This window comes from Sapajus apella, unplaced genomic scaffold (genome assembly GCF_009761245.1).
Source record: "Sapajus apella isolate SASKATOON/1434 unplaced genomic scaffold, GSC_monkey_1.0 scaffold1, whole genome shotgun sequence".
Taxonomy (NCBI): Eukaryota; Metazoa; Chordata; class Mammalia; order Primates; family Cebidae; genus Sapajus; species Sapajus apella.
In genome coordinates this window covers 37,138,589-37,210,677 of record NW_022436941.1, presented here as the reverse complement: position 1 = coordinate 37,210,677, position 72,089 = coordinate 37,138,589, and the positions used below count along the sequence as shown (strand labels likewise).

General features: G+C 35.3%; 1 protein-coding gene and 1 long non-coding RNA gene across 6 annotated transcripts; both read right to left on the bottom strand.

Annotated features, from left to right (window-relative positions):
* Positions 1–30,369: 30,369 nt before the first annotated feature.
* LOC116549518 lies at positions 30,370–49,761 on the bottom strand. The gene is made up of 3 exons (XR_004267917.1): positions 49,211–49,761; positions 36,705–36,796; positions 30,370–34,774 (listed from the first exon to the last, which is right to left on the bottom strand). It is a non-coding gene; the product is annotated as an uncharacterized LOC116549518 (long non-coding RNA).
* A 3,962-nt stretch (positions 49,762–53,723) lies between these two features.
* NUDT12 (nudix hydrolase 12) lies at positions 53,724–67,660 on the bottom strand. Of its 5 annotated transcripts, none has more exons than XM_032275102.1 (7): positions 67,572–67,660; positions 64,882–65,093; positions 63,729–64,318; positions 60,763–60,930; positions 59,575–59,688; positions 57,049–57,248; positions 53,724–55,804 (listed from the first exon to the last, which is right to left on the bottom strand). In XM_032275102.1, the coding sequence occupies exons 2-7, from the start codon at positions 65,085–65,087 to the stop codon at positions 55,694–55,696; spliced, it is 1,389 nt and encodes a 462-aa protein (XP_032130993.1). In that variant the 5' UTR covers positions 65,088–65,093; positions 67,572–67,660; the 3' UTR covers positions 53,724–55,693. The 5 variants fall into 5 exon arrangements, with proteins under 5 accessions (XP_032130993.1, XP_032130986.1, XP_032130999.1 ...); XM_032275095.1 differs by having other exon boundaries at positions 67,514–67,637; XM_032275108.1 differs by having other exon boundaries at positions 64,882–65,089; positions 67,514–67,637.
* Positions 67,661–72,089: the final 4,429 nt, after the last annotated feature.

The window sequence follows — 72,089 nt, the reverse complement described above, 5'->3', positions numbered from 1 at the left end:
GAAGGCCCTAGGGGATGACAGATTCATAAGAAAAAGGGAACCTGGATCATGGAACATAATGTGGTATAAAACCACCCTTCAGTCGAGAATATCCACACTATACTATTTATGTGTGTGACTAAAGACCTCTTTTTGTCTAAAAGCATTAAGACAGAAGCTCTTCTATCAAAGCTAGCATAACCGCAAATGATCAGCAAGCCAAGAATGAAAAGTTTTCTGAGCAAAGGTACAAAACCAGGCTGTTTTAAGACATGCCAAAGAGTCGGTGACTCAGATGAGCTGGAGCAGAGGATGGGTGGGCAGGGTAGGTGCTGAGGGTAAGATAAGAAAAATCGCCAATATTTAAACGGTCTTAAAGGTGAAGATGCGGAATGTACTTGATTCTTCAACAGTAGAGAGCCATTAAAGGTGGTGAAAAGAAAACAGATACACAGTGATTTATAAAAAGAATTAATTTAGAATAGGGAGAGATTAAGCAGATCAGCATGGATATCATTACTAGAATTAACACAGGTCTTCAGTGTGACTCTGGAAATGAGAAATGAAATGAAGGGAAGTTATACAATTCTGTCATAGAGCCTGAAACACTTTTTTGAATTCATTTGGGTACCTGTCTATCTACCCTTAATGGGTCATAAGCACCTCATAGGCAAGCAAAATTTTTTTCTTATTTATTATCCTGTGCTTAGTATAATCTCTGACATATGGTAGGCAATTTTAAAAGTTAGTTGAATATATGTGTTTGTTTTAAGACACACTGAAATAACCTTGAAAGAGAAAATTGAAAATCTTCATTGGGTTGATAGAAAAATATGTTTGAAAACTAGGGAGTGAGATGTGCCTGAGAAATAGATTCAAGGCAGGGCATGATGGCTCATGTTGGTAATTCTAGCATTTTGGGAGGCCAAGGTTGGCAGATCACTGGAGCCCACGAGTTTGAGACCAGTGTGGGCAACATGGTGAAATCCAGTCTCTACAAAAAATATAAAAATTAGCCCGGTATAGTGGCATGAGGGTGCTGAGGTGGGAGGATCACATTAGCCCACAGTGGTTGAGGCTGCAGTGAGCCATGACTGTACCATTACACTTCAGCCTGGGCGACAGAAGTGAAACCTGATCTCAAAAGAAAAAAAAAATAACAGAAATAGATTCAAGATTCATAACCAAAGGGTCAAATGTAAAAAGAGAAATGCAGAACATTGAAGAAAAAATGTTGAAGAATAATTACCTTTAGGGAGAGAGGAAAAGAGGAAACAGAAAGCAACACAAAGTAGGAACAAATGGACCTTATAGAACATAGAAGCAAAAGTAGAAAATCAATGGAAGGCACAAGAAGTGTTTCAAGATATAGGGAATAGTCAACATTTCTATGGCAATGCCACAAAGTAACCATAACAGAGCGTTTTTAATAGTTCATTCAAGAAGTCAAGAAGAATGAGAACTGAGGAAAGGTGATTAAATCTGAGGTGGGAAAGTAAATGATAACTAAAGAGCTTCAAGAAGGATTGTGGAAGTGGAAGAAAAATGTATGAGCCATTTGTGCTGATGAATATATATTAAATGATTGACTGAAGTTATAAATTACTATTATTAAAGATATGTATCTCATAACAAATTGTCTCTCTAAGTAAAATTTACTTTTAAGCAATCTTATGTAAAGAATCTAACAGTATGAAAATAATTTTTTTAAAACTGAGTTATAATGAACATGCACATACTTCACTTAAATTGTACACTTGAAGTGTACAAATAAATGGTTTTTAGTATATTCACGGAGGTGGACAACCATCAACACCACCTATTTTAAAATATTTTTTGTCAGTCTAGAAAGAAACTCCATAACCAATAGCAGTCATTCTGTATTCCTCCTTACTACTTCTCAGCCCCAGACAACCACGAATCTGCTTTCTGTCTCTATTGACTTGCCCATTGTGGGCATTTCATATAAATTGAATCATATAATATGTGGTCTTTTGTGTTTGGCTCTATTCACTTAGCATAGTGTTTTCAAGATTCAGCTATGTCACAGCCTGCTCTATATTCCTTTTAATTGGTGAATAATATTCCATTGTACGGATACAGCACATTTTATTCATTCATTTATCAGTTGGTAGGCACTTGAGTTATTTCCACTTGATGTTTTTAATAAATAAAGCTGCTGTGGAAATTTAGGTACAAATTTTTCCGTGGATATATGTTTTCATTTGTCTTGAGTATATACCTAGGAATTGAATTGTTAGATCAAAAGGTAACTCTACATGTAACTTCCTGAGAAATTGCCAGACTGTTTTTCAAAGAGGCTATGCAGGTTTACATTCCCGCTAGCACTGTATGAGTATTTTGGATTTCTCTGTGTTCTTGCCAATATTTGTTATTATCTGACTTTAAAAAAGCATAGCTGTTCTAGTTTGTATGAAGTGGTATGTCATTGTAGCTTTGGTTTGAATTTCCCTGATGACTAATGATGTTGAACGTTTTTTTCACATGTTTATTGGCTGTTTGTATATCTTTGGAGAAATGTCTATTCAAATCCTTTGCTCATTTTAAAATTTGTATTGCTTATCTTTGCATTATTGAGCTGTGAGAGTGAAAATGATTCTTGTTTGTAGAGGACTTATTTCTAGTGTACAATCCTTTTGAATAGTTCATTTTATTGTTTTTACCTTTAATTATAAATGGTGCAGCCTATATTCCTTTATTTTATAGCATAACTTATGCATTTCTCCTGTGCGTATTGATCATGGTGGGAGTTTGAGACATTACTTTGTCAAAGAGGGAGATATTTTAAGGTGACCCTGTAATATGCTTCACACATATTTGCCCTATTTGATTCTGGTCTTGGGAGCAACCTACATTGCAAAGGAAGGTATAATATGAGGGGGTGGGAAAATGAGACTGATTTTCTAAATTTACATCTCCCTCCAATAGGATGCTTTACTACACAGTTCTGTCTTATTAAAAAGAGCTAAATGCTGAGTTACTTCATTCTTTTATGCATATTTACATATAATGCAGAATCTGAAAACCTTATAATTTCAAAGGGGGCTTCTATTTTTCATTTTTAAAATTGTATTATAACCGCAGCATTTTAAATTCTAGAGCTTCTAGGAAATTGGGTTTATCTGTAATTTCCTCTATGGTTTGCTCTTCTCTGAATGTATAGTTTTCTTTTCAAGTTTACTTAGCATCAAAGTTGGAACATCTGTTTCTTTTGTTTATGCCAACAGATTTCAGAAGCATTTAGGCTTTCATAGAAAATGTTCATGCAAATGCCATCTGAGCGTGGGCAATTAGTTATGTAAGCTACTAGCAAGCTCAGTCTCTGTATACTTACGGATAATCATTTCCATTCCACCTACAGGTCTCCTTGCTTTATCTTTTTATCTTCAGTGTGTAATTAAGCCTCTCTAGTGCATCCAGAACAATGTTTTGTGGTGTGAATAAGATTCTCAGAAGTGCTGAAAATATGTGTAATTTTAAAGTCCCTCAACCCCTCATTTAGTAGATTTGAGTAGACAATGGACTTCAGAGGGTGCTCTTCAGCACAGAGGAATACATTTTTCAAAAAGAGAAATAGACTCAGCAGCTACATGAATCCCTGCCAGGGCAGCATTTTCTATGTTGAATAAAATCCTAGGTTAACTATGTATTGCACCATTTCTTCTGTAGTAAAGTTGCCTCAGCTTTTCCTATTACTAAACCTCAGGGCCTCCTAAATACAAAATCATCTGCAATGCAAATATTTTCATTTGTTTCACATTGAATGTTTGAGATACGGTTAACTATATCTGTCGAATAGTTGCCAAGGTATCAGCAATTAAATAAGTCATGACATTTTATTAGGCTGCATTTCTTTTATCTAGAAAGGCAGGCACAAAAAGGTGTGTCAAGATTTTGGATAGTTTGCAAAAATCCGTGAACTTATTAAGCCAGACCTGTATGACTTTAAAGGGTAATCATTTTTTATATTCTAAATTTCCTCGTTTCTTTAAGACTGATCTTGTGAAGTCAGAGGTTGAGAGAGGAAAGAAGAGGTAAATGTAGAGAAATGGGAAAGGAGAAGAGAAAAAAGGAAGAGGAGAAGAGAGTTGGGACATGTGAAACATACAATAATAAAGCCTCCATGAATAAACATTTATTTTGTTAAGGCCAGATTTCTTTTAAAAATTCAGAAGCCATTTTATGATTTAAAACATCTGCCTGTCTTTGTGTCTTTAAAAGAGAATAATATCACATACAATTGTTTTTTGTTCTTGCTCATTCAAAAGGTATTAAGGGACCAACTAAGGTTGACCTTGGACAAAATTTGCAGTCTTTATCTTCTGTCATCTGAGTCCTGTTACCAAGCTTCTCTTCAGCCCTTTTTTCCCATTTGTCTGTGGTCTACACTTCTACGCCTAAATTTCATCAACATTTAGGAAGTTTCACTGATCGCCCTAACCATTTAAGAAATTATTTGCTAAATTGTCGTCTATTTATTTGATTAACTGATAAAACTTTAATAGAAATTCACTCACATCAAAGTAAAAATATACTGATGCACTTGCATTTTATTATCTAATTATAGAGAAAAAGACTGTTTATCCGGATAAGATAATTATCAGCTTGGTAACTTGGCCCTTCGCTTTTTATAAATATTTTAGAATCAAATGGATAATTTTTAAAAAACAAAAAGCCCAAAAACTTAAACAAAAACAACTATTCTCCTAGAATACAGATTGAAATTTGAAGAATTGATATCTTAAATTAAGATTTAAGAAAAATGAATATATTTTCCTGCTGTTAATTTAGGTATTTTATTTTAAAATTTATTTCTATACTATTTTATTTTCAAAGTAGTCTTATTCACATCTTAATTAGAATTATTCCTATCAATTTGCTTCTCCCTCACTCCTGTCTCCCCAGGGCTTTCTATTCCATACTTTCTGTGGCAGGCTTAGATGTCCACCATCCAGCCCTACCTGCTGTGAGGGTTGAAACTGGCTGAAAGCCTTCAACTGCCACCCTTATCCATCTTGCCCCACACTGAGGCCATGTTCTTGTGCTGCTTCCATCTAGTAACTGAATTTGGAGGGGCTGTTAAGAGTCAGGCTTTTTCTGGCCAGTCTCTGAAGGACCCTCTGCTCTGGGGCTCCCTATTGGTCTGTCTCAGAATTTCTCAGGGCCACACTGCAGTTTAAGACCCTTATCCAACCCTGATTCCTTTCTCCTCCTCTTTTGAAGGTGCCCACCTGACCCGCATTCAGGCCCGGAGGCTGTTCTGCCCACTCATACTGTGTTCCCTTTGCTGAGCACAGTGATTTCCTCCAATCTCTTGTGCATCTATTTTCATCTGGATGTCTATTTTTCAGATGACGGAAATTGAGAAAAAGTGAGTCCCTTTGTTAATTTAAAGACGTTTCTATTTGTTTCTAATTTTTAAATATTTTTGTAAGTCATGGGAAGGTAAGAGCAAAAGGGATCAACAACACATGGGGAAGGGTTGGCTTTCAATAGGAGAAAGAGAAAGGGGGACACAAGTACATTTGAAGGTATAGAGGTGGGATTTCTGATAAATAGAAAATAGAGATAGGAAATAAGATAATACATGCCTGCATGTCTGAGGCAGGCTCAAGCTGAGGAAGGAAAGAAGCTTTACACTGGGTAAGAATTCAGAAATTTTGATTATTATACTAGATTGACCTGTAGTTCTATGATTATTAGACTAGACTGGACTTATAAAGACAAAGGGCAATGACTTTATTGTCTAAGAGCGACTGCAAAAATCAGGATTTATCCCATAACTCACACAGAGAGGGAGGAATGGATTAGCAAGGCAAGTTAAATGAAGAGGTTTGAAAATAAGTTATTTTATGTAATATACCAACTGAACCCTGCTCATTCCATAAACAGTTAAATATTTGGGGCAATGTTAGTTCAGGTGTGTAGCTAAGAAGAGCTCATATGCTATTTAAAGTATTCACTATTTTTCTTAATAGTCGGGAATAATCTTTGTCAGAATCAAGTCATAAAAAATTCAAAGGCAATTCTTTGATAGGAATGACAGGAATTTTAAAGAAAGTGATTAGCCATCACAAGTACTGTATACCAAGAAGAGGCAAAACACCTCATTTGTGGACACTAGGTGGTGAGTTGTTCATGTGAGTGTTATTACTCATTCGTGGCAGAGTGTCACTGTGTCAGTATGGCTTGAGGCAGAGGTCAGAGGTCTTCTCCCAACACCCCCTTCTCTTCTCCATTATATACTAACTCATTGAAGGTAAAGAAACATCACTCTACCCTCAGGTTCAGGGTAGGCACTGGTTTCTGGAAACTCAGTCAGGACAATTCCATTCCCCTTGCATTTAGCCTAAGTGAAATAGCTCACGTTAGTCCCCAAGGAACATGGCAACATGATTGCATTTGAGGTTTGAAGCCTGTTTCCACTCTCCTTCTGAATCTATGATTTGTGATGTGAAGGGTGAAACTGCTGAGATTGTTTTAAATCCAGATGGAAAGCTTGAAACACCAAGGAAGGGGGTGAAAGAAATTATGCTTTTGATGAAAGGAATGAGCCACCAAAACAAATCAAACACCTGTGCTATTTCAGAGCCTTCAACTTTTGTGAGTCAATCCATCCCCTTCATTGCTTAACACACTGGGAGTCAGATTTTCTTTTAGTTGCAACAGAAAATCCTAACTGACAAAAATCATAGCAAAATAAATAGTTCTATAGATTAAAATTCTGAGATCTGAATCCTGCTATTCCCGTGATTATAGCTATATAACTCTAGGCGAATTTAACTACTTAGTGGCTTAATATAGTCATCTGTTAAATGGAAGTCATCAAGTTTCAAGTTCTGTTGTATAAATTACATGGACCAATCCTACTCAAACTATTCTAGAAAATAGAATAGGAGGGAATACTTCCAAACTCATTCTACAAGACTAGTATTACCCTGATACCAAAACCAGACAAAGACACATCAAAAAAATAAAACTTTAGGCCAATATCACTGATGAACATTAATGCGAAAATCCTCAACAAAGTACTAGCAAACCAAATTCAACAATACATTAAAAAGATCATTCATCATGACCAAGTGGGATTTCTCCTAGGAATGTGAGGATGGTTCAACATACAAAAATCAATCAATATGACACATCCTATCAACAGAATGAAGGACAAAAACCATATGATCATTTCAATTGATGCTGAAAAAGCATTTGATAAAGTTCAACATCCCTTCAAGATAAAAAATCCTCAAAACACTGAGCATAGAACATACATCAACATATTAAAAGCCATACATGCCAGACACATAGCTAATATCATACCAAATGGGGAAAACCTGAAAGTCTTTCCTCTAACATCAGGAACATGACAAGGATGGCCACTTTCACCAATGTTATTCAACATAGTACTGGAAGTCCTAGCTAGAGCAATCAGAGAAGACAAAGAAATAAAGGGCATCCAAATTGGAAAGGAAGAAGTCAAATTATCCTTGTTTGCAGATGATATGGTCTTATATTTGGAAAAAACCTAAGGACTCAACCAGAAAACTATTAGAACTGATGAACAAATTCAGCAAAGTTGCAGGATACAATATCAACATACAGAAATCAGTAGCATTTCTAATATGCCAACAGCAAACAATCTTAAAAAATCTAGAAAGTAATCCCATTTTCAATAGCTACACATACAATAAAATATCTGGAAATTAACCAAAGACATGAAAGATCTCTAAAATGAAAACTATAAAATACTGATGAAAGAAATTGAGGAGAATGCAAAAAAATGAAAAGATACTTTACATTCATGGATCGGAAGAATCCATATGGTTAAAATGCCCATATTTCCCAAAGCAATATACAGATTTATACAACCCTCATCAAAATACCAATGGCATTCTTCATAGAAATAGAAAAAACAATCCTAAAATTTATATGGAACCACAAAAGACACAGAATAGCCAAAGCTATACTGAACAAAAAGAACAAAACTGGAGGAATCACATTACCTGATTTTAAATTATACTAAAGAACTATAGTATCCCAAATGGCATGGTACTGGGTAAAAACATACACAAAGATCAGTGGAACAGAATAGAACACCCAGAGATAAATCAATACATTTACAGCATACTCATTTTTGACAAAGGTGCCAAGAACATACATTGGAGACAGGACAGTATCTTCAGTAAATGGTGATGGAAAAAATGGACATCCATATGCAAAAAAATGAAATGACTCCTATCTCTGGCCATATAAAATCAAATAAAAATGGATTAAAGACAAATTTAAGATCTCAAACTATGAAACTACTGCAAGAAAACACTGGGAACACTCTCCAGGACATTGGACTAGGCAAATATTTCTTGAGTAGTATCCAACAAGCACAGATACCAAAGCAAAAATGGACAAATGGATCATACAAAGTTGGAAAGCTTCTGCACACAAAGGAAAGAATCAACGAAGTGAAGAGACAACCTACAGTATAAGAGAAAATATTTGCAAAATACCCATCTGACGAGGGATTCATAACCAGACTATATAAGGAACCCAAACAGCTCTATGGGAAAAAAATCTAGCAATCTGATTTTAAAATGGGCAAAAGATTTGAATAGATATTTCTCAAAAGAAAACATACAAATGGCAAACAGGTATATGAAAAGATGCTCAATGTCATTGATCATCAGAGAAATGCAAATCAAAACTACATTGAGATACCATCTCACCCTAGTTAGAATGGCTTTTATCTAAAAGTCAAGCAATAACAAATGCTGGTGAGGGTGTGGAGAAAAGAGAACCCTTGTGCACCATTGGTGGAAATGTAAATTAGTATTAACTACTATGGAGAACAGTGTGAAAGTTAAAAAAAACAAAAAACAAAAAACAAAAAAAAACCTAACAACTAAAAATAGAGCCACAATATGATCCAGCTATCCCACTGCTAGATATATACCCCAAAGAAGGAAAATCAGTATATCAAAGAGATATCTGTGCTCCAATATTTATTGCAACACTATTCACAATAGCCAAGATTTGGAAGCAACCTAAGTGTCCATCAAAGGAAAAATAGATAAAGAAAATATGTGGTACATATATACCGTGGAGTACTATTTTGCCATAAAAATGATGAGATTCATTAATTTCCAAGAATATGGATGGAACTGGAAGTCACTGTGTTAAATGAGCCAGGCACAGAACAATAAACTTCACATATTCTCAGTTATTTGTAGGAGCTAAAAATTAATTGAACTCATAAAGATAAAGAATAGAAGCATAGTTACCCGAGGCTGCAAAGGATAGTGGGAAGTGGGGGGAAATGGAGATGATTAATTAGTACAAAATAATAGAAAGAATGGATAAGATCTAGTATTTCCAGCACAATGTGGTGACTATGTAAAAAATAATATAATTGTATATTTTAAAATTACTAAGTGTAGAATTTGATTGTGTGTAAAAGAGAATAAACGCTTGAGGTGATAAATATCTCATTTACCCTGATGGGATCATAACATATTGCATAGCTAAACAAAAATATCTCATGTAACCCATAAACACATACACCTACTATGTACCCATAAAAATAAAAATAATAAAAAATTAAAAATAAATTATACAGGAGAACATATATAAAATGCCTCATTCAAAACAAGTATCCAATGAATGTGAGTTTCTTTCCTCTTTATAACATTATATAGCTTTTAAATTTAAAGTGAAATTAATTTCTACTTAGATATTAAAAATAAGTACATTTCTTTCTTTACAAACACAGATGTGAAATAGATAACCAAGTTACTTGGTACTTAGATATTTTCCCCTTGCTTAAAGAAGACTAAGCCTCTAATTTCACAGTTTGTGACACTGATTATCTGGCATAAGTGACAGCCTGTAAGAAGTATCCTTAGGACAAGTCCCCAGACTGAATCTTAACTTCCTTGCCGCTCTAGGAAGATCTCACATTCTATCTAGACACTCGATATTTCTTTTCTCTATTCTCACACACTGATACTTGATTAGACAATTTCTGTTAATAGAATAGGTTATCTGAGCACTGTTTCTTGCCTATTGGTGTCACCTATAGCTTTGAGACACTGGGCTAAGAGGCAATGATTTAGTGTGCTGCACCTGTCACTCCTGTGGTCTTTATAAAAGCTGAGTAGTCATCCCCATTTTTATGTATATGAGAACAGATCCTCAATGGAATCACAGGGCATGCAACAGAGGAACCCTGAGGCTGACAAAAGAAAATGAAATGTAACCCTGAATAATAATGAGGCCAAATAAGGCATTAGGGCATAAGAGCAAAGCAGGAAGGCTTGTAATCCTCCTGAGGTGGTACTTCTCCATGCTGTCCAATCTTTGAGGTACACAGGGCTCTCGTAGTCACTCAACAAGCGTTTGTAGGGTATCTACTCTGTTGCCTTTGGGATGCTGCATGAGGAAGAAACGATGGGTAGGAAAGATATACTTTCTGACTGGGAACTCACAGTACAGATCAGGAGATAGACAAACAGATAACTGACCATACTGTAATTCAGAAACCTGCTGGTGGCCCTCAGTCTTCCTCTGCCATAACCTTGTTAGGTCTCCCCTTTGGCACCATGGTGGGTATGGATATCTTTATCTTATATTTCTACCAGCCTCACTGTTCTGGCTCCAATTTTTTCAAAGTGTTGATCTCAGATTATTCTCATGTCAGAAATCAGGAAACAAAGGATCTAACTTTCATTAGGCATCTACTAATTTCTAATTCACTAATTAGGAAATAAGAAAGCTACCAGAAATTATTAAATAATGACAAATGGGCAGCTATTTACTCATATGACTCTTCTTATTCCCAGAATTGAGCTTCATTTCCCTAGTACAGGTATTCTTTTGTAGGAAGACCAACGTTCTGTGTATACTAGATGAGTATGTTCCATAAGGAAAACACAGTCTTTAAAAAAAAATATCTGATCGTGAGATGCCCACTTTTCTATCATCATGGATTTTTGGTGTACTGAGATTTAGAAATTGCTTCTACTGCATATGTGTGCTTTATAGGACTATAATATCAAAGGCTATTTAGTATATTTTGCTAGAGTTGAGTTGATTGTGCTAGTCTGAATTAAAGCTTCTATAGTGAGACTACTTACTGGTATCCACTTCAGTAAATATGATTTTTTGGATAACTGAATTCGGTATCCCCAAAGACAATCTCCAGTTCCTTTACATAGCCTCACCATTCACTCATGAACCAAAAAGAAAACAAAAAGGAGCATTCATTTGAGTTAATTTTTTGGGTACTATAAATATATTTACAAAGTAGCTGCTATTTATTGCCTATTACATGCCAGGCCTAATAAAAATGTTCTAAGCAGCTTATACGTACTATCTAATTTAATGTTCACAACAGCCTATTAGTATTTTTCTGTATTTGGAGAGGCGGGAACTGAGGCATAGAGAGGTTAAGCAAATGGTAAGAGGTAGTGCTACCCCTAGGCAGCATGACTTCCTGGCCCTTAACTCCTAACTACTGTGCGCGGCTTCCCGTAAGGCACTTGAGCCTTACAGATCTGAGTCACTCAGATCTGGAAGTAATGAGGTCTGTATTATAAGGCTATACATTGGAAATGAGAAAACAGAATCCTCAGCCACACGTTTAGGTATTACTGGAATGCAAAAAAAAAAAAAAAAAGAAAGAAAAGAAAAGAAAAACGCTGCACAACTGAGCTTCTCAGAATAAAACAGTTAACAATTGGGCCTTGTGGAAGTTGCAACTGTGAGGTTGTTCTGGTTGGAAGATAGAGTTCCAAGAGCTTCACAGGAAGAATTCATGGCTTTTTACACTAGCCTAGTGATCTTTAATTAATGTGGCTCCGTTCTCACTCTGCTTTTTCATGGATCTTCTCCCTTTTCCTCCTGTACCATTATCATTCTGCTACCTTTACAGTCTGTTTTATGTGTATACAGGCACACCTCGGAGATACTGTGGGTTCACATTTGGATCTGTGAGCAATAAAGTGAAAATCACAAAAATCAAGCCACACAAATTACTTGGTTTCCCAAAAGTTACGTTTACACCTATGTAGTCTATTAAGTGTGTAACAGCATTATGTCTAAAAAAGTACAATGTACATATCTGAATTTTATTGCTAAAAAATACTTACCTAACAATCATCTGAGCCTTCAGCCAGTGCTCATCTTTTTGCTGGTGGAGGTTCTTGCCTCAGTGTTGCTGGCTGTTGACTGATAAGGATGGTGGTTGCTGAAAGTTGAGGCGGCTGTGACAATTCCTTAAAATGAGACAATGAAGTTTATCATCAGTTGCCTCTTCCTTTCATGAAAGATTTCTCTGTAGTGCGCAATGCTGTTTGATAGCATTTTAACCACAGTAGAACTTGGTTCAAAATTACAGTCAATCCTAATATACCACTGATTTATTAATGAAGTTTATGAAATATTCTAAATCCTTTGTGGCCATTTCAACAGTGTTCACAGTGTCTTCACCAGGAGTAGATTCCATCTCAAGAAACACTTTCTTGGCTCATCTGTAAGAAGCAACTCCTTATTCATTCAAGTTTTATCATGAGATTGCAGCAATTCAGTTATGTCTTCAGGATTTGGTTCTCTTACTGTTCCCACCACATTCACACTTACTTTTGCCAATGAAATCTTGAAGCCCTGAAAGATATCTGTTGGGGTTGGAATCAACTTCTTCCAAAATGTTGATATTTTGACCTCATCCCATGAATCACAAATGTTCTAGTGACATCTTGAATGGTGAATCCTTTCCAGAAGGTTTCCAATTGACATTGCTCAGATCCGTCAGAGGGATCACTATCCACAGTAGCTATAGCCTTATAAAATATATTTATTAAATAATAAGATTTTAAAGTCAAAATTACTCCCTAATCCATAGACCGCAGAATGAGTGTTGTATTAGCTGGAAGGTTTATCACCGAGGCAAAATGAGGAAACTGAGGCAGGTATAAGAAAATGAGAAGCCAATTTATTTAGTTCCAGGGCGAGGTTCTATAGTCCAGGAAAGGGGCCAGAGAAGTTGCGCCCAGCTGTTCAGGGCCTGGGGCTTTATAGGGACTGGAGGCAGTTGATTGGCTATTGGGAAACAAAGAGAAGGCAATTTCATTGGCTATAGAGAAACAGGATGTGCACAGGGCGAGCTGTCATTAGTAGGCGGGCGGGATTTTGGGTGATTGGCTGTTGGTGAAACAAAACGAAGGCAATTTTATTGGCCTTCCTTTATATGGAAACAGGATGTGGGCGGGGCTTCTTTAAAATTTTTTGGCGGGGTTTTCCAACTGCATGCTGGGGGTTGAGTGCATAGTTTGGTGCTGACTGTGGGCTTGGATATAGTATGCAGAGGCGGTGCAGGGAAGCCATGTGGCCAGGCCAGATAATGAGCTTGGGGTGATGACTTAGTTAACAGGCGCAGAGAGGGATGGGTGTGTCCGTTTAGCTCCCAGGGAGGCAAACGGCCTTACATTAGTAAACATGAAAACACTAATCTCTTTGTATATCTTCATCAGAACTCTTGAGTTATGAGGTACATTGTCAATGAGCAACAATATTTGGAAAGGAAAGGGATTTTTTCTTAGCAACAGGTCTCAACAGGTGTATTTGTGTACATAGGCATACCTATGTACATACCTATAGGTACCATATGCGTATATATGACACAAAAGAAAAACATAAATATAACAACATTCTATTTTTTCCCTAAGTAAATAATAGTGATTTATACAAAATGGTGGTTCTTTGACCATAAAAAATAGTAGATTGCAATAAGTATACTTTCTTACAGTTTACATCAGGTTTTAACCAAAATACAGTGAGGGGAGAAATTATATTTTATTCATCCTTATGTTCTCAGGTTCCTGCCATAAACATTCAATGAATATTTGTCAACTTAGTAAGTATATTATATAATATACGTTGTATATAATTTACATCTAGTTATATATGAATATATATAGACGTGTATGTGAATATACATTTATATTTGTTGTTCAGCCAAAATTCTAATAAAAATTAAGAAAAAGAAGAGTGGGAGATCAAACTAGCTAAGATTCTGGGTGTGGTGGCGCAAATCCCAGCTACTCGGGAGGCTGAGGTAGGAGAGTTGCTTGAGCCCGGGAGGGGGAGGTTGCAGTGAGCTGAGATCGTGCCACTTCACTCCAGTTTGGCAACAGAGTGAGACCCTGTCTGAAAAAAAAGAAAAAAGGCCGAGGGTGGATAATGAGGTCAGGAGTTCAAGACCAGACTGGCCAACATGGTGAAACACTGTTTCTACTAAAATATACAAAAATTAGCTGGGCATGGTGGCTCGTGCCTGTAATCCCAGCTACTTGGGAGGCTGAGGTAGGAGAATTGGTTGAACCAGGACCAGGGAGGTGGAGGTTGCAGTGAGCCGAGATCATGCCGCTGAACTCCAGCCTGGGCTACAGAGCAAGACTCCATATCAAAAAAAAAAAAAAAAAAAATAGCTAAGATGGATAGAAATATCTCACTATAATTTTCATGCATATAATTTTATTTCATCCTTTATAATGCTGTAAGATAGGCAGAAGAATAGTAGTATAGAGATTTCTCTAAATTTATATAGCTGGTAAATTGCTAAATAGTACTAAAATCCAGTTATTTTTATTCATTCATTCAAATATGTATTGGCTACCTACGATGAAGCAGGTACCTTTTTGGTGCTTGAAATACATCAGTGAACGAATAGAGATCCTGATCCTGAGAATCTTACTTTTAGCTTGGTGTCCTTTCACTAAACCATCCTATTGCTCAAATGAAAGTCAAGTGTAGAAAATTTTGTGCTTTCTTAGGGCTACTCCTAGAGCCTCATCATCTATTTTTGTTGTTGCTGTTCTGATTTATTTTATTTTTTTTAAATGTTATTTTTTTTGTGTGAGAACACTTAACCTGAGATTTACCCTTTTAGCAAGTTTTAAAGCCTACAATACATTGATGTTGACTGTACTTACAATGTTGTACAGATCTCTAGAGCTTATTCATCTTGCTTAACTGAAACTTTATGACTCATCACCTATTTTGATTTTCACAAATTCCATCCTCAATACTTTAAGCTTTAGATTCAAAATCCCATGTTTATTTTTCAATGAGTGGTTAAGGTTAATTCATCCATATTATGATGTGAATATACATAAGTATTCTAAATGTGCAAAATGCAAACCTTGTATTCTCTTATGTATCTGTAGAAAACTCATTCATATTTACAACATTTCCTCAATAAAATCCTTCACTGTTGAATTTCATATTTATAAGAAAAACTAAGAAAGTTTATGTTTTCAGTTAAAACAAATGATATCACATATAACAATGATTACATCTTAGGAATACAAGTGAGGTTAAGATGAAACTAAGCACATTTTGATGCATGTGCTGAAAATATTATGCTCCTCTTTATAGAGCCTGTCATACTTTCAAACGTAGCACTTCTCTGTGTGCATGTTCAGCAACTCCGCTTAGTGCCTGGAACATTTTAGGCGTAGTATTTGTGAAATTCATGATTGTAAAATCTGAATCTCTGTTTGCTTGAGGTAAATTGTTTATGTTACTGTATATTCTCACTTATAAGTGGGAGTTAGACTATGGGTACCCAAAGGCATGCCTAGTGGTATAGTGGACTTCAGGGATGCAGAGCAGGAGATTGGGAAGGGAGTGAGCAATAAAAAGCTACATATCGGGTACAATGTTCACTGCTCAGGTGATGGAAATCTCAGATTTCAGCACTACACAATTCATTCATGTAACCAAAAACTATTTGTACCCCAAAAGCTACTGCAATAAAATATATATTATTTATAAAATGAAATACAAAGGTTGTTTATTATTTATGAAGGCTATTTACACCAATAAAACAGAAGTTCACAAAGGACAAATTTTGTAGCAAAGATTGGACTGAAATAATTTCATATGCTGAAGCTTGTAATTGAAGTAAAAGTTTGCTTTTTAATTGTAAACCATCATTGCCTTAGAGAAATATACATAGCTATTAATTTTTAGTTCACTAAATATATCTCATGTAAACATCATGGAATTATTAGACTATTAATGAAGTATGTAGAAATACATAACAAATACTTATTAAATGAAGGTTTAGTTATTAAACAATTACACAAAATGTAAAAAGGCTATAAAATGATACATAATACATCAAAATAAATACATTATAATACCAAATGCATATTTCATATATTTTTAGAAACCAGGATTAGAACTAAGTGTAATAACAAGCAATGCAGATACAATAAAATAGTTACACTGCAGAACTGGAATACTAAGTGATAATTTGTTACTTCTTTATACTGTCTGGTGCATTTTATCAAATTAGTATTTTTAACTCACAGGATGAACCCAGACTCTTGACTCTACCTACATTAATCTTTATTCCAACTTTGGAATTACTCTCCTATGTTTGAATGAGCCGTTAATACAACTTTTAATAGCTTCAGGTTCTCTCATGATTTTGAGAAATACTACACAGTACATATGTTGTCATATGGGAACATACCTAATTTCAGTTCCGAAACACTCCTTTGGTGTTTATGTTTGCTGACTTCAGAGAGCCTGAAGTCTGGCTACATGTTCTCTAAGACATATTCATTTTACCATAATTGTAGCATCCTTACCAGCTACTGGGTGAGGTATTTTACTAAGACATCTGGGACCATGCTCTGGATTTCCATCATCCCCTTGGAAAACCCATGCTGCTGAATGAAAATTCTCTGTGTAGAATCCTTTTTCCTCACATTAACTAGAAAGCCAAGGTTCACAGAACAGTCCTCTTCTGAGGTGACTGAGGAGCAAGCAGAAAAGTTGATAACATCGATTACATTCTGCTAAGAAGATTCACACACTGATGGTTAAGGTGGGAAAGTAGTTGAATGCATGCAGGGGTGAAGTCTGGATTAATGAAGAGTGTTCTCTTCAAAAATAAGTCGCTACGTTTGTAAGATAGTTCTCCTGGGAAGAACTTATATAATAATGCCAAAATATTATAAATCAAGACAGATATTGCTTCAGGGCCTAAGGTGTGGAAGCCTGTACATTAGAGGAAGCACTATTTCCTTTTGTGAAGAAAAATACAGAAAATATAATTGGCAAGACCCATATATTAGTATTTACAGATCAAGATGAAATCACATAAAAAATTAGCTTTAGGGTCTCTTTCAAAGTTCCAAGTACATGAAAAAAGATTATCAAGTACAAAAAACAATCACTTTTTTTCCTCTGTGCCTCAAAGACACTGTAAAAATGTTCATTCCTAAAAAACTCACTGTGGCCATCAATGTAGAGTAAAGCACGTATGGAAGCATGTACAGCTGTATTTAACAGTTTCTTTCATGGAACTTAGAGTTTTCTATGTATTCAGGAGTCTTTTGGATAGTGTGGAAGGCTGTGCCTGTAATGGAAATGAGATTGAATTTCTGTATTACTTTCCCAGTGTTTCTTTGTGGCTCTGATGTGGAGGTTAAAACCTGAATAAAGTCATGCCCCAAGCCTTTCATTCTTTCAGGAGGGCAAGAATAAAGAAGCACTATTGAATAACCAAAATATACTTTTGAGAAAAGCTTACGTCACTTACTTGCATTTCTCAAATACCATGAAGCGGGTGGGCTTTGAAAACCACAACTCTTTTTAAAGAACAACAAAAATCCTGCCCTTATTCTCCTCTGTTTCCATTTCTTCTCTTATACCATAATTGCTCCAGTGCTTTTTTTTTCTGAAAAATTCTAGATAAAGACTTTTTCTTCTTCTCCTCATCCTATCTGCTGTAGGTCAATTATATAAAGCCTATAGAAGAAATGGTTCTCTTGCTCTAACTGATTTTCTTTGGACAATCATTCCTAATGGTTCTGGGTTTTTTGCGTTTTTTTCCTGCCTGTATATTTCCACCTCTGCTGTCCTGGCACTGAACTGAAAAGAGTAAGTGTTAGTCACTGTCCCAAAACACAGATGAATATGCAACAATAGGTTTCTAACTCAAACGTTTGTTTAACTTGAGTCAAAACATTCCAGGTGGTATATTGACAAAGCATCCAAGAGCGTAATCTCTTGCAGACAGTTTTTTTTCCAAACCCCAAATTTCTGTAATGTTGGCTCTTATATTTCTTATTTTTTTTATACCAAATGAGACTGCACTATTCATTTGAAAGCTAAAGCAATTTCAGATACCTTCATTACTCATTTATTGAAATGATTTAAAATAATTCTTGTTTCAACCTGACAAAAACAAGCAATGGGGAAAGGATTCCCTATTTAATAAATAGTGTTGAGAAAACTGGCTAGTCATATGCAGAAAACTGAATCTGGACCCCTTCTTTACGCCTTATACAAAAATTAACTCCAGATGGATTAAAGACTTAAATGTAAGACCTAACACCATAAAAACCCTAGAAGAAAGCCTAGGCAATACCATTCAGAAAATAGGCATGGGCAAAGATTTCATGACTAAAGCACCAAAAGCATTGGCAACAAAAGCCAAAATTGACGAATGGGATCTAATTAAAGAGCTTCTGCACAGCAAAAGAAACTATCATCAGGGTGAATAGGCAACCTATCTAATGGGAGAAAATTTTTACAATCTAACTCTCTGACAAACAGCTAATATCTAGAATCTACAAAGAATTTAAACAAATTTACAAGAAAAAAAACAACCTCATCAAAAAGTAGGTGAAGGATATAAACAGACACTTTAAAAGAGAACATTTATGCAGCCAAAAAACATGAAAAAAAGCTCATAATCACTGGGCATTAGAGAAATACAAATCAAAACCGCAGCGAGATACCATCTCACACCAGTTAGAATGGTGATCATTTAAAAGTCAGGAAATAATAGATGCCGGAGAGGATGTGGAGAAATAGGAATGCTTTTACACTGTTGGTGGGAGTGCGAATTAGTTCAGCCATTGTGGAAGACAGTGTGGTGATTCCTCAAGGATCTAGAACCAGAAATACCATTTGACCCAGCAATCCCATTACTGGGTATATACCCAAAGGATTATAAATCATTCTATTATAAAGACACAAGCACACGTATGTTTATTGCAGCACTATTGACAATAGCAAAGACTTGAACTAACCCAAATGCCCATCAGTGATAGACTGGATAAAGAAAATGTGGCACATATATACTATGGAATACTATGCAACCATAAAAAAGGTTGAGTTCATGTCCTTTGCAGGGACATGGATGAAGCTGGAAACCATCATTCTCAGCAAACTCACACAGGAACAGAAAACCAAGCAGAAAACCTCACGTTCTCACTCATAAGTGGGAGTTGAGCAATGAGAACACATGGACATAGGGAGGGAAACATCACACACTGGGGCTTTTAGGGTGGTGGGGTGCTAGAAGAAGGAGAACATTAGGAGGAATATCTAATGTAGATGACAGGTTGACAGGTGCAGCAAACCAGCATGGCACGTGTATACCTATGTAACCTGCACATTCTGCACATGTATTACAGGACTTAAAGTATAATAAATAGTAATGATAATTACTGTCTCATGAGTAAGCTGTAATATAGGCACAGTTGGGATAGACAGATGAGTAAGACAAGGGACTCCAGATGTGGTAAAGGTTCACAGAAAGGCGAGTGATTATGTCTGTGGGAAAGAAAAGTATTATAAGACTGGACCTTGAGAAGTAGATAATCTTTCTATGGGGTGGCAAAGAGATGGATAAATATGGTCTAGACAAGTGGCCCAGCGTGGGGAAGCAGGTACTGGCAAGATAGACTATGCTGATGGAGTAAACAAGTTTGTGTGTGTGTGAAAATAATGAGGATGACATATGGGAATATCACGCAGTGGTAAAGTTGGAATGTAAGTTATATGATTATTTTATAAGACATGTTATTTATTGGAATAAAAATTACTGAAACTTTGTAATGGGATACTTCAAACCAGGATATAGGATGCTTTTCTTCGTATGTCATATTTCAAAACTCCTTAGGAATTTTTTGCTTTCATTTGTTAAGTCTGAGTGTGACATTTGACTTTGAAGGGTAGGAGGAATAAACAAAAATATAGTAATTTATTAACCTGTCTTTCTGAGCTTTAAGGCTAAATCAAAGCTTTGTGTTACAATAGTATTGCTAAAGTTACAGAAGTCCTAAAGGGTTTTAAAGTATTAAAGTATCTTTCCTTGTTTGATTTATGTCCTATATCCCTGGCCTTAAAAATTCAGCTACGTTTTATATTAAAATATTCATAATTTTTTTATGAATATAACTTACACAGATTTCTGGGCCTACTGATTTATCTTTATTATTTTTTTCCGTGAGCAAGAGTTGTCCACGGTGGATGTGTAATCATCTTCCTATCATGTAAAGGTCTGAGGCGGGGGTCTTTAAATTATAGTGATCTTCATTTTTATCAGCATGCATGACACTGTTAATACAGCTCACTTATTTACGAACAGATTTGATTATGTGGATGAGCAGTTCTCTATTCATTCAGTTACCAAGACAGAGCTAATCAACATATTCTTACATAAACTGAAACATAAAATTTGTGTTAAAATCCAATGGAACAGGAAGCTACACACCTGCTGCTAACTTAGAGCTGCTAGATTTTTCAAGAACTGTCCCTGTAGAACTTTGAGCCAAATAGAAAACAAATCCAAATATATCTTTGTCATGATACCTTTCTCACCAAAATTTGGTTTGCTAGATGAACTTTTAATAAATGAAACTTTAAGACAAAATGAGCTCTTAAACATGCTTATTACTACTGAAATTGTGTTTGAATATTTTTGTCCTTAAAAATTTAAATACTGGACTTCCTTTTAATTACTACTTTTTGACTTTAGGATAAAAAAGATAAAATATTTATGCTGGTTCCTGGTGTCTTTAGACATTCTCGTACGTCTTTCATTCCATTGTATTATTTAAGGATAATGAAAAAGTGGTATATAATGAAGTGAAACCCTGATTGGACTTTCCCAAAGAGAGATCAGAGCTAGATTTAAAGGTCCAACTGGAGGCAATGTGTTGTAGGGTTTAAGTGCATAGACTCTGGGTCAGGCTGTCTGGGTTTGAAACTCTGATCCACCATTATCCACAGCTGAGTGACCTTGGACAAGTCATTTATCCTCTCTGTGACTCAGATTCCTCATTTAGTAAAATGAGAATAAAAATATAGTATTTATCTCATTGTGGTGTTGGGAGAATTTACAAGCCAATCCATTGAAAACACTTAGAATAGTGCCTGACATTTAGCAAGCACATCATAATTGTTAGCTCTTATAATTAGAAGCCAGAATTATCTTGCCTTACTTTCTTGTCTGCCTTTCTTTGTTTCTGTGTGTCTCTCTCTCCTCTCTGCCTTCCTTCATTCTTCCTGTTTCCATGCAAAGTAATATTTGGAAAATACATTTTCATCATAATTTTAATAGCTGAATGAAATAAGGGAATTGCTATCAAGTATCCTTGCATGATTAGACCCAAATTCTTTCCACATCTGTTTGTGGTACAGGAACCATTTGAGATTATAAAAATCAGAGCTCCATTTTGCAGGCCTTTCTGACTTTAGTTTACAGCCTTCAAGTTATTTACCTGGTGTGCCTTAGTCAGCATTCCCCACAGCCTAGATGGATTGATCAACTGTGTCCACACACATAAATATGTCATTCCTAATGTCTTTTCCAGTTATTATGTAGGAAGTCAGAGATGAGTGAGATTAACAGAGTGAAAAACACCAGCTGTAATGATGCTCGATAAAGCTGTCAGGTTTTAAGTCATGGGTTAGTAGCATATCCTGACTCTATAAATGAGATAAAATTTAAACCACACATTAAACAATGCTAGCACCAGCAGCTCTTAGTGAATTGCAGTCTCTCTGAAAAGTTTCTGAAGAAATACAATATGCCTTGGGTGTGTTGTAGCTTGGATAAACTGAAAAATAGAAATGGTAGACGTTTCAATTCTCTTCTGCCTAAGGTGAAACAAATTGTTAGTACATATAGTTTTCATTCAAAACAGAATTGACCCAAAAGAAAGTACAATCATTATTTGAATTAAAATGATTGTGTTATTTCGGCATGAAATTAGAATTTGTATAAGTTATATAGAATTTGTATAAGTTATATAGCTGATTCCTGTGTTATTTCAACTAGAGTATTAGGAAATTATTTAAATAACTTTCTAAAAGGAAAATTACTCCCTGATTTGCAGGGTTTGTCAGTTTCCATTGTATAGACACTCCCACCATGGCCAGCGTCAGCTACTAACCTGCTGTTCCTGAATTGCAGGGTTAGAAAAATGTGCATAATTGTCCTCTGTGAGCCACTGGAGCTGCTTACATCACATCTGTGGTTGCTTCTTTTGCTCAAGAAATGCAGAGCAGACATGAATGTCTAAGAGCACCAGTAATGAAGAATTTGGCCATAAAACAGCAGACATAAACTGAAAAAGTCTAGGTAGCTGAAGGATACAGTGAACTAGAAGAAACTAGAAGGCAGTGAAAACTAGAGGAGCAGATTCCATTCTCTAGGACACATGAAGATCGTCTATAGTTAATCAAACTATACTAAGTTTTCATTCAATCTAATTTATTTTAGGTCAGTTTAGATCAATCATAGATCGTTCTAGGTAATATGGAAGCTATTACTATGTGTAATAAGTTTTTATGACTACATATAACATTTCATTTGTTTTTCTTATAACAAAATTTTCATCCCTCGGTTTCCTTAACCCTTGTTCTTAAGATGGGTAGATGCTAATTATTGTAGTGTTGGGGTTAATTGTTGAACACTTTGATCGTTTTGGTTGTGCAGTTTTAGAGGTATAAACTGCAGTTGAATTTCTCTGCTTATAATAAGGAATTTTAAGGATAAAAAACTCAGAAAAAATAAAATAAAAACCAATGGCTATCAGTATTGTAAGAGGGAAGCAGTGCTATAACACAGCATTTTTCACTGGCTACAAGGCAGCTCAGGGGACTTTGAATCAAAGCAATATCTGAAGGGGACTTCAAGTTGTTTGCTGTGAGGTGTGTAATATGGAGACTCCGTCTGTCTCTCCTACGATGTTTTCAGTAAATTCTGTATTTCTCACTATTGCTTTTGTATGAGTATATTCTTTGGTGAACCTGGAAGCAAAGGCCGTATTATAGACAACTGATACTGAATTTACATGTGTAAGAGCTGTATTCTTACATGAAAATAAATAAAATTTTCCAGGACTGCAAGGTCTATGAAACAGAAAGCCAAGAAAAACATAAATGGCAATTCAAGTAGATTGCTGTCTAGGAAATACAGTTTGAGGAATCCATCTTATGAAACTTCAGGTTTTATTCACTGCCAGACTAGAGAAAATTATAGCACATAGAAAAAAATGCTTCTATCCCCATTTGTAGCTTGGACACTGAAGACTAAAACCACCTACCAGCATTATTTTTTCGTCAAGATTAACATGACATTATTCTGCAGTTGTTAGCACAGTCTTATTCTTCTTAGAGGCCCTTTACCAGGTAAATACCTTATTATTCAGTACTTTACCCCAAAACATCAATTCCTCAGTAGGAAGCACCAACAAATTATTCTTAGTTCCTTTGAAACTCTCAAAATCTTTAGCTTGCTATTTCCATCAGTCCTAAACTATTAAATCATAACCCTTATTCAATTCTAAACAAGCTCTTACGTTGAAATATCTACATTAAACCAAATTTCTAATTCTTAATAAAATCCAACTTTGCCTTCCCCCCTCTGAAATACTATCAAAGCTCTGTTGAGGGTAAATCCTCTTTTATCTCTGTAAGCAATAAATAGGTTATGTCTTATCAATGGGCTATATTGGTGATATTTGATGACCTGGCATTCAGCAGCATCATTGTTGTAATATGAGAAAAGAGCACTCATGTATCATAGAGCTGTGACATGAAAAATATGATACCCTCGAATAGTTTGAGGAGAATTCAGTAGAAATCACTATTTACAAAGTGTGGGCAGGATTTAATGAAATCAGGTGTGATAGGGTGGGATAAAGACTAGTCCATCCAACACTAAAAGGGTAACAGGACAGAGCAAGTACCATTTACTAGAACACACAGCGATAGAAGGCAGTATGGAGCGGGCCACTTTATGGGAGTGTGGCTTTAGGGACAAAGCCAGCCCTTGGCACACCACAAGAGGAGACCAGGGTCAATAATAACAGGGCCTCACTCCACTCACTCTTTCCAGGCTCCTCCTGATCCTCCCCACTTGTCAACCCCAACAGGAAGCCCAAAAGCAAATTAGTCCCTTGATATAGTCCAAATAAATGAGACCTCTGGGGCAATGAGAAGGGTGGAAGAAGAATCTAGAGGGACAAATGGAAGCTGTTCTCAGAGATGGCTTAGAGATAGTGGAGTAAGCATGAACCAGTCTCCCATTTTCATCAAAATGCTGGAAAACACATATTCCCTATGACATATTCCTGCAGTCTCTCATTTTACATATACTGTGTCGTGTTCAATTACACATATTTAGAAGCAGGAGTTGTTGCTGAATTTTTATGCATAATAAGAGGATTTCAAAGTCCAGACAACAATGAGGAAGAATATATATAGTGTGTGTGCATGTAGTGTGGTATGTATTTTAAGATCCACAGATATGTATTTGAAAATAAGAAGGTAACTATCATTATGTCAGAAACTTGGAAATACGTGAAATCCAGAATCAACCTGTAGACCATGGTGTGAAATCACAGCAAAAAATATATGTGAGCATGTTTTGATGCAGAACAGCGAGAGCGTCAAGAAAGCTCCATGCCCAAAGTGTGAGAAGCCAGATCCCAGAGAAGTCTCAGGTGCAGACAAGAGGGTAATCAATTAAGGTATTATGGCAGAAACAGCAAGGTAGTTTAATGCTCACATATCGTCCAATTTGAGCTCCACCAGCAATCAAGTAGCAATAATGATTGTACCTGCCTCTATCCCAGAACAAATGAGTGTGTGAAAAAGTCAGAGATTGAGGTCCAAAGACACGCAGATGGGATACGGACTACCCTGTGGCAGAACTCAGTTGTTGCATCCTGAAACATTTTTATTCACACCATTAAATATAGCAAAAACCATTGTGGATGCTTCACTGCCTGCCCATGTGTGTTGCTCAATCGGAGACAGCAATCAGGTGGATAGAAAAGTAACCAAAGAATGAGCACCCAGGTGAAAATCACAGAGTATTTGGGAAAAGCCAACACTGTGAAAGACAGACAACAAACTCAGCAAATGTGAAATGTGTATTTGAGGAAACAGTTGATAGAGCAATTTGACTAAAACTTGACATAACATGCTTAATGTTCTCAGACGTAAAAAAATAAGAACAGTTCGATAAAAAGCCACTTAAGATTTTTGAAATTAAAAATAGAGTTTTTGAAATAAAAAAGCTAAAAAAAAAAAAAACAAGCTGAAGAGCTAAAAGGATTTAGACGAGGGATGAATTGCTGAGCTGGAAGATGGCGCTAGGAAGTTTTCTCAGAATATAGCCAAAGAGGCGAAGAGATGCAAAAAAGGGGAAGGCATATGGCAGATAGATCTAAAAGTTTCAATGTCTATCTGAAAAACATACCAGAAGAAAGCAAAAAAGAAGAAGGGCAATTCATAGTTGAAAAAAAAAAAAACCAAACAATTTATGAGAGTTGAAGAAAGAAAGAATCAACCTTAAGCAGCCAAGCAAGAAAAAAATATTCAAAATATACACACTAAGAGTCCCAGTAGAAGAAAATTTTAGAGAACCAAGGATATGGAGAAAACCCTGAACGATACCAGAGACACTGGATTAAGGACAGAATTTGTGAGAATCAGATCAGATTCAGACTTCTGACCAACACCACTAGTTATAGGAAGACAATAAATCAGTTTCTTCAGTAATTTGAACCTAAGATTCTATACCAAACTATGATTCAGTATTGAGAGAAATGAATACATTTTCAGATAGACAAGAATTCAGTTTACCTCTCACAGAATCTCTTTGAAAAAAATATTAGAAGATTGCTTAGTTAAAAAGGAAAATGAAATAATTCCTGTTAGAAATAATTGGTACAAAAAGCAATGGTGAGGAAAAATTACTAAAATATATTAAATGTAGTCAAACTATTGTTAAAAATATATGTAAGCTGGATGCAGTGGTTCACGCCTGTGATCCTAGCAGTTTGGGAGGCTGAGGCAGGGAGGTCATGAGGTCAGGAGTTCAAGACCAGCCTGACCAACATGGTAAAACCCCATCTCTGCTAAAAATATAAAAATTAGCTGGGCGTGGTGGCACATGGCTGTAATCCTAGCTACTCAGGAGGCTGAGGTAGGAGAATCACTTGAACCCGGGGGTGGAGGTTGCAGTGAGCCGAGATTGCACCACTGCACTCCAGCCTGGGGGACACAGGAAGACTCTGTCTAAAAATTACATATATATATAGATACACACACTAAATTCTAGAATATGTAAACACAGCAGTTGATAAGGGGAAAGGGAAATAGAAGCGGAAGAAAATGAACATTAGAACAAATGTTTAGCAGTGGGATTATTTTATTGGAAGTCTAATATAAGAAGTATATTCTTCAGGGAGGTATTCCAAGGGCGTATAAACAATCAGGAGATAATAAAACAACTTTATAAAGTAGTATATGTCAAAATACAAATGTAGGATTCCAGATCTTGGGTCTTTGCTGCCAAATAGGAAGAAGCCACTGGAAGACTAAGAGATTGATTAAGAAACAAGAATAAAAATAGTCAGGACAAAATGGAGCATTTAAATTGGATTCTTCACTGTTCATACAAATATAAGAAGCCTGTGGTGGTGATAATACAGTACTGTGTTTAATTATTTAAATTACTTATAATCTTTGCCCACACATTTACAGCTGCATTCAATCCCTAACCTGTGCCAACTTTCTAACTTGCTCTGAATAAATTATACCACTGCCTTCATGAATTGTACTTGTGTCATTGGCACAACCTAGGACAATCACTATTGTCTTTTCATAAAGACATTATTCTCATGATTTATAATCATGATACTGTCCTTTGCTTTTCTCTCTTTAATGAAATTTGCTCATTTCAGTATCTGTGTTTTCCTCAATAACTGGGTTGTTTTTGTAAATAATATGTAAATAGAAAATGTCTATTCGTTGGAAAAGTATCTTTTAACAACTTTAGCCGTTAGAATCTTAGAGCCAAGTTAGTGGTAGTATGTGCTAAGTGTACAAATCCCCCCTCTATTTTTTTAGCCCATGTTTTCCCTTCAGTTGGATTTCCTAATGAGCTATCTTTCATTCTCAGTTGCCACTGACTGTGTAACTGAGGTTTAATACTGGTAGAATAATAGACTCTCAACAGAAAGAGAAATATTATCAAGAATACATCCAGTTAAACAGACTCACTCATTTAAGAAATTTTAAAATTAGAAGAAAAAATGTTGCTTATAATTAAACACATTTCTCTTATTCTTTTATACATATTTTTGTAAGCCAGCTCAAATTTCTAGAAATAGGATACAAATATAATTCAATAAAGGACCCTATGGTTAGTTTTTTTTAGTATCAAGAGAAAAGCAGCCCTTACCAGGCAGTTGTGTGTTTTCAAGAAAGTAATTTACTAAGCTGAAATTCCTTAGTGGATAATAGTTGATGATTCCAAAAATATGTTTTGTATAAAAGCTTATAATCTCTGTGTTGCCATGTTCAAGCAAGAGTTTACGTTCTTGATATAAAGGGATGAGAGACTGGTTACATTTCAGTAAGTCATTGCATTTACTATGGTTTTGGAAAAGAAGCTGGCTGTCTACTCACTGGATTCTTCTGTGCTGTTGCTGGCAAATGAGCTCCCCACTGCCGAACTGGGTCTTTTGCCTTTGTATGGCTGCCTCCTCCTGGCCCACTGGTCAGTTGCTTCTTCCTGGGAATCATCACTAGCTCTTCCAACTTTTAGAACCAATTCCTGGGATAACTTTTGGACATTATTTATTTCCAAATACCAATCTAGATTAAAACACATTAAATATGAAAGTGAGACAACATTTTCAAGATAGATCAGTCAAGATATTACCATGTAGTCCAGTCAATGAAACATATAATTACAGTAGACTAGGACTAGAATAATTTCATTCAAATTTTTCATGGTTCACTTTCAAACTTGTATTACTTAGCAAAAAGAGCCATGTGTCTTTAAAAAAAAAAAAAAGGCTTATATGGGAGAAAAAGGTGGGGAGAATGATCACCAAGCATTGCCTCCGTGGATTCAATTCAACGGGTGTTCCTAGGGTATTAGCAGTATGCTTGATGCTCTATTAGTTACTGTGGAGAAATACAAGTATATTTTTAACTATGTCCCCTAAACGCTCAGTAAAGAAATAAAATATTATTACCTGAATAGCCTGTGGAATTATAATCTATGATACTGAGTTTTCTATTAAACTCAAGTACTTAGGGTTTGACTTTTATTAATCAGGAGTATACAAATTTCATAACACTTTTGCTGCATATGTTGGCTAAAAGTGAAGAAAAGTGAAAAAAAGCCAAAATGCATGAAGGCTCTGTTAATTTTATATTTGAATCAATAACAACTTGACGTACTTTAGTTCCAAACTGCTGCTTTCTGTCATCACAGACCACGAAATCATGACACAGTGTATTAACTAGAAGGAAAAAACCCCAAACTACTGCCATACAATCAACCTTTTTAAAAAAAAAAAGCTGAGAAAAGTAAAAAGAAAACCCAAATAGGAGAACATATAATACCTAGAAAGCAATTTGGTGAGTTAGAATTAAGATTTTATTTGATGTTACGTTTCTGCCATGTGAGGACGCAGCAACAGGTAGCGGCAAGACACTTAATACCTCACCAGACACTTAATACTGGCACTTTGACCTTAGACCTCTCAGCCTCCACTACTGTAAAAAGCAAATTTGTGGTCTTTATAAATTACCCAGTCTCTGGTATGTTGCTATAACAGCACAGATGGACTGAGATAGCAAACATGAGTGTGAAAGTGGAAAGCTATGACTTTAAAAGTCAAGGCAGGGCCTGGGAAGTGAGTGGGAAGACCATGAAAAAGAAGCAGATCTGGGAGGAGCCCTGCTGGAGAAAAGCAAGGCATTGCCGCTGAAACTGGATCTTGGGCTGTGCATGTGCTGAGAAATGTTGAAGTGGGCATGGGTGTCGAAAGCTCCTAATTTCACCAGAAGTCAGCTTGCTGGAAACTATCCCAACAGTCATATTCTGCTATGAGAAAAGAAATCATTTATTATTCATCTTTTTATTCCCAGTGCTTGGTGCAGAACTTGGGACCACAAACTTTCTCAGATTTGCAGTTCTCCTTACCTTTCTGTCTTGATGTGAACTCTTAGAATCACTCCTACTTTAGGAGAAATAAAACATTTTATATATTGTATGTAAATTTTGTGTTATATTACATACAAGGGCTGTTCATGACTATTTCTATGCCATGTAAAATATCATCTGATCCTTCTTATTGTCTGTAATTTTCTCAGGCTAGCCTTCTTTTGGTTTCCTCATTACATTTTTTTATGATATAGAATTTCTAGTTCTTTGGCAGAACTCTTAAAGATATATTCACTCCATTAACAGCTGAATGAATAAATCCTTGAGCAACTCCCTTTTTACCCGTTAATGTACAGCCCTTACCTGGCAGAGAAACTCAGTGTTTAGTTATTGAAACCTTGACTAGCATCCCTTTATAACATGATGGTGGCTATTCCTGCCACACCCCCACACCACACCCACCTCCTTTTGTTTATCTAGTTCCGAGTTCACAGATTGTTTACTTTGTTCTGTGTCTCCCAAATCTCATGACGTGCAGACTCATACATTAGAAAATCCAGGTCTCCTGCCATCTGGAAAAGTCAGAAGGCCTGTCTGTACTGGACCTGTGTTTTGCTTCCCTTAGGACACACTCGCAAGTTCACCAACACTCCAGACTTGGTCACATACAGCCTGTTTTACTCATTTACATCACCTGCCTGGCCCTGTAGACAGTTCACATTGTGACCTCTAATCTAGTTGATTCCTAAACGCACACACATGGTAGAAGAAACAACACAAAGATTACAGTGAGCACTCATGTCAGGGACTCTGAATCTGAGACACATGCATAGATATTAAGGGGTTAGAGGACCCCTTTTCAAAATGTAAGCATAGGTTTGTGCCTATATAAAATTTATAATTTTCTGGTAAAAGAGTCCAAAAGTGTCCCAGTTTCTCAAAGCAACCTACTTCCAGAAAAAATTACACACTTCTGGCCTGAGATATCAGTAGCATAAAGACAATAATGTTGAATAAAGTATAAAAATACTCATAGTTCTAGGAGAGTTAAATCTGTGCAAACATTTATAGATTTAAATATTTTTATATAAATATAACTGCTGAACTATTTCCTTTTTTCTGTTATTTATTTTGGTCTATAAACAGAATACTATACAAAGAAACCTGATGTGACTTCCCTGCATTGATTTTTTTATTCAATAAATATTTGAGCAACTATACTACAGGACAGGTATTATCTAATTTTATGAATATACAATGATCAGAACAGGAAAAATTCATGCCCTCCTGGAACTTACATTCTAGTGAAAGAAGACGGAACAAAACCAAAATAAACCAGCAAAATATATAACAAATTAGAAGGCAAAAATGTGCTATGTATAAATGGAACAAAAGGATGGCGTTTGCTTGGGTTGTAATGAAGATGGTACAGATTGCAATTTTAAGTAGAGTGGTCTGAGAAGACCTTCCTGAGAACACACTGTGTGAGCAAAAATCTAAAGGAGATGAGAATGAATCATGTAGACATATAGGGGAAGACTGGTCCAGGTGGTGGGAGCAGTCCATGCAAAGGGCCTGATGTGGATCTGGGCTGGAAGGTCAATGTGGCTGGAAGAGTGATCAAGGAAAAGGATCCAGGGAGAGAGTTGTAGGAACAGCCTTTTGATGAATCAGTAACACAGGGAACCAGTGGCCGAAATTATTTACCAAATGGGACAGTTTCAAAGTCTACTGATGTGTAAGATCAGCTTTGAGAGAATTCTGACTTGAATTATTTATTTTCTTAAGAAATGTTCCTCGCTGGGAGAGGCATGTACAGGGAGGAACATGGCTTTAGAAGTAGAGTCAACTTGGGAGATATTCATCCAGGTGAGCATGTGTTTCCTTTGGGAGGCACAATTGTTCTTATTGCAGGTTCCCTTGCAGTTCCAAATAACTGTAGACTGAAGCCAATGTTGGGATTAATGTCATTGATCCTGATTTCTGGATGAATATTGGCACTAGGAAGCTGTCCCCATGACTGACGGTCCTTGCTTTAGGGTGTTCATATCAAGCAGATGACCATAGAGTTTCCATACTGTTCTGGAGCATTTACTCTTTACAAAGCAAATTTCACCTTTTATTCTAACAGGCAATTGATTATCCTTTTTGTATTTTATTTCTACTTCTAAATTTTACTAATTTTATTTAAAAATCTAGAGATTGAACTACAAAGAAACTATAGCTTCTCCTTTAAGTTTTATCATTCCAAATATCGTTTCTGAGGCTATTAGGATTATTGCCAGCAGTTTGGAAGACAGTTTTTACTCATTCAAAATGTAATTTAATTTATAATATGGAATAATGCTAACATTAAATATAAAATAATTTGGACTCATTGAAAAAAACAAGGGCCTTCTGTGAAGTAACCAAAATGATATAGTGGTGATCCAAGATTGAAAGCAGACAGGCAGAATTATGTACTTAGGAAAGAACTTCCATCTTAGCCCTTCTTGAGGTCTGGAGAGCTTCTGGGTTCTATCAACAGTTTGATCTGGTCCAAGTAATGCACAAGGGAGGTCAGAGGTCTGCTGGAGGTTAGAGGCCCCATGGTGGCTCAATGAGGATTAGGCATGGTCGTTTCTGTTTTTTGTCCTTTGTTTTAATTACTATTCCACATGGCCTCTCGAGACATACGTACAATGCTTCTGCAACACCACAGCAAGGTTTGAAAATATGTTTTATTACAAACATATTCTTCCTATTCTTCTGAACATGCTTAGCTTGCAAGAAAGAAAGAAATGGTGGATTATTTAAGAGTGGCAAAAGGCTAACATTTCCTAAAAAGTTGATTTGGCAATATATCAACCTTTTGAAGAGAAATTGATTTTTTTTTTTTTTTACTTTACATTAAACTGCATGCTTGGAGATGCACTATTTATGGGTGGAGTGGGTGATAATGTAAAGAAACAGGCTGATATATGCTTGCCTGTGTTCATCTAACTCTAAAATATACAATATATCTTTAGCAATAAAGAAAATATCCCAAGCAATTAAAAAAGCCCTCATCTTAAGACTTTCTAAAGCTAAAATATGTAAAAATAATGCAAGGTAATGATTCTGTATAGCCCACCATACCTTTCAAAGCTTGCTTCTGAGGTGACATCAACATGTGTATTTGATGATAGTAATTTTCCTTTGAGTCACTTTTGTTCTTATCTTCTTCAGAATTTGGCCTTGTTGATGCAATCCTTTGGCACCGTGTTGGCTACTGTTTAAAACTAGTTAGTCCAATGCTTTTTTTTATCTTGCTTACCATGTAGGTCCACATCGTTCGTCAGTGTTTTCTCAATAAGAAATAGATTATCTGAAGCACACTGCACAGTTGGACTCAGCAGTGTTTGCTGAAAAATACATTTGAAAACCGACTTCGTCATGATTCTCATTTAACAGGTCTTCAGAATCTCTGTGGCATGCTTTCTTCACCACTGGTATTATCTGGCATTTGTCTTTTTCAAAATTTTCCAGAGAGCTGGGTGACTGTTTAGGGTTTTTCATTCCCATAGTACAATTAGAATAAACTGTTTCTTTATCATCTTGAGTAATTACTTTTTGTTCCAACTCATCAGTTATGAAGGTCATAACTAGCACTTATTTTTTTTGCTAGGGGCTGCTATCTCTGGATGACTTGCCTGAGACTCTGATTCCATGCCATCATGCTGTGGCTAATACTATTGAGTGTGCTCTTAGCTGCTAGGCTGCTGCAAGAGGCAGGACCTGAGATTTAGACATGGTGTAATCTTCCTTTCCGGTGTTGCTGTGCTTTTGCAGGAGAGTCATTATGTAAAATGGCTTTGTTAAAGTCTCTGTCAGTCACATCAACGTGCCCCTTCTCATAATCTACCACACACACAGCACAATGATGAAAAGAAAATGTACTCCCAGGGTTTTCTTTAGGTTTCGAATGTCTGGTGGCCCAGTGAGGTGGGCTGAATGAGGTGCAAGACTGCAGAGTAGTTTGACTGGAAGGGAAAGATACAGAATTTGACTTCTCACAGCATTCTGCAGGTGGAGTCTTGCTTCCTTTGCAGTAGATGTTGGCTGTCTTTGTTCCTATGAGCTGCATGCTCACAGAAGATGAAGAACTGAAGTTGAAGCCTTTGCCATCTTGAACTGGAATGATGTCAGTAATGGTACTTGGCAAATAATTTATTCCTTCTGTGCTTTGCTGTATGTGTGTCTGATGTGATATTTCCTAGGATATCAAAGGTGATTTTTCTCTTTTTCCATATCCTTAGAATCCTCAAAAGGTATTTTACTTAAATCTGCATTACTTAAACTTGTGATCTTTGGGGTATTACATGAAGTAGGAAGAATTTTTTGAGAAGAGTCTTAGACTCGGAGAAATGTTTCTTTCTGGGGGTGTTCTGACTAATTTTAAAGACCTTCTGCCGAGAGATAGCAGATTCTACCTCACAATCATCTAAGACTGTAGACAGTGTGTCAGGCTTATTTTTCTTTCTCTCCAGAGTTAAGGTTAGAGAAATCACAGCTGTATCAACATTCTTCTCCTGGGCAGCACAGACACCAGGAGGAGAGACACACAAACAATTCTCCTCCTGGGCAGCACACACACCAGGAGGAGAGACACACAAACAATCTGAACTCTGATGCTTGTTTTCATGCTGCCACATTTCAGGGTGCCTAATACTAGACTGTGATGGAAACCTGAAAGGTTCTTTGGTGGTGTGATTGGAGGAAATATTTCTGTACTTAGTTACTTTTTCCTTTCTTTTGGAATGAGTTATATTAATTAATATATTCTGTGTCTTACTCATGTAGTTAACTTTCTTTTCTTTCAATGCTTACTTTCAACAAGGGGCTCTTGGCTCTGGTGATTTCTCCCTCATATTTACAGGGCACCTTAGGTTTTAGTTCTTCCAACAGTATATCCCTATGTTTAGGAAAGCAGCTCCTTGAAGTGTAGCATCTCTGAATGGGTATGATAGAGAAACGCTGGCCACATTTTGGACGTCTCTTTTTTTGTTGGGAACTGTATCCCTGGTTTACAGAAAAAGTTTTTCTTGATTTCTATTTGCACATTGAAAGCCCCACATTTCACTTCCGTAATAAATTTGCCTTTTGCTGGGTTAAAGACTTCTGTTGTGCCTGGGAGATTCTGTAATACAATGTTTTCTCGTAATGATTCTCCATAGGCATTAAATATGATCATAGATAAGACTTTCTCCAGTTAATGAGAGGCAGCCAAAGGAGGATCATCATTTCCCTTCTTCCTAGGTATTTTGCTGTCAGATGGATGCTGTTTCTTATCTTTAGGGAGAAAAGAAGAATTCTGCTTTTCATTCACAGAAGCAGACGTACTCTCATCTCCATTTTCCTTAGATTTCCCTAATGCCCCAGCCTGATGAAACACAGGCTCCAAGGTGTCTCCTTTGACTTCCTTTGCAAGAGCTTTGATATTTTCTTGGCATGCTTGACCAGCAGGCTGAGATACACCTAAAGAGGAAGCAAAATAATATAAAATAAAAAGGTTTATGTGTCCATTTAGAGAACAGATGTTCCAAATTCTAGAATAAAGTGCAATGCAAATCCTTTGTAAGTATTTTGGGTATCAGTTTTCATTCATTTCTGGTATGTCAAAGTATTTTTCACAAAAGTTTATTTATTATAATTATAAATTATAAAATTTATTATAAATTCATTTATAATAAATATATCATATAAAATCAACCAATTCTCTTAGAGTGTAGAAATATCACCTGGTAGTTTTAGGAAGTAAGAATTTAATTAAGCCTTACTCTAAAACAGCAACTTCCAAGAGTGGGTGAAATGAAAATTTCACAAGAAATATATGCAACTAAATTTTAAGTGCAAGTCTTGGTAAAGAACAGCTTGCTATGATCAGGTATTTGAACATGGCGTTATACTACAGGCTGAGTCAAGCGCAATGTAATTTGAGATGGTACCACAAATGAAGATGTGGGTAAAAAGAATGGAAGAAACAGAAGTATGGCTTCTAGACAGACTTTCAAACCTGTCCAGTAGTATCCTTTGACCTGGGCTTTTTATAGAAAGGTTCACAACCTCAAATGGCTGTGGCATTTAGACAGGTAACATAAAACAAGTGAAGCAGGCTCGGTATACATATTCTCTGCTATTCAGCTCCGGCCAATAGTTGCCATGTGGAAAGGTGTCCTAATGTTACCAGATCCTCTTGTTTTTCAGAAGAGAACTAGAGTCTGGATTTTTTCTATACTGTGAAATCTCTTAATTTCTAAGAATTGATTCAAAAATTTTTTTGTAAGATTACCTTCTATAGGTGAAGGCCAATATATTTAGGGACCAGCTTTGGCCCAAGAGCTGCCAGTTTGGAACCTGTACTCCTCTGTTTTATAATATTAAAATATATTCCTATGAGACACTTGTGAACCTGAGCATGAGGCACCAGAGCTTGTGTAAAAAACAATGAACAAAAAGATCTCAAATTCTGTTTTAAACTACATCTGAAAGAGATTATTTGTTAAGAAAGAATAGGGAAAAGTGAATAATTACATCATAAAAATTGATGAACCTGGTGTCAAAAGGATATTTTAAACAAGTTGATTAAGTTTAAAATTGGTATGGACTATTTGTACATTTATTTTAAATGTTTTTGACTTAAACATGACTTTTATTTATACTTATAAATTTTTACATAAAATGTTTCTAATTATATAAATACTTATATAGAGAATAAATTCAACAGGAAAAAGAAAAGCATTGAGCATACTAAAGTCCCTTGAGGATTCTGACCATTCCCATTGCCTCTCTTCTAGCCTGAAGGATGATCTTCCCTCTTAGCAGGTACTGCAACAGTTTCCAATGGGTCTGGTCACAATCTGAGATCCGTAATATGAGGTCGTAAGAGAAAAGACATGCAGATCTATCTCTTAAAGGCCATTTGCAATAGACCATGGACACAATAACAGTTTATAGACCAATGGACTACCTTCCAGAACTGATTATTACAATTTATTCTTCAAATAACATCTTCATGTCATGCAGGAGCCATTCTGTTTATACTCCCTTTCAATTTTATAATTTCATATTTTATGGCCCCTTTTAATTGACGGCATTTTAATTTCTGCAAAAAGGGATATAGACCAGAGAAAGTTACATAATAATGCATGGATAACAGATTCTAAGAGTAAGGGGTCTTAATAGTTAGTCCATGTGGGAATAAAGAATTATTTTTATTTAGATTTTTATTATTTATAATATCATTAATGCAGAAGTATATAAATAACTATAGGCTAAGCTTCAAAATCATTTTATATTTATGTTTTTATCTTCCTAGTTTTATAGACAGTCCTGTGATAAAGAAGGAAGTACATAAACTAATAAGTTCATTTTATATGTACTTAGAAAATTATTCAATTGGACTTACATAGTGTGGTATTCAAGATTTCCCATTTCTTACAGGCTTTTCTTCTTTTTCTCCTCATTTTGGGGAGCTGTGGGTCTTCAGCTTTCCCTGCCCTTTGAAAACATCAAACACATTTCAAATAAATTTCAAATTATTTTCCCCTCAGAATTTAGGTTTAATCAAATTACAAACTCAACTCACTTGCCAGTTTGATAGCATGAGTATATTTCTCTGCTATCTCCATATTCTTTTCCTTTGAATATATTTTAATGTTGTAATTACATTTACCTTTTTTGTTTAGTTCCATCTCAACTATATAGTGCATTGTTAGACATATATGTACATATGTGTATATAAGCGAATATTCAAACATATAGATATGTACTATATACACATAAACGTATTTGTAGACATTCAGGATGCAAGTTGTAAAATCATATTGTTTAATTATTTTTATGTCTTACTATCTTAATAGAAACACTCAATTTTGTATAAAGTTGGCCTAAATCCAGTATTATGACATCTGTAGCCCTGCTAAATATTCAGTGGGGTAGAGAGATGGTTTGCCTTCATTGCACTGCCGTTATATGCAACCATATTTAAATTTTATGATTGAGTACATATATTGGTAGAGTTTGTAATTCATTGTAGAAGACCAAATTAATTCTTAACTGTGAAATAAAGGGTTATAGTCTCTGTTGATGATGTCTTCACTAATATAAAGTGTTGGAAAAGGCATCTGCAGGAAGACCATCTCCTAACTTCCCAATTATTACCTCAAGTAAGCACCTGCCTGTGCTCAGAGCTAAGCCTGATTCTAGTTGCTTTACTTTAAAATAATTAATTTGTCTGTAAAGATGAAAAGGAAATAGTTTCCCATGGAAGCGGTTTGTTTTAAGTATATTTGGCCAGGCTGTGTCTTTGGACACTTCAGTCAAAAATCTTGACTCATTTGTTTTATGTAAAATGAGGCTGCTTTGCAGCCAGTTTTGGCAAAAATTTATTAAAATTCTTCATAGCTCATCTCTCTCCTCAAAATCCTCCAAATCATGATATCTGTTGATGTAAAATCCTTTTCATTCCATAGCCTCTCCAGATCTCATAATTTTCTGCAAATTCTTTTCCCTTAGGCTGCCTTTCTTACGTAGATCAATTATATACTCTTTTGGTATCTTTCAATTATCCTTTTTACTTGCTCCCTCAAGAAGCAAAAATATATCCCTGTGGCGGACGAGGTGAGCAATAATTCACTCTTCTTAGAAGGCCAGTGTTGGGATTGAGTTGGGTAGAGGATTACAAATGGACAATTTAATATCTTTCTTTTTTTAATGCGTGTCTTACACATTTTGGGTTTTCTAATTTAAAAATGCTTCAAAAGCACTTGACTAGGTATAGCTACTACAGAAAAAAAGTATGGAGGTTCTTCAAAAATTTTTTTAAAAATCTACCATAGGAACCTAAAATTCCATTACTGAGTATATATCCAAAGGAAATAAAATCAGTATTTCAAAGAGCTATCTGCACTCCTATGTTTATTGCAGAGGTATCAGGAGTCAAGATATAGAATCAACCTAAGTATCTAACAACAAATGGAGAAGGAAAATATATATATAAAGAATAGAATATTATTCAGCCATAGGAAATGTAATCCTGCTATTTGTGACAACATGGATGAACCTGGAGGACATCATGTTAAATGAAATAAGCCAGATACAGAAAGAAAATACCATGTGATTTCATGTGGAATCTTAAAAAAAAAAAGTTGATATAATAGAAGCAGAGAGTAGAACCATGGTTACCAGAGACGGGAGGGGAAGGGGGTAGGAAGGCGGGGAGTGGTTGGTCAACAGGTACAGTATCAATTAGATTCAACTAATGAATTCTGATATTCTGTTGCACACTAGGGTGACTGTGGTTACCAGTAAAACACTGCATATTACAAAACAGCTAGAAGATAGCCTTTGGAATGTTCTCACCACAAAGAAATGATAAATGCATGATGTAATGGCTACACTAATTACTTTGATTGGATCATTATACAACATAGCTATGTACTGAAATATCAGATTGTACCTTACAGATATGTACAAATACAGTGCCAAATATACAAATACTTTTTTTAAAGCACTTGACTATGATAGTGATTATTTCTCTATGGTTTCACATAGTTTGAACAGAAAAGTGAAGCCTACTGCAGTGTGTTTAGTTGAGAGCACTGGACTTTGACTCAGAAGATCTGGGTATATACTGTGGCTCAGCTGCTTACTCAGCTGGTTGTATGTCTGTGAGGCTGAGTTTCCTTTACCTCTAAGATAAAAATGATAACAAAATTTAACTTACAAAGTTGTCTTGAAGAAACGCAACTGAAAGATTATTAATGGTTCCAGTGAAATGGTATTTGGTATTCTTAACCTCCATTACAGTATATTTATATATATATACTGTATATTATATATATATATATATATATATATATACACACACACACACACACATATATGGCAATTAGAATATACCCATAATTAAATCTGAGCAGCGGCTGTCTTTGGGAAACTAGCCATCATTTCAGAGCTGCTGGTGAGGGCTTCAATAAAGCTCACCAAACAATATATTCTTTTTGAGCTAGAATGTCTAGAGGTTTTCAAGATTATCTCATCCAAAGCTCTCATTTGGTATGTGAAAAACGGGCCCAGACCATCCATGCTTCCTGAATCTCACTATAGTGGCATATGTGGTATAGATGCACTGGTGATATGGTTAGGCTTTGTGTCCCCACCCAAATCTCATCTTGAATTGTAGTCCCCAATTACAATTCAGGGAGTGGTGAGAGTTTTCCCCATGCTGTTCTCATGACAGTGAGTGAGTTCACATGAGATCTGATGGTTTTGTAAGTATTTGGAGGTTCCTCCTTCATACACATTCTCTCACCTGCTGCCATGTAAGACATCCCCTTGTGCCATGATTGTAAGTTTCCTGAGGCCTCCCCAACCATGTGGAACTGTGAATCAATTAAACCTCTTTTGTTTATAAATTACCCCATCATTGGTAATGTCTTTATAGCAGTGTGAAAACAGACTAATACACTTGGATTGCTTCTGATCCTACAGATCAAATTTTATAGTCAGTTTTCACTTTAGCATTGAGAAAGCACAACTTCATTCCAGAAAATTGAATGTACTGTTTCATATGAACCTAATATCTAGCACAGTGCCAGATACATAATAGGTACTTAATAAATATGCATGAATAAATTAGATAGCACCAATCTGTACCTAACTATGGTTTTAATAAAATGCCTTCTTATATTTTTCAATATACTTTCCTTCTATAGTGTATCTAATTTGTCAGTAGTTAAAATTCTGTTTTTTAATAAATAAATTGCTAGTATTTCTTCCTACTATTATCTGTCTTGCTCTGTACTTGTGGAAAAGGCACCCAAATCAGATGATGGCAGTGTCTGGAATCATTGGCTATAGGAGTACTGTCGATTCTATTTTAATTGAATGGCAGCAAATATTTCTTCCCATTTTTGCCAGTTAAACAGGGCATAGCTGTAACTGCATTTTCTAAATTGATCCTAAGCAAAATGAGGAGTAGGAGCATATACTCTTTAAAATCCTAGGTTTTTGTTTCTGTACGTTTTTTGTCCTGTATGACCCTCTTCCTTCAATATGGTTGGCCATTTTATTCTCTCTTCAGCCTCTCTCCCTATTTTAGAAAGGCCTAATAAACATACCATAAAATGCTTAGGACATAAGCAATGTAGGGACATTGAATAAAGTTTTAGATTGTTAAAGAATTTGACATTTGATTTTTCAGAAAATTTCAAAATAGTCACTGTTAGAAAAAGTAGAATATTGTTGAACTTCTTCATATATGGTTTAGAATTTGTTGTTTTAATTTCACATGGAGACAGCAAAATCATTTTAAAATTTTCCTACGATGATTTCATAACATTTACATATTTTCTATCTCTAAAACAACTATTTTATACTGTCTCTCTTCTCAAACATTGTATCCATCCTCCTCTTCCCACACTCTCAACGGTGAACTTGACACATTCCTTATAGGAAACAGAAGCTGATTGAAACTCTTTCTGCTTTTCAATACTAATTAATTGTTAGTTAATGCAAATTAACTTCACTGAATTTATATCATTCCATGAAATCCCTTTTATTTTGTGGAAAAATTGAATCGGAATCATTTTCCTGCAATTGTCCTCTCCCTTCCTGAAATATCCATTTCTGTTTTTCACTACATCACTCCATCTACCATCACATGTCACTTTTCACCTTTACAGCAACACATCTTGATGGATTTGTCTATATTTTCTGAGTCCACTTTCTCTCCTCCCAGCTTTTCCCAAGCCCATTCCAGGAACTACCCTATCACTTATCCCTACCACTCCACTGAGGGTACTCTTACCCACATCACCAGTGACATCCATATTGTCAAAGGCAAGAGTCAATTCTGTGTCATCTTAGGCACACTGTCAGAATTTGACAACTTATCACTCTGTTCCACTTGCATCACTTTTTATTCTTTTAACTCCATGGTGTCACACTCTTCTGGTCTTTATCCTGCTCTACTGGGCATTCCCTCTTGGATGCTTTTGCTGGATCTTCCCTTGTTCAGTCTCTAATCTTTGACATCTTCAGGGTTCTTTTCACTTCTTCATCAACTCTTTCCTTAGGAATCAAAATAATATACATAGGTGATTCTGAAATTCATAACTTTACTTCTAAAATCCGTACTTTCTTAGGCCCAGAAGTAAAGGCTTAAATATCCAACTGCCAAATTGATATTTCTACTCATAGGTCTAATTGGAATCCCAAACTCATAAGGTCCCCAACTGAACTCTTAGCATCATCTGCCTTCAATTCTTTTCTTCCCCAAATCTTTCTAATCTCAGTCAACAGCATTACCATCCATCTAGCTTAAGTCAAACACCTAGGTGTTGTCCTTGACCCTTCTCTTTAACCTTCCTCATCCAATCCATCAGCAAGTTTGCCCTAGTTGATTTCTAAATATCTTATCCCAAAAATGTCCATTTGTTTTCTACTCCATTGTTACCACACCAATATAAGCCACCAGATATATTTTTTAAAACCTGGGCTAGTGCAGTAACTTTCTAGCTGTTTCTCTTCTATATTTATATCCTTTGATTATTTATATAGCAGCTAGATTGATGTGTTTAAAAATAGAAATAAAATCATGTTATCCCACCCCCTGCTTAAAACTCTCTAATGGCCTCTCATTTCACTTTGAAAAAATTTTAAGCACCTCACTTTTTTTTATATATATATAAAACATTTTATTCACAAAAAAAATATCACTATTAGACCTTTGGATATACATTAAGGAATCCATTTCACTACAGATATCTTGGGTTTATATTTTTAATAAATATTTATTTTTCTGTACAAAATTGGCAATAAAGCTCAGAAAAGTTACTATGATTGCTGTTATATATCAGCTGAATCCTATCATATCTGATGTCTTTATATTGGATTTTACAGGTCTTTTTTCCAACCAGGCTTTGATTCATTACTATAAATTACAAGAAGAAAGAGGAAAAACATAAACTGGAAATAATAACAATATCTTTTTACTGCAGAATTGCACAGTGATACTGTTATTCTCAGGAAATTATTCGATAAGATTTTTTTGGGGTAAAGATATTGTTATAAAATTTTACTGGTGTCATTTTTCTGACAAATTGCCTAAAAATTCCAGTGGCTAAGTTGAATCATTTTCCTTGAAACAGTCCAAGGAAATGTGCTATTACCAATAAAAAGAGAAAGATTCACAAAAGCGTAGATAATGAACACTATTAAAATTCTGGAAGGAGACTAAATATGAAATAAATTCAGAAGGGTAAATGCTGAACTTTCAGAATAGCACAGTGTCTAGTATTCTTTGTAATGCCCATTGGCTTCAGTTTTCTATAGAATCTGAAAGAATTCTTAGTGTTTTTTATTATGACTTCATTTTCCCAATTTAAACATAATATCTATACTCTCTGTACTATATTTTTAAGGAAATTTATACTTGTAAAACAGGTTCTAAAAAGTTCAAGTGTAAAAATATTTGAAGAAAATTTAAAATTTCCATTTACTTTTAAAAGTATGTTTAAAGTGTATAAACTTATCCATTACTGTCATTTTTTATTTTAAATGGTATGAGATTTAAGCTATAGTCCTTAAATTAAAAAAAAAAAGTATGAGAATAAGAAGAGTTTATACAGGAAAACAGTAGTTTCAGTAATGCCCATGTATCACTTCAGACTTGATTTTAGCTTCTTGTTTACAAACCTGGGACCTGATCAGTAATTCTTAGTGAATGGTTTGCCATGTCTTGAAAGTAAGAAGCCTTAGTTAAGATCATTGAAGACTGTTTCAGTGCCTATTGCAAGTTGTTCTTTATACTTTTACTTTCTTCTCTCTGTTGAAAAATACTGATGAGTAAATGTATTTATATCTGTATCTGTATGCGTTTGTGTGGATAAATGTTTGAATTCATTAGTTTAAATTTTTTAATACAAACATTCAAAGCTCATATGTGATTAAACCATTTCTTACTTTCCCCAAGCAAATGATGGACAGGTTGTTGAGGCACACAGGGAGTATTCAAGTCCATCTACAGAAGAGGCCCTTGGTGATCATTGGAGCATAAAACTCATAAATCTTGAGTTTAGAAAAATAGGTATAAAAAACTTCAATACTAAAATAACTAACTTTAATCATAAGCTTTGTTGGAATGCCATCACTCTCTTTTACCCACAATTGATCAAATGTAACTTAATAGTTAAAGATAATCCTTGGAGAAAGCAGCAGCCCACCATACAAACTTGGTTTTTTTTTGTTTGTTTGTTTGTTTGATGTGGAATCTTGCTCTGTTGCCCAGGCTTGAGTGCAGTGGCCTGATCTTGGTTCACTGCAACCTTTGCCTCCTGGGTTCAAGCAGTTCTCCTGCCTCAGCCTTCTGAGTAGCTGGGACTACAGGCACCGCCACCATGTCTGGCTAATTTTTGTATTTTTAATAGAGATGGGGTTTCACCATATTGGCTAGGCTGGTCTCGAACTCCTGACCTCAAGTGATCTGCCCACCTCGGCTTCCTAAGGTGCTGGGAATACAGGTATGAGCTACAGCACTTGGCCCCACCCTACAAATATTAAGTCAGTCTCTGAGGAAATGAAATGCAGATAGAAAAGAGAATTGCGTAGTGTGGAATTAATTATCATTTCTAAAGTTGTAAAGAAATGGGAAAGAAAAAAATTCATATTAGTAAATGAAAAAGAAAAATGAGCTTAGTATCTATGTGTGATACAGTCAATAATACCAGAAAATCTCTTAACAGTTCCAAAGTGTCTGCTCTTTGTTTGACTGTGGTTATGTGTGAGATCATCTATCCAACTCCCTCATTTATTACTGGAGAAAAGTGGGAGAGATGTAGCAAATTGCCCAAGAAACATGGTCCTGGGATGCTGCTGCTTCACTTTCTCTCTCCACCAGGATAAGATTCTGAAAGTGAATAATTTTCCTACTTAAGATTTTTGAAAGATATTCATTGCCTTACTCTTAAACGTAGATACTCTTCCTGACATGCTTCATGAATGGCCCCTTCCCTCTTTCACTTTATTTTGGAATTATAAAGTTAAATTTAAATTGGGAAAATCCAGTGTACTTAGAGATGGCCTTTGAATTTGGCACTCTGCCCTATGGACTTAAAGTTCTGAGCTGAACTTGATGTAAAAATGTAAGTATAAAGTAAATTTCAAGGAGTTTATAGGTTAGCACAGGAATTCTCGAATTTGAAAGTGGGTTAAGAATCACTGAGCAAATTGCTAAAAATGTAGATTTTGACCCTCACTTTAGAGATTTGGAGTCTGATTGGTGATCCGGGTGTATGTAATTTTAATGACCACCCACTCTCCCATCCCCTTATACACATACCAAGTGATTTTATTTAGAAATCCCACTGAAGCAGATCCAGCTGAGTAGGTAGAACGGAACTTCATTAAAAAAAATCTTTGAAAGCCTTAATATTTTAGACTAGGGTGGCACTGAGGAAACTTTCTATGAATTGTTTCACTTTATTCTACCTCATTTTTCTTCTCTCTCAATTGCCCACACTAAGGCTTGAATTTTTTGTTTTATTGTTTTGGCTTAAGATTCTCTCTTTCTGTATCAACAAGCTCCTAGGAAGAAAAATCAGTGATAGATTGCTTTTCATTTTTTCTCAGCCCAGTGTGAAGAGGCTGTACCCAAACTGTGTTCTAAATCAATCTTATGTGTTAGCTTACCAACATCCTTTTTTCATCTTGTACTAACTGGGACTTGTGATAAAAATCTAGCAAGTCAGGTTACCAGGCCAGGGCTGCTGGAGTAAGAAGGCAAATCACGTCTTTTTGATTGCTTGCTCTCCTGTGCTCACATTCAGCTTCTCAGGGGCAAAGGGTTCCCATAGTTTGGGTTTAACTGTTTGTAAGAACTGAAACAATTGGCAAGGACATGGAGAATTATAGTGTAGTGGAAGTGTTTGGAAGGAGGGCACTTGACAGGATGAATGAGGTATTTGGAGTTTCATCTTCCTATTTATGATGAAGGATCCATCAGCTCATTTCCTTAGTGCTACAGCATCTGTAGGGCATATTCTTTATCATGGGATTGAACCAGACCCCTGGCTGCTCCACAGTTAACTTGAGTCACTTATGCTTCAGAGGAAATTTATCGCTGGGTCCAGCAAACATACACAAAACATCTCAGTGTATACAGCCTTAGATTTTTCCAGTCTTCTGTGGAACTTCTAGAGGTATGGGCCAAAATGTAGGATCCACAAGGGCTAAGACCTTGTCTGTCTTACTCTTAGATATGTTCCTATTCCATATGTGTGGAGGGAACATAGTATTCAGTAAATATTTGTTGGATGAATTACTGCCACTTTATTGCTTCCCAACTTCAGTCATTTGTGTACTACCTTCACAAATTTTACAACATCCATAAAATAGCTGTGCTTTTATTGTAATAGTTTTTTATTCATTAATTTTTTACTTTAGCTTCGTGTTAGATAATATATGTGAAATCCTGGGTTATATCTAACACATATTAAAAACAAATAATAAAAAGGAAATATCTCATCTTGCACTACTCCAAACTATTGGGCATTCCAGCAATGGTATGTGTCCCTTGCTTTAGAAGATTTTAAAGATACAGTCATACTCTATGTGCTATCATAATGACATTGTTAGACTAGAAATCCCTGAAGAACTGTATTTTGCTTTGCTTCATTTCCTCTCTGGCTTTTTTAGAATGACTATTAGACTGGAAGTTTAGTTAATCCCACATGCAGAATGATGCATGAATTAAATATCACTGTATGAAGAGAAATCACCCTATCCAATTACAATTAGAACCTTAGCTACTGTATATATTTTTTGAATTGGTGGTTCTGAGAAATCTGTAATTATGGTTTTCCCCTACACTGACCTTGACCAGCACAGGGAGTTTCAGAATCTATCTAGAGAAACCGATTTCCAAAATTAACTCAGTCCTATCTGACATTTTACATTATTCCTCTTTGGCTAATTATAGTCCACAATAAGAAGTGATAACTTCATTTTAACACATGTAAGTATTTCAAATAATAAAAAGTTTTCTATAAAGGTGTATTTTCATTAAGATGAAAAAAGAAAAAATGAAGTGCATACATGTACTTAAATATATGATTGGATGCCTTGTAAAAGCAAGAGAATAGGCACAAAAGCTAACTGAATACATCTCAGGGACTACTTTTTGTTTGGCTCAAGACTTTCCGTACCTATTAATTAAATGAATAATGCCTTTGAGTTTTCTAAAAGAGGAATGCTGTCTCTTTTTTTGCTTATTGAAGTGGAGCCACACTACTTCAATAACCGTGTCATACAAGAGCTGTGCTTCTCTGAAGACTTAATAATTGCTGAATTGTCAACTCTTGCTGGGTTTAAATGACATCATCTTAATTTTGAAATATTCAACCTTAAACCTCAGTTTGAAGTAGCTTTTGAATATACCTTCAAACAGAAACCTCTGAGTGTAATTCCTCTAAAACATGAAATCCCTGTAACTCTTTCAATGAAGTTGTGTTGATGTTCCCCAGGGGCAGAGCTCTTCAATTCTGCTGACACCAGAGAGTTTCAGATTGCTGAAAGCAGAACCCCTTAGCATCTTCATTCCTTTTCAGTCTAGAATCAAGGAAAACTGCTAAATTCTAGAGAGTAACAAAAATCTTGAGTAAATATTGAACATAAACACTCAAAATATTTCTTATTCCTAAGCAAAATTGTGCTTTGCTCATGGTAGCCTAAGAAATGGCTATAGGTTAATTCTACTTCTTCAAGTCATTCAGAAGAAAATAATAAATATGACCTTTAAAACATTTTAGTGGCAATGTTATCATCATCTACTATCAAGAGCCAATTATTGTTAGCAATATTTAGGGTACTTTGGACAATGCTAAATCTCATTACTTGTTCAAAATTCGAAGTAACTTGAATTATTTTGAAATTACTATGTTACTTCTGAAAAATAATTTGATATGAATATTAATGCAAACAAGATACAAGGGCTTCAAAGAGGCTTTAATCAAAACATTTAGAGGAGAAATCTCCAATCTTAGAATAACCATTTTAAAACATTTTCTACCCTTACTTTTTCACTTAAGTAAATACATTTCTGTAGATTAATCCAAACAAATGCACATTTTTGAGAACAATAACAAGGCATTTATTTTTAAATGTTCTATGCTTACCATTTAATGGTGACCTTCCTTTTATATAGCTTAAGCTAATGACTGTGCTGTATTTTTGCCCACTGTCATAAAAAAAAAGTGTAAACTGCAGTCTGCCCAATGATGAGGGAATGTGAAATTATGCTTAGAATTAATCTGTCAGGTTAATTTAATCACTTTATGATTGGTTTTAAATTGGGCAGATAATCAGTGCTAACATTCCATTCCATCTCAAATTCACTGAGGTCTGGACAGTCTCATGGGATAAGAATAATTTATCAGTGGATTTTGGTTAGTGTGTGTACATCTTCACAAATCAGATAACATTCAGAATTTATATTCTATTTTTTGTAATAATAATCAGGGACCAGTCTATGAAAGGGTCATAACATCTGGTAGGAGTTGAAGATCTGAAACAACACAGTGAAATTCCTGGTATCATTTAAAGATCTTTTTGAAAACTTGTTCAATGGATGATTTTTTTTCCCCCCTGGAGAGAAGGTATCAAGACTATCTTATAAGCATCCTAATTGTAATTTAATCACATGTTTAGTACAGATTTCTTTGACAAGTTAAATGACTTTACATATAATTAAAAGGTCAATTGCTAGCAACTAAGGGACTATCTTAAAACAAACAGACAGTAAAGGTTTATTTTTCAATTTACTTTCCAAATATATAATTTAGGAATACTTATTTAACATTATTTCAATCTGACATTACATTAAACAAGCTAAAATTTAAATTCTTCGAGAGGAAAAGGTGATTTAAAAAAATGTAATATTCAAATTCTGAGCAAGCATTGGGAAGGTAAGAAGAGCTGGCTGAATTCTTAATGGTGAAAGGAGACTTTCATAGTAAGTTTAAATTTCCATAAAAATTATAGTAAGAACAAGTTGTCATTAAAAAAAATCTTGCTTTCCAAATGCACAATTTATTTGAAATAACCAGATGTAAAGATTAGCAACAGCAAGATTGTAAATAGGCTATTTTGCAGTTTAATTTGGGATTATTTACAAAAAGATATTGGCCAGAATATTTTGCCTACCAAAGTTTTCTAAATCACAGAGTAATTGCAATTGTAACAGAAAAAATTTTAATGTCCTTAATGTCTTCTTTCATGAAATCAGATCACAATGTTTTAGGTAATTAATATATTTCAAAACAATTTAATATAAACATTTAAGTAAAATTAAGTATAACATTAATGAAAAAAATTCTACTAACTTAATAAGATGAGAAAATCATTTTGATGATTACTAAATCTAATCTTGCAATGGAAACAAAGGAGAATATAAGAATTCAAAGCAAGGTCTACTGCTTTGAAATGAAACTGACCCTTCCTGCATTCAGAATGAATTTCAATTATGTTTAGAAGCCTAGCTTGTCAGTTGCATTTTCCTTGCTTTCCAAATGCACAATTTACTTGAAATAACCAAATTAGGATATGGATAGTGCTTATTCAAATGTGCACATGATGTCTTTCTTAGAATAAATAAAAGAGGCCTAAACACATTGATTATTTAGAATTTTCTTTGGATGTATCCATCCTCTCAATTGGGTAACAAAGTAAGTTACAAACAGCTGTTGGATATTTTGTGACTGGAAAGATATGTTATTAAATTGTATTCATATATAACATTCAAATATATTCCCTTTGCTATTATCCTTTGCCAAGGAACTAATTTAGAACTGCAAGGATTAAAATAGAGAATATGGCATTCAAAAAGGAAGAAAAAAGCATGTATAATCACCTCACCTGGGTAAAGCCTTCATAAATTGTTCAGCTCTGAAGGAGACATGGATAAAATGCAGTATGTATTTTTGAAAAGCAAGAAACTGAAGATTTGAGTACCTTTCCTTGTTCTCCTGTGGATTTTTCTGGGTTTTCTAAATCCAAAATCTGATTAGCATATTTAATCTTACGCAGCATGGGGAATGATCACCCATCCTTTAATCAGTCTATTATTATCTGTCTTAACCATCCCTAACAGTCTGTTTATATTCAAATATACTTTTAGTAAACAATGATGCACTGTATACTTTTGTAGCTTCAGAATTTTGATAGGGATATTTATTAAACACCCATACGATGTTCACATGGTGCAGATGAAAGGGAAGCAAGCCAAACAAAATCAAAAACATAAATGATCTAGTTCAGCTACTTACATGGGTTGGTTTAAGTATTAGGTAATTCATTTACCTTTGTGTAGTACACAGGGGCAGAAGCAGTATGGCATATAGTATGGTAGAGGTAATAGACTTTGATTCAGAAGACTTACATTTTAGTCAGTTTCTATATCTGACCTTGACCTTGGGAAAGTGACTTGACTTCTCAGATTCAGTGTGCTCATTTGTAAAACTGAGATAAGTATTATAGTTCCTGATTTAGAATTTTTAACATCCCATGAAATATGTAAATGAAAATTTAGAAGTACAGTTTAGAATCATAAATAAATGAAAAATTATTTCTACATATACTAGTAACACATGGAATTGGCCATAATTATTCAGGTGGTCTTTAATGAATGTTATTAATGCATAACAAAGATTTAGAAAGCTTGTCTATGGCTCTGCATGAACATAAATTATGGTATAAATAAGGAGTTGAAGGAAAGGAAAATGATGAGACTTGAAGGCGAAGAGGTAAATTGCTATGCTAAGGAAATTAGACTTTCCCTTTGTCCAAGGACAGTGAGGGGCATTGTTCTGAAGGGTTTTAAGTAAGGCAAAGACTAGATGAGATTGTTTCTTAGCAAGATCTCCTTGGCTGCAGTGTGAAGGATAGATTGGCAGTGAAACTGCAAAGTAGGGAGACCAGTGTAGGAGGCTGATGCAGAAACCAGATGAATCATCTGAAGTAGGATGGTGGCAGTAGACGGAGTGAAGAGGTAAAAGGAAAGAGAGGGAGATGTCGAGATTCATGAAGTATTAAGAAATAAAATGACAGGATTTAGAGATTGTTTGGCTGAGGAGTGGAGTGGGGTAGAGGATAAAGCAGACAAATTAAAACAGTGCCCAAACTTCCATGTTGGACAATAACACAGGAATACAGAAACAGGAACATGCTTAGGAAAAAAGATAATTTAACTTTAGACATGCAGTCTTTGGGAGGCTCTGGGTCATCCAAGCAGGTGTGTTAGACAGTTGGAGAGATACATTTGAGATCCAAATAACTAGTGAATAACCTGCAGAAATGTGTAGAATAGCAAGAGTAGAAGATTTGACCTGAAAAATAACCAAAATTTAGGAGACTAAAGAAGGAAACTGAGACTGGAAGTGCTTTTGTCAATACAGAGTTATTAAGAAACATCTTTAAGATAGCTCTGGTAAGAGAGGAAAGGATCTGGAATGAAATATTTGGGCTTCAGCTTTGGCTCTCCTATTTACTAACGACATGACTTTGAGAAGTTACCCCATTTTAGCCAAGTGTAAAATGGGGATAATAATACTAATATTCACTTTATGGGGTTAAGGATAAAATAATTGTCAGCCTTCTATATATAAAGTCGTGTAAAAATTACTAGTATTATGAGAATAAACAGTTATGCTTCCTTAAAAGCTTGTTGTAAATAGAGATCTGTAAGTCTTAGAAGTGTAAACAGTTAAAAAATAACTTTTATAAAGTCCAGAAGTCTAAATTTGCAGAAAAATTACAATTTATTTGTACTGATGTTAGATACACTGAAGAAGGAGAATGTACATATTGTTTTTACTGTATAAAACAAAGTTATTTATATGATAAATTTACCATTATAATAGAATGAAAAATGTGTTTATTTTTCATGAGGATGTAGGAAGTGGCTGGGAACTAAAAAAAAATTGGTATGGCAAGCCTAGTAATTTGTAGAAAAAAAATGGTGTTTTTTGGGAATAATAATTATTAGACATCTCTACAGCCATGAAAACTTTGAGGTCCACACAGATACGTGAATATTTTCTCCTGATATCCCAGAACACACAGAGTTCCCAGTGATTTCCCACTCGTAGATACACTCCAGCAGAAGCCCTCAGTATGAGATAGAAGGCAGACGATGGTTGGGACCAACAAAGCACCTGAGGTTTGAATTTGCACACATCCTTGAGCATCCTTTCTTTGGAGTTCCAGATTCTTCAAACTGCTTGGTACTATTCAGATTTGTTCCATAAACACAAGTAAATCGAACAAAAAAGCAAAATGACACTTAGTAGTAAAGCTGTTGGATAAATGGCATTTTAAATCATTTTTACCCCCATTGATAGAGATGTCTTTGGCTCACTGCTACCCGAGAGCGGTAATAAATATTTATAAAGTACTCTGCTGAGATGTTTGAAACATCACACTGCTCCAACAGACAATTTCAGGCTAGAGCGAAATGGGCAGGATAAAAGGTAAACAAAAATAAACTTCAGACTAGATCACTTGTCCACTTACTCTGTTCTAAAATAAACAAGAGTAACATTCTCAACTTCTACTGCTGGGTGGAACTTCCACATTACTAAAAATAAAACCTCCTCACAAGTTAAGTGCTTGGAAGAGTGTTCTTAATCCTCTACAGGTGAGGCTAGGAGTTTGTCTGGTATAGTTCCCCTGAACCTGGGAATGGAAAGCCAGGGTAGTTTTTTATTCTTTATGCTGTAGTTTATCTGTCTCTTATCAGAATTCTAGGTAGAAAAATGTTTCCATTAGGAGAAAGTTTCCACACATCCCTCAACTTAAAATCTGTTTAAAATCTCACAGCAGACCCACTGTTCTGGAGAGTATCACTATACTGGGAGTTGCAAAAAGGAGAAAAATCTGTTGTCTGGTGCTTCGGCTTTGACTACTTAGCAAATAAATAAATAAATAAATAAAAGTAATCTTGAAGGAATAAAGAAAAGTTAAAAGTGTCACTCACTTCCACCAATGAATATAACTATATATGGATATCCTTCAGTAAAAATAATTTGCCCCTTAGCCCAATTAACATGTCCAAATATTCGTCGTATAGTTGAAAATTCATTTTCTTTCTTAAACAAGAATTCTGCCTGCTGATCACCCATTTTTCCGTATGCCATCCTTATTATTTAAATGACCTTCCTTTTGATCATTTCTATTTTTGGGCAAATCAATGGAATTATTTTAAAATCTATCATATATAGTAAACTGCACTCCCTGTTTCAGAAATTCTTTTGAATTCTATCCTGATTGTCCTGGAAGGATGGTAGGGTATAGAATAGGAAAAAATATTTCTTAGTATTTAGTTTAGTTTCAACAAGTAGTCACTCTCACGAAGGACTCAGTTTGAAGACTCAGATACTTGGCAATGTTATTACCTTTGCCCCAAAATACAGCCTCTAATCTGCTCCTGTGGGGTCAAAGCACCCAAGCATCTGTCCCCACTTACCGAGCACCCTACCCCATCTACACAGAACATCAAACTCTTACCTTTTCCAATCTCTTGGCAGTTACTGTTGCTTTGCCTCAAGATCTAGATCTTATACATTTGAAGACAGAAACTCGTAATTTTGCATATTGGATTTACTTTGTCCTACACATATTTTTTTCTAATAGGGACACAGCCCCTTTTAATTAATACACAAATTTCACTCAATACTCACCACCCATCTCTCTCACTCACACACACACATACACACACACTCTCTCTCTCTCTCTCAGAACCTAATAACTGGGTCTCAGCCCTGATAAAATTTGCATTATGAAAATTTTACTCTAATTAGTAGATTTGTTTTATAGAACATCTTCACTAATATTTCGCTGTACCTACATCAGTGATATAGTTCCAGGACCAGCTATCTATTGTTGTTATGTGGGATTTAATTTAGTTTATTTGGCTTATTAACGAACTTATACTTCCTCCTTCCATCTCATGGTCTCTCCCTTTGTTCTATTCTTTTCTGTCTTCAACCAAATCCCTGAGTCTTTAAAAGAATTTCTCATTTTCCAACTAAATAAAATATGTGAAATTTTCAACATGTGAAAATTTCAAAATCCAACAAATGGCAATATTAGGCAAGTAATAAAAATACTAGATATATTGCTTTAAACCTGAAGAGCAAAAATTATTGACTTTATATATGTAGGTATATATGTATGTATGTTTGCATTTGACCTCAAACTATATTTTAAGATTCAAATCAAAATTTTAAGTCTCCCAAACACAGACACTTTTTAAAAGGCTTTTGCATTTTTCATACACATCATTCTAAAGGGGTTAACAACTGAAATTGTGCTTCTCTCATTTTTCAAAAGAGATTTATCAAAATGTGTTAAACACACAGGCAAAACAAAATAGATTTTAAAAAATTTAATGTATTATTACATTCATTTCCAGTAGAATACATTCCTGGCACTAGCAGGTCTATTCTTTGAAATGGCCATTCCTTCTATTTACATAGCTTTTCACCTCTCAGAGGCTGGCAATTTAAGAGTTGTTATTAAAACAATAATTTACATAGATGCTGGTTTTCCCCCAAGGATTAAATATCTAAAACAAATTGTATAACCATATTGTTGACACTTTATATTCTACTCTCCTATCTTAACATTATGAAAACCTGGAATTTTACAATGTAATCTTAGAATCTGTAAGTATTAAAAGTACATTTGAAATAAAACAACCTCAAGACACTCTATTTCATAAAAATCAAGGTACATTAATTTCCATATACTTCTGTAGCTTGGATTTATTATGTATCTAACTAAATGTTCTGTGCCAGTTTTAATTTGGTTTAAATTCTTGATACCAATAAGCTTCATTAACTCCTAAGAAAATCACTGTTCATCTGTAAAATAAAGTTTTATCTGACAAAGTTATCTTTTATTTAAGTTAAATAAATGTTAAGTATCTAAAATTTTAATTAACAATATTTGGTCAGTTAAATTTATTCTTATTCTTTTAATTTTGTCTATATATATTTGTAGTCATAGCTTCTAGTTCCTATTACAGGGACAACCGTCCTCTGCATTATACAGTACAGACTCTTGTAATTAATTAGTTATATAACTTTCACTAATTAGTTAAATTCACCTTTCACAATTTCCTTTTCCTTATCTATAAAACAAGAAAAGTTAATTTCAAATATTATCCTTAAGGTCTCTTCCAGTTTTAACATATATTAGTAAAGAGCCAAATTATACAAATTTTTATGTTCATATAATACCTTTTAAATGAATTTCAAAATAGCCTTATAAAATATGAGTTTCTATGTTACAAAATTGTGAATTACTATGTTTTGCTTTATCCAGAATCTTACTGATTCAGCTCTAAAATATACTTATTTTATCAAGGCTTCTTAGAATGTGTTGAAATAAGGTCAAAGCCCAGATATATTTGAGCATAATAAATATTATTGGTAATGATTATACAATTTTTGCTAACGCAGATGCATCGCCCATCACAAAATGAAATAAAACCAATGTTTTAAATTAAATACGTAAATCTGCCTGGGACTGACTTATTTAATATTTGATCTTTGAGGAGAATTCCTTTCAAGTTTAATTTCAGTGTAAAAGCAGAGAATCTTGATTTGTCTTAATAACAGCTTAAGGTATAAGCAGCATATAAGATGTATTAATTAATTTGAGGTTTAAAAGAGAGGTCCCGCATACAATAGTATGCCTTTCTCCTTCATGAGGGTATGGTATTGAAATCACTAGTAGAGTTAATTATTAAATTAGAAAATGCTTAAGACTGGTCAAATTAGACAAGTGGCAACATTATAACACCTTCACTGCTAGAAAATGGAACCCCAAGGAAAAATGGAACTACAATGGGGAGATGGGCAAAAACCAGATATTGATAACTTAAAGGTAAGAAAAGGACTAAAAAATCAGTACAAGCTAATACAAGCTAAAAATTCATTATAATTATTTTGTTTCATTTCTCAAATCAGGAACTTTCTTCCTCATCAGTTTAATGCTTAAAAGAGGCACTAAAATTTATGCACATCTCCAGAACATACTTCTTTCCAACGTGATGTCTCTTATTAGAAAGGCAGTTTTGTGAAGACTGTGAAAGACAAGCAAGAAAAAGGTTCAGAGAAGGCTGACCCAGATTTTAACAAAATCTGAGGCAATATTGTAAATTGTAAAAATATGAATTCTGTGATTAAGACAGAAAGAACACTTTGAAAATATTTCCAAAACCCAACATGATATTCTGTGTTGTGACACTCGAAACAGTATTGAATAATCTTTAATATCACTTGAGGAATGAGTGTTATTAGAAATTAAATAATACTCAAAGTTGAGTTCTTAGATTTAGAGATTGGGATTTATTCTAATCCAGTGTTTGATTAATTGATGTGCGATAGCTCGGCTTGGTGGCACAAAGAATGCCTGCTGCTTCCCTTTAGTCAGAACATCCAGGACCTAAAACACACCAAAATAGAATACATTAGGATTTCAAAGCTGTCAATACTATTCTCATGCTTATGTAATTCAATTAAAATGTGATGACTTTTAGAGTGAATTATAACAGGAGAAAGTGATAACATCCATATTTACATGCAGAGTTTTTTTTGAGGGGTGGGGTGGGGAACAAGGTCTTGCAGTCTGCCACCCAGAATGGAATGCAGTGGTGCAGTTACGGCTCACTGAAGCTTTGACCTCTGGGGCTCAGGTGATCCTCCTGCCTCAGCCTCCCAAGTAACTGATACCATAGGTGTACACCACCACACCTGGCTTTTTAAAAACTATTTGTAGACACAGGGTCTCCCTATGTTGCACAAGCTAGTCTCAAACTCCTAGGCTCAAGCAAGCTTCCTGCCTTGGCCTCCCCAAGTTCTGCAATTACAGGTATGAGCCACCACGCTCAGCCTCAAATTGCAAAATTTAGAACAGCAATTTTAATTGCTTCACTGAGTTAGTGATTCCATTTTTTAATTGTTCTGGAAAGACACATTCCCTTATGAAAATGATGTCATGAAAAAGTAAAATGTATGCTCCACACTTAATTTTTAAGCAAAGCCAACTTTTGGAACAGATTCTTTTTTATAAAATTTGTAAGCAATAATCTAATTTCCATCTTTTAGGGTTAAGCATAGAATAAAATTAATTTTATGTAGGCAAAGTCAGAATTTCAGTTCAGATGAGTAATTTATCTTTTAGTATATTATTTAGGAATGGTGTTTTAAAAAGTTAATTTAAATGCATGTTTATTAGATAGTTATGTCATTCTTGTCCTTAAGTACATTTTAAAATGAATAAAAACTTTTTGAAAATTTTAAGCATTCTTAACTGATGTTTTTTGAGAGTTGTTTTAATGTTATAAACTAAAATATAAAATGAGAATAATGTTCCTGTTTCTCACCTATGAATTAATGTTTATCTAAGCCCACTGATAGGTATTATTATTGATGTGAAGGAATGGAATCTGAAATTCAAAACGGTACAGATTCATCTCTACTACAAAAATGTCACAGAATAAGTTAATATAGATTACATTAGTGAAACATGCTCCTCCTGTTTGGAATTACTAATTACAGTGTAATACATATAATGAGAGGGCCAAAGCCATTCATTCAACTTGCTGAAAATATGCATCTTTGCTCTGTGCCCAAACCAGTACAGTCAGGGAACAATCAATAGAAGAAGGAAATTAAATTGAACTTTACCTGTTCTCTCGTGAACCAGCGGGCATCCTCTATTTCATTCTTGTCAACTTTAATTTCTGTAGACACTGCCAGAGCTAAGCAACCAATCATTAAGGAGGAAGGCATTGGCCATGGCTGACAAGAGACATACTGAACATGGCCAACTTTGACTCCACTTTCTTCTTCTACTTCTCTCCTAACAGCATCTTCTATTGTCTCTCCTAATGAAATGGAGCAAAAGAACAAGTTGCTGATGAACATGCCCTGGACACTTTGTGTCCTGAATGGTTCAAACATCTGGAAATCACTTTGGACAGAAACTCAATTCAAATCATCAGAAAGCAAAATCTTAAAACTAGACTGGAATTGAAGAAAACCTAATTTTTTAAAGTACATGACCTCATACATAACATCGAAATACCAACAATAAACTTTTCATTTTTTAAAGGTCCAAATTTGTCAGTTACATTTTTAAAATAATAATTAGAGCACCTACAAATATCCAATACCCAATATTGGTTAAACACAATGCAAACACTTTATATCTTATCTCATTTTTATATATTGTCCACTAAATAGTTATAAACTAAATAATTTTTAAAAATAGCTCTTTCACACTAAAAGTTTGAAACTCTCCTATTATGTTGTCAAACAATTATTGCAGGTAACTCTTTAGATCATTAAAAGATCAAAAACCACATAAGATGAAACCTCATACTTTTTCTAAGGAATTTTTTTCCTCTAGATGACTGCTGACTCTGCTATGATAAAATAAATCAATGCCTATACATGTGCTTTGTATTTCTACTTTGTTAGAATTAAGAATTAGAGTAGGGGAAATCATTTCGAAGTAAAATTTATCTGGAAGTTTGGAAACATTTTGCTAAATATTGCTGTATTTAACAAAATATAAAATATAACTTTCTAAGTCAAATAGTTTGATAAGTTTCCTACACAAAAATTTACAACTTATAATAATCAAAAGAACACATATAGTAAAAAGAGAATTATAGATTAGAATATATGCAAAAGCATAACAAAAGAGTAGCATATACTACATATTTAAGAACTCTTAAAATCAATAAAAAAGGATAAACAATGAAAACAAAACTTGGTAAAAGATAAGCATCTAAAATTCAGAGGGAATAAAATTGAATGCCTAATACGCATTTGAAAAAAGATGTTCCATCAGCTGGAAAATGAAAATGAAACGAGATACGATTTCATTCACCCCACAGAATGACAAATTTGAAAGTCTGAAAATCTTAACTTGATGAAGATGTGGCATAATGGAACATTTCATGTTCTGCTGGAGAAAGTGTAAACTGGCAGAAACACTTCAGAGGCAACTCGGCAATATCTAGAAAAGGTTAAGATGCTCATATCACATGAGCTGGTGGTTCTACTCTATGTATATAACCTAGATAGCTCTTGCCAAGTATGCACAAGGAGAAGTATAAAAATATTAATTGCAGTGCTGTTTGTAATAATAAGAACTTTAAAATAAACTAAATGTCCAATGAGCAGAATACATAAATAGTGGAATATTCATAAATGGATTACTACACAGCAGTAAGACAATGACCTAGAACTACTAAAGACAGCATAGTGATTTGGAGCAAGGACTCAGAAGCCAACATGCCCAGGTTTAAATCCCTTCCCTATCACTTGTTGTTTGATGCTGAGCAAGTTATTTAGTCCCTATGCCTTAGTGCCCCATCAGCAAAATCACTGTAATTGTCTATTTTATAAGGCTGTAGGAGGAACATATTATATATATAAAACACAGCCTGATACCGTTTTATATATATGATCCTCCTCCAGAACATGGCCTGATACCATATGTTTACAATTATTATCTAGCAATGCAAATTAATATTGGAAATTGAATATGAGATAAAACATTTATTAATTAGATATATTCATTCACTCCACAAATATTTATTCACCTTACATGTGCTATAGGCATGTGCTTTGAGGGTTTGGAATACAGCAGTGGATAAAATTAAGTCCCTGCCCTTATAAAACTTATATTCTTGAAACAGCAGATAATAAATTAATAAGTACATATGTACACAGTATATTAGGTGATGAGTGCCATAGGGAAAAATCAGGCAGGATGATAGGGACTGTGAATGCAGGGCAGCGGGGCTCACTAATGTATCTGCGGCAATCAAGTAAGGCTTCTTTGAAAAGGTGACAGTTGAGTCTAGTACAGAAGGAAAATGAAGTGGAACCTAGATATCTGGGTCAAGAGCGACATACCAAAGAGCAAATACTGAATTTTTAATAAAACAGACCAAATTACTTGACCAAGTAAAGTAATTCATATAATTCTCATGTAAAACATTTAAGTAATTTATATAATTCTCATGTAAAACATGAGAATTATAACGTTTAAATTATTTTAAAATTTTATCATGTTTGAAAGACTTTAAAATAATCCAGTTTTATAACATGATAACTTATCAGAGATTATTTCTCAAATGTTATGTAAACTTTGTATTTTGAAATTATAAGTTAAATAAAAATTAAGAAAAGACTTACCAGGCTCAATAAATCCAGCAAGGCAAGTAAACATGCCTGGGGGAAATCTTTTCTGCCTGCCTAAAAGACATTTGGTCCCATCTGGATGAATAACTTGCATGATTACTACTGGATCTGTTAAAAACAATCAGATATATGAATGGCAGGAAAAAAGAATTAAGACTCATTGTGCAAACACTGTCTGATAGGATAATATAAAGCTGTCTCTCCTATAGGGACAGAACTCTTGTCTGGTTGTAAGAGATTGCTTCTTTCTGCCCTAATGTAGCTGGTAACAGAATATCTCAGAAATTGTATAGAATAGTGTCGGTAAGCTAGAGGAAGACCATTTTTTGTCCTTCTTACCCCAATCTTAATAGCAACATTTATTCTGTACTTATGGACATTAGGTGTATCATTCTTTTTTAATGAAAAAAAATTTGAGTGGGTAATACATGGAAATAAGGAAAGCTCAAATTTTACCACATTAAATAGTTAATTTCCCTCTCCCATCCTAATCCTTAACAAAATGTTTTTAAAAGCAAATGTGGCTCTATAGTTAAATTTAAGTCATTAAATAAAATTTAAATAACAATTCATCTCTCTAGAAGTTACTAATTCAGCAAATTCTTCTCACTACATCATGACTAAGAACTAGGAATTAAATGTAAAAGGCTCTTGAGGAACAAAAACAGATGTCACTAAGCCATGTAGTTTCCTCCTCAGAGGCCTCCTCAGGTGTTGCTGAGCCTATCTTTTTTTTTCATACAGTTTTAAAGGTCTGGGTTATCAGATTTCCAAATCTACGGCAGACTCAAAACAGCAATTAGAAGAGAGGGTACAGGCAGACATTAACTGTAATGAAAAGCTAGGGACAGGCTGTACTGCTTTGGCAATGCCTCAAACAGGTAATAAGTTCTTGGGGCTTTTTCTCCACTAAGTGGAGCCAAACTGGTTGGCTTCTGAAATCATGTATCATAACATGTAAATTCATAGTGAGTAACCCCACGTTAAGAAATGGCTATTGATGTACCATGATTTTTACTTGAAAATCATGAAAGTATATAACAGTTTTAACACTTAACATTCTTAATGGTTAAACATGTTTTTCATAAAAAGGTAAACTCTTAAACTCCTCACAAACTTCTCTTTCTAGAATATCTTATTCCCCAAGATCCAGGTGGCTGAGATAGAAAATAAGGGGCTTACCAACTCGTGGGTAGGATGTATTATGAACGCCATTCAGACTAGGACAGTCTTCTTTTAAACATACTCTCTTATAGCCACCTTCTTCAATTTTAGTTCCACTTCCACAGGTTGGGCAAAACTTGTATCGACTGTGCCAGGCAAGAACAGATCTTGCTTGAGCTACAACCCCTTTAAAAAAAAAAGTGCAAAAAGTTTAACTCTGTGACAAATTAAAATCAATGAATAAGTAAATTTTCTCAAGCTACCATCAGAATACCTGTGTGATCAGGGGTTTTAGTAGTTTTATTTTTATAATGTGTATTTTAAAGTAAAAGATTTAATTTCCTGGATGACGAAAATTAGATTTAACTTCAGTATGAATAAAATATAACTCTCATATAACATATATAAGGTAGATGTTAGTACGTCTATCTTATATACTATATTAGATCAGGTTTTTACTGTAGGTGATTTTAAAATGTGGGGTATTCATGTTTCTACGAATCATGAGTTTATAAATTGATTTTACAATTGTGATTTTTATAAATCACTATTTATAAAATAGAGTGAGTTTACAAACTGATTTTGGAATAGTGATTCTTACAAAAATATGCCACGAAGGCAGTTCTTAAGTGAGACTTGTACTCTAAAGGAAATAATACTAGGTAACTGTAGGAAGCTATCACCACTCTCTTGGTGACCATGCCCCTGATGGTCCATGCTGTTGTGGAGCACATCCTATTTTCAACTGGAGACTGCATGTACACAGCATAAAACATGCTGCATTTACTACAGTCATGGTTAACTCTGTTTACAAAAAAATGCCTAATAGAATAAATCTTAAAATATATAAATTTTAGCTATAGGTTTTACTCTGGTTGTTCAAAAAAGAATATGACCTGGCCAGATATATTACAGTTAAGGCAGTAAGACTACAAATGCTACATTTTAAATGCTTGAAAAAGTTACCTTCCCACCCCCAAGATACATTATTTGGTCTACAGATTTTTGAAATGAACAATATAGTGAGAAAAATTCTAACATTGTTTAAACTGGGAAAAACATAAATAAAACAATTCTAATGAACAGATATTACATTTTTGCCTACTACATGACCTTATAATATGTAATCTACACTAGGGTATTTACATTATTTCAGAATCATCACAATAAGAAAAGTTAACATTTATTGAGTGCTTACAATGTGCCAAGCATCATGCTAGGGATTTTATATAGATTAGTTAATGTTTAGAGCAATCCTAAAGAAGATAGGTACTACTATTATCATTTTCTGGAGGAGTAAACTGAGTCACAGAAAAGTTAAGTAACTGTGTAAGCTCATAGAGCAAGTAAGTTAAAGGGTCTCAGTTTTCCTACAAGGGAAAAAAATCAAGCAATTACCTCATTTATCAAATCTTTTTGATCTTGAAATGATATATACAGGTCTAAAGAAAAGAAATTTTCTTTAAAAAGTTTGATGATTTTCCACAGGTATGAATAAAACATACCACATCAGACTTTGAGGAGGAGACTTTAAACAGTCTCTAGAAGGACCTACATGACCTATGGGAGTGGTCACTGATAAGTGACCTCTTCCTAACTTCCCATTAACTCATCAATCTACCATAATCTGGCTTCTGTTCCTTTCACTTCACTGACATTTCTCTTATCGAATTTGTCAAAGACAAAGATTTAAAAAAAAAAAATTGCTTTCATCTTATTCAAGTTCATAACAGTATTCAACACATTTGACCACTCCCTCCTGGAAATACTGTGCTCGCTTGGTTTCCCTGAGGACAGCCTCTTGGTTTCTTTCTATCTCATGGCCACACTGTTTCCAACTCCTTTGATGGCTCTCCTGGTTGTAGCTTACCTTTAAATTTAGGGGGATTCAGATCTGATTCTGAGAGTATTTCTTGCTTGCTCTCAACTCTCCAAGTAATCTCAGTAGTTTTTTGGGATTTACGTATCTTTGTGTTGATGACTCCTATATGGCTATCTCCAGTTCAGACAGCTCCTGATTCATTTCTAAAACTTAGTATGCCCAAAAGTAAACTCTTACTTTATTTACTCCAAATCTGTCCTGTTTTCCTTGCTCTACCCATCATCCTATATTATCAAGAAATGGTATCACTATCTATCAAATTATTAAAGTCTCCAGCTTAGCAGTCATTCCTAATCTTTTCCTTCATATTAGTATACATCCCATAGCCAATCCAACAGCAAAGACCATTGATTCTATCTCCAATATTTATCTTGCACATATCCTCTTTCCTCTATTTCTACTATCAGTACCTTAATTCATGCTATGTTACCATAATCTCTCACTTAAAAGGGTCTTAACTTACAAATCAAGCCCTATCCATTCTACCTTAAGAATATCTCAAATTCTCCCTTCATCTCCATCTCTACTGCCTCCATTCTAACTCAAGCCATTGCAGTCTCTTACTTGGGCTATTGTAACACTCAATTCCATCTTAACAAGACCCCAACATTCACACTTAATTACCTACATGTGTATACTTTTTGCTCTATCACACAGCCAGTGTGCGTTTTTTTGTTTTGTTTTGTTTTTTAAAATATTTTAAACAAAGGTTAGGTTACATTTAAATGGCCTTTAGAATCAAACCCTAAATTCTTACCATGGCATAAAAAGGCCCAGCAACACAAAACAAAACAAAACAGTGACGGTCTTTGCCATCCTGTTTGCTGTGTAGCAGGAGCTCAAGAATTACTCACTTAAAATCAAATAAGATCATTATGTACCAGGGTCAATTCCAGGAAATCTGCCTGCGATGATTAGAACTACTAACTGCCTAGGAGAGTAGTCCCATAGGGTAAGAACTGTAGTAGGAGGTTTCTGATGAAGACAGTCTAATTTCACTGCTTACTGGAAAAAGTGTGCCCCTGGAAACAGCAAATACAACTCCAACTGAATTCTAAAAACCAGATTTTAACAATGAAAATAAGCAGTGCACATTTCTTACCAGCTTCTTTTTCTTTCAATTGCAGAAGAGCTGGCATTGGAGGATGAAGAAAATAACAATTTTCATGTCTTTGTTTGAATTCTTCAGCAGCAATAGGATCTATACCTAGAGCAAACCAGGCAACCAACCCATCTTCCTCCTCTCTTGGGACTTCACCAGCAAAATTAAGTAGCTTTTCTTTCATTTCAAGTTCTACTCCAAGGAAAATCAAGGTGATCTTCTCAGGCTGGGCCAAATAATCCTTTATATCTGTGTAGTTCAGCTGACAAAGCCTGACTTCTGGTTGTTGGAAACTTTCTTTATTGCCACCTAGAGTGACCAAGGGATTTAAATCTGAGAAAAGAATAAAAACTGTGGCGGGATGGCTTTCTTTAGCTAGTAGCCAGTCAGAATTATTTCTCTTTTCACTTTTCCGGTCCAGTAGTGTTTTGCTAAAATAATTTTCACATTCTTCCACTTCATTCGTTAGGAACCAAGGCTTCTTCCCACCTTTGGCAGGAGTTAGTAAATCAGCTATATGCTTATAACCCCAAAATACAGCAATATCCAGTGCAGTCTGCCTTGATTTATTGACAAGTGATCTGTCACACCTATAGATAAAAGAAAAAATTGGGGAGAAAAAGTAAAATATGAAATAAACACTTTCTCCTTTTATTTCAATAAAATATTTCCAGTTGCACATTATAGTTCTTCTTTTTAATGATTACATAGATTTTTTTTCCTTCTGGTCCATAGTTTACCATTGGGAAGGTTAAAAGAACTATAATCATAAATGACAAAAAGAGATAGTGGAGATTTACAATTTCTGGATAATTACTTACAAAATAAAAAAGAATTATGCTTTATGCACTATAAACAGATACCAAAATTCTACAAGTCCTTGGTAGTCATAGTGAGACTTGCATTTTCTATTTGGGAGAAAAATATTAGACTCCTCATAAAATTGCTTTGCTATAAAGTAATATTTTCTGAATGAAAAAGATTACAATGTTTTAAGTTAGAAAAATTATGCTACATTTTTACATAAATTAGCCAATGAGTTATCTACTAGTTCAACAATATAAATATGGAAACAAGCAAAATTTAAAAGTAAATATGTAACAAAGAAATTAAACCACAAACGCTTTGAGGTGGTACAGCCTAAAATGTTTACCCTTTCTCAAGCAGAAATTGGACAATCTCTGGGTGCCCATTCCTTGCCGCATACATTAAAGCTGTCCAGCCATTTTCAGAAGTTTCATTGAGAAGAGATGGAGAATGACTGAGTATTCCTGTTAACTTGGCAATATCTCCTTCAGCAGCTGAACAGTGAAACTGTGTAACTATTTCTTGCTTTGGACTTCTTTTTACAGAAGACATTTCTTACTTAAAAGAAGAAAAATAAGGGAAAAAAGCTTATTTATAACTGCTTTATCAATGAATGATATTGTTAGAATAATAGCAAGGGCTTCCAAGGCAATACACTCTTCAAAAGGCAATCATTATACAGCATACATTTCAGAATGTTATCAGTTTAAAATTATAAATACAATGTAATTTATATGTCTATGGGAGTTACACAAAATAATGTATAAACAGCTTTGATAGTACAGATGAGGGGGCCATATCCTTGGGAGGGGGAACCAGGTAACATATAACAAGGAGTTATTTAAGGACTTCATTATGGGATAGAGACATGAGGGGGAGAGCATTAAAACAGATGGAAGTAAAGGCAGAGATTTTCTAAGTTTCACATGAAAACAGTTTATTTGTTTGACTTTGCACAATTCTGTAATCCATCTAGGATCCATTTTTGTTCATGGCGTGAGGTTGGGGTGTCAAGATACTTTTCTACCTCAATGCATAATCCATTGACTCAGCATTATTCTTGAAATTAACGTGTTTGTCCCAGTGCACTGACACAAATATGTCAAAAATCAGATGACCATGTATTTTTGGTTCTTTATTGGAGAGTTCTATTGATCACTTTGTTGTTCTTGAATCCTAGTAGCTTTTAAAAATATTAATTTTATCTGCTTGGTTACTCTTTTGTATAAGTGGGGGAAAAAAACTGAGATAATTGTCCCATACTTCTTAAATGTTGCCTAATCATGGATTGCAGATGGCAGAGCACAAACTGAGCTCTTTTTTTTTCTTTTTTTTTTTGGGGGGGGGGAGAGTTGAAATGGTTTATGTTTCAACTGTCTGTGAACTTCTCAAAGTATTTTTTTAAGTATAATTTTTTATATGAAATGCCATTAAATGATTTGAGATTCTAACTACATTTCTATCATTCTAAGCAATAAGATTTTTTAGCTAAAAAGACAAAGATTATAGCTCATAGTTTTTGATAGCTGCTGTCTCCTGGGTTCTGAAAGGGCAATCTGGCTGATGAATTGCATAGTAGGAATAGTATAAACAAAATTTAGGGAAAACAAGGAGTAAAGATTAATTTTTTTATTTTGGAGTTGTTCACCTTTCCTGTTTGTGTCTTTCTGCTACTTATAAATAGGTTAAAACTGCTCACAGTCATAAAAACACTTGGATAAAACCTAATAGTGAAAATCTGTTTAGAAATGAAACCCTAGTAAAGGTAGTATCTACATGAGAGTAATTTTTTTATTTATTCTAGAATTTACTTCGCTATTCCTTTCATAGAAATTTCTAAATACTTTTTAGAAATTATTTAGAGTAATTATTTATGTTTTTATGCATAACAAAAGCTATAACTTTTCAGGACTTGATTTTGAAGCCCTGCTGTACAATTCCTGTATCGATCTCCCTTCCAAATTGCCTTTCTCTCAAGTTTATTTTCCATAAACCCATATTATACAGTTTTTTCCAGCTAGGTGTACTTTGAATAATATTTCACTCTCTCAGGTTCCGAGGTCACCAGCACTCCCGCACATTCTCACAGGGCACACCAGGTGACTGCAAAATTGTCCTTCAAAACTGCAGCATCATTCACTACCCCCAGGGCAAAGCTTATGCATATGTTATTCTCTGGAGATAGGAAGTGGAAAATGTACACTTTTCCCTCTAGCTTTCTCAGCAGAAAAGCCTTCGTACCATTACTCATTCTGGAGAAACACATAAAGTCTAACACCCAATTGTACTGTTTGATTTACCATTTCAAGTCTCATTGACAGGTTATAGAAGGTAAGGATTTGAAGGCAGAATAAAGTGCTGCCCTTGTTTTCCAAGAAGCTCATGGACTATTCCGAGAAATCATTTAAAAGAATATTAAATTTAAAGGGACATAGATTTTTAGCAAACCAACATCCACTTTTACTGACGGTAACCCGGGGCCCAAGATTTGCGCATGCTCAGATAGATCAAGTGGGGCAGGACAGGACCTCAAATACCGCTGTGTCACTGACATATTGGAATTCGATCATTTAACGAATTCCATCCACTCCCCGGGCTCTCAAAACCAATTAAGCACTCCCCGTGCACGGCCTCTGAAAACGGTAAAATGCATTGAGATAGTTTACTTTCTTGACACTACTGTGAGATTCCTTCTTTGCAGGTGAAATCACACGCTGAGTACCACTTCTTTCTACCCAACTCAGCTTGGGCAGAGAACTCTACCAACCTCAGGACCGTCTGCGCCTCCGCCCTGTCCCGAGAGCCACAGCAAACGCGTCCTTGGCTCCCGCGCCTGCGCCCACCTACCCAGCGTGAGGCTGCGCCACAGGACCCAGCAGGGCCGGGCAGGGCAGTGCGGAGACCAAAGAGCCCAGGGAACTGGTCACTGCCCCTAGAGAGGACACTGAGACGACTAACTTGCTGCTGCTTCTACTAACCCAAAGGTGACCACAGTAGAGGCAAGCAGGATACAGCTGAAGGATTAAAATGTCCTACTTGCTTTTCCCCCGCGCCGAAGGCAGCCTTCCTGACTTCCGGTGGAGATCTGTGGTCTCTCGAGGCTTTATGGGAGTTGTAGTTTGAAGCTCACAAGCTGTGCCCGATGGGAGAAGGGGCGGAGATTGGGGGTGGCGGTGTTTGGAAGCCGCGCGGGAGATCTAGTCCTAAAGGATTCGTGCTGAATGAAGGGCTGAAAATCCTTCTCCTGGCACTGTGCTGTATAGATGGAACGCGGTACAGGCGATCGGAAAACTGTAGGTCTGAGGAAACGATTTTAAATTTAACAATGTCTCTCACCCAGTTCCCCAGCCCTTTCTCCAATACAGTCCAATGCAATTGAGTACTCATTCTTTCCTGTTAAATAATCCTGGAATATTGGCTAGACCAAGTCACTCTTAAACAAGTTATTTGGCCTCTGTAACACCTTAATCAATCACCCCATGTGAAAACTGGTATTATATATTGAGGCCTAACTCATTCAGTAGTCCTTTCAAAACTATGTATCAAGCGCCCACAAAACCTCCTTGGGTTGTGAGATTTAAATAGGATAATGCATGCAAAGCTCTTAGGACGCTGTGAAGTGCAGAGCTGGCACCCACATCAAAATTATTGTTGTTATTTTTAAGTTCCTCCGCTTTTATTCTCCAAAACCTACAGTAGTAGAGTCCAAGATTACCAAAGTAGATGTTGGCTGTCTTCTAACTTTCAGACCGGAGCTTTTTCCTTTTTTAAACTCTCTCCTTGGTAATCAGCAACAGCTACAGGGTTTCTTAAGATTGATCATTGTTTCCCACCCAGATTTTACCCTTGGAAACTCCTCACCGTGAAGCTGTATGCACCAGTTGACATTGATCATGACGGCTTCTTCTAACACCCTGTGCTTTTTTTTTTTTTTTTTTTGAGAGGGGAGTCTCACTCTGTCATCCAGGCTGAAGTGCAGTGGTGCAATCTTGGCCAACTGCAACCTCTGCCTCCCGGGGGTTCCAGTGATTCTCCTGCCTCTGTCTCCTCACTAGTTGGGATTACAGGTGTGCACCACCACACCGGCTAATTTTTGTATTTTTAGTAGAGACAGAGTTTCACCATGTTGGCCAGGCTGGTCTTGAACTCCTGACCTCAAGTGAGCCTCCTGCCTTGGCCTCCAAGAGTGCTGGGATTACAGGTGTGAGCCACTGAGCCCAGCCACACTGTACTTCTTTATGTGACTAGTTGTCTTCAGGCTTTAATGATTTCAATGACCAGACAGGCAGTCAGAAAGGATTAGTTACTTCACTTGGAGTATCCAATATTGCATTCAAATATATGTTAGATTAGTATAATGAACCCTCATGTATTAATGATCCAGAGTCAATAATGATTAATATATATTTATCCTAGTTCTTGGGATTGTTTTGAAGTAAATTCCAGTCCCTATATTGTTTTGATGATAAATATTTAATAATAAACTTATTGGAAATGTGAATTATATCTATAATATAAGGGCTTTGAAAAATAGGCTAAGCATGGTGGCTCACGCCTGTAATCCCAGCACTTTGGGAGGCTGAGGTGGGTGGATCACAAAGTCAAGAGATCGAGATCATCCTGGCCAAACATGGTGAATCCCCATCTTTACCAAAAATATAAAAATTAGCTGAGTATGGTGGCACACACCTGTAGTCCCAGCTACTCAGGAAGCTGAGGCAGGAGAATAGCTTGAACCCAGAAGATGGAGGTTGCAGGAGTTTGTAGTGAGCTGAGATTGTGCCATTGCACTTCAGCCCAGGTGACAGAGCAGGATTCTGTCCACTCCACCCCAAAAAAGAAAAGAAAACACAACTTCAATAGAACTAGTATGACATATGTAACAGTAATTCTGTAATAACAGAAACAGTCAATATAAAAGTTACTCACTTGCCTCAGAAATTTTATGTATTTTCCAGTTGATTCACTTAAACAAACTCTCCACATTACATTTGATTTTTAAAAATCTATGGAATCCTTCCTCTTCCCTTTTTTTTTTTTCTGGCAGTTTATTTGCTGAAGTGTGATAACCATTTGTTCTGCAGTTTTCCGCATTCTGTATTTTGCAGATTGCGTTCGTGTGGTGTCCTTTTCCTCTGTATTTTTTGTAAGCTGGTAGTTAGTTTTATAGAATTACCCAGATTAAAGTGTGATTTTATTTTCCACAAAAGACTTTATAGGTGTTATTGTTTACTTTGTTTTGAATAATTTGTATTCTCCTGTGAGGTCTGAGAATTGCTTAAACCCAGGAGGGGGAGGTTGCAGTGAGCCAAGATCATGCCGTTGCACTCCAGCCTGGGCAACAGGAACAAAACTCCATCTGTATGTACTCTGTATTCAATACAAAGTAAACTGATAACATGTATGATAAATATTATTAAAATACGGCAAATGTAATTATGAGTAAATGACATTGATATATAATTATGATAAATATAAATGTGCAAATATATTTAAATATTAACTTTAAGATAAATATATTTGTTATAAACATATGTTTTTCCATCAATTTTTTAGCTAATAGTTTTATCAACCATTCATTATTGTCCACATTCATTATTTCCTTATGAGTTGCAAAATAGTGATATTCTAATTTGATATTCACATTTGCTAACAAATTATTTTATCATAAAGAACTTCATCTAATTATCTATAGCTTATGTGGAAAGATAGGAAAAATATGTGAATTTCATAATTATTTCCTAATTTTCTGAATAATTAGTTAGTTCCCTAATATCCTTCAGGTTTTTAAATATATAAACATGCCTTGTTTCATTGTACTTTGCTTTACTGCACTTCACAGATAGTACATTTTTTACAAACTGAAGGTTTATGACAACCTTGTAGCAAGCAAGCCTATAGGTGCCACTTTCCCAATAACATGTTCACTTTGTATATCTACCATATTTTGTAATTCTTGCAACATTTCACACTTTTCCATTATTATATCTGCTGTGGTGATCTGTGATCAGTCATCTTTGACTTTACTATTGTAATTGCTTTGGATTGCCGCAGACTACACCCATACAAGTTGACAAACTTAATCAATACCTGTTATGTGTGTTCTCACTGCTTCATCCACTGGCTATTCTTGTCTCTCTCCCTCTCCTCAGGCCTCCCTATTCCCTGAGATGCAGCAATGTTGAAATTAGGCCAATTAATAACCCAACAGTGGCCCCTAAGTGTTCAAGTGAATGGAACACTCACACATCTCTCACATATTTTAAATCAAAAGCTGGAAATTATTAAACTTAGTGAGAAAGGCATGTCAACAGACAAGACAGGCCAAAAGCAAAGCCCCTTCTACTGAAGAGTTCACCAAGTTGTAAAGGCAAAGGAAAAGTTCTTGAAGGAAATTAAAAGTACTACTACAGTGAATACATGAATGGTAAGAAAGTGAAACAGTTTTATTGCTGATATGGAGAAGCTTTTAGTGGTCTGGATGGAAGATTAATCCAGCCATCATATCTCCTTAAGCCAAAGCTTAATCCAGTGCAAAGTGCTAACTCTCTTCAGTTCTATGAAGGCTGAGAGAGGTGAGGAAACTTCAGAAGAAAAGTTGGCAGCTAGCAGAGGTTTGTTCATGAAGTTTAAGGAAAAAGCCCTCTTCATAACATAAAAGTGCAAGTTGAAGCACTTGCACTTTGGTGATGGAGAAGCTGCAGCAAGGTATCCAGAAGATCTAGCTAAGAGAATTGATGAGGGCAGCTGAACTAAACAGCAGACTTTGAATGCAGAAAAAACAGCTTTCTATTGGAAGAAGATGCCATGCAGGACTTTCATATTAAGGGGCAACAAATCAATGCCTGGCTTCCAAACTGCAAAAGACAGACTGGCTCACTAATTAGGGACTAATGCAACTGGTGACTTTAAGTTGAAGCCAACACTCATTTACAATTTTGAAAATCCTGGGGCCCTTAAGAATTTTCCTAAATCTACCCTGCTTATGCTCTCTAAATGGAACAACAAAGCCTAAGTGACAGCATATCTGTTTAAAGCATGATTTACTGACTTTTAAGCCTACTGTGGATGCCTGCTATTCAGAAGAAAAGAGTTCTTTCAAACTATTACTGTTAATTTGACAATGTACCTGGTCACTCAAGAGCTCTGATGGAGATATACAAGGAAATTAGTGTTGTTTTCATACTTTCTGGCGCAATATTCTGCAGCCCACAAATCAAGGAATAAATTTGATTTTGAAGTCTTATTATTAAAGAAATACATTTTGTAAGACTATGGCTGCCATATATAGGGTTTCCTCTGGTGGATCTTGGTAAAGCAAATTGAAAACCTTGTGGAAATGATTCACCATTCCAGATGTCATTAAGAACATTTGTGATTCGGGCTGTGGGCAGTGGCTCATGCCTATAATCTCAGCACTTTGGGAGGCTGAGGCGGGAGGATTACCTAAGGTCAGGAGTTCAAGACCAGCCTGGCCAACATGGTGAAACCCCATCTCTACTAAAATTACAAAAATTAGCCCAGCGTGGTGGGAGGAGCCTGTAATCCCAGCTA

What these genes read in the sequence shown, in the direction of transcription:
- NUDT12 (XM_032275102.1), bottom strand. Translation starts at nt 65,087, where the DNA reads ATGTCTTCTGTAAAAAGAAGTCCAAAGCAAGAAATAGTTACACAGTTT. An exon ending in TACATCCTACCCACGAGTTG is followed by an intron (nt 59,689 to 60,762) that starts GTAAGCCCCTTA and finishes TGTTTTTAACAG; the next exon opens with ATCCAGTAGTAATCATGCAA. An exon ending in GCTGGTTCACGAGAGAACAG is followed by an intron (nt 55,805 to 57,048) that starts GTAAAGTTCAAT and finishes GGTGTGTTTTAG; the next exon opens with GTCCTGGATGTTCTGACTAA.